Source organism: Neoarius graeffei, chromosome 28 (assembly GCF_027579695.1).
Source record: "Neoarius graeffei isolate fNeoGra1 chromosome 28, fNeoGra1.pri, whole genome shotgun sequence".
Taxonomy (NCBI): Eukaryota; Metazoa; Chordata; class Actinopteri; order Siluriformes; family Ariidae; genus Neoarius; species Neoarius graeffei.
The window spans coordinates 8,983,653-9,046,835 of record NC_083596.1 but is presented as its reverse complement, the minus strand read 5'-3'; the positions used below and the strand labels follow the sequence as shown (position 1 = coordinate 9,046,835).

The window sequence follows — 63,183 nt, the reverse complement described above, 5'->3', positions numbered from 1 at the left end:
TTGTAACCCACTCTTTGACACCAAGGGCGCAGATGGCACTGGGGACGGGGGGGACATGTCCCCCCCAGATTTATAGTGACCCCTATCTGCCCCCACCCCCACCCACCATCCCTACGTAAGGCGCCAAACATTATGGGGTGCCAAGTGTCACCGGGCCCATTTCGTCCATCACGAAATGCATTTCGTCCATCACGAAATGCATTTCGTGATGGACGGAAAAAGTGAGGATTAATGTTCCGTTAGTTAGACTAACTTACATTGCAGCACAAAGTTGAAATGGCAGCAGCCTTGTCTGTGATCAATCCACATTACACCGATTCAAGAAGGGGAAAGGCTGGAGCAGATCCTTGCAGAGTTGGGAAAGCAAGGTGTTCAATTTTCCACGTAATTCTCGGTTAATAACACTGCACAGCTCATCCATTTGATAGCAACGGTGTTTCTGCTACTACTAATGGTGCGTTCAGTTGTACTCGTAAGTTGGAAGTTTGAAGTCGGAAAAGCATTGAAATCCAGCATCTCCCAGCATAAACGTTGGGGTTTTCGTTTCATTTCATTAACTGTCCATTTTTTTCGAATTCCATGTTCCATGATGTCCCAGTTTTTAAACCGGGAAGCGCTCAGTTCTGAGGTTAATGTTGTTCGGAGCTCCAAGTTCCGACTTCCAATGTAAATGTAACACACCATCTCGACCCCGGGGTCCTAAGGGGAGCTGGGGACTTTGCCTGTCGCGGTAACCATAGTGATCATAAACAACTGTCTAATGACTGAGCTGGTGATCTTTCTGCCACATTAAGCCAGAGAAGAGGCGAAAAAAATCACAGCGTTTGTTTCAAGAACCAAAAGATGTAAATATCCTATGCCTGTTGCCTTTCCCAGATGTGACAAATACTTGTTTTGTAATGTTGAGTCGCTAGTCTGATAATAATAAGAAGGAATTTGGACTTACCTGAAGTAGGCTAAATGTAAAATAACAGCATTCTAGGCTGTAGGTGAATATCTTTTAATGTTGTTATTTTTATGTATAATGTTATTTTAGTAAGCAGCAACTGTTAACTGAAATTATGAGATTTAAGATGTTAACATTGTCCTCCTGGCCTGCAGGCAATCCCTGGTGGGGTCAACAATGAAAAAACAAAAAACAATTACAGCGTTTTTTTTTCTTCAAAAACCGAGCAATGTAAGTATCATATTGCCTGTTAACTTTCCCAGATGTGGCAGATATTCTTTTTATAATGTTGAGTAGCTAGTCTGACAATAATAAGAAGGCATTTGCACTTACTTGAAGTAGGCTAAATGTGAAATAAGCTTTTTAGGCTGTTATTATTATTAATGTTATTTTAGTAAGCAACTTTTAACTCAAATTATAAGATTTAAAATGTTCAGTTAGAAAACTCACAATTCTAATGTATATTGAAGCTTCAGTACACACACACACACACACACACACACACATATATATGCATTTACACAAAATGGAATAATTTGCTGACAGCTCAGTCACCCCCAGTTCAAAAATCCTATCTGCGCCCCTGTTTGACACTGCTAGAAACTAGAAAAATAATCAGACCCTCCAGGATTTTGCAACTTCAACGCAAATTCAACCAATCCCCGCGAATTCAGGGCGGTGTTGTAATTCTATCCAATCACCGCAACTTTCCCGCAAATTTGACCAATCGTTGGCGTCGTCTTGAGGTGACGTCTACAAACTACCTTCCGCCTTATGCCTTGGTCACAACCGGCCGTACGTGCTCCTACGGCCGGTCTACGTGCAAAAAAACGCAAGAAACGCATGGAGGGCGTGCGTGTGACGTGCTGATTTTCGAGCCGTAGACTGGCCGCAGAGGTTCTTTGTCATGTCAAACAAACTCTACGGGCGCTTACGTTTTTTTCAGGTTGCAAGACAAACTTACGGCCAACGTGCGTCTTTCTCCACGAACAAAAAAAAAAACCGCAGTGATTTGGGAAACGCCAAAAATCGCACGGCCAAAAAATCGTACGTCCGGTTGTGACCTAGGCTTTACTGTTACTTCCGTGTATACGTTCAAGAGAAGCAGCATGTGCGAGTCAGTGTTTATGTAGGCTTAAATTCTGTTACTGAAAGTGTGTTATGTTTACAGTGAAGCACTGTGTGCACTTTATTTTTTTTTACTTAATACAAGAAATTAATGGATGCCAACATTTTTACCAAAATGGTATTTTATTTTCCATTGTTTAGGCAGCTTCAGCATCATACTGTGAGATTCTGTTCCAATTGTTTTTTTTTCTTCTATGAAGCCTGAGCCATTTATTTTATTAGTTTATAATTATTGTTTAATTTAGTCTTCAGGAGAGACTGCCTGCACACAGTACTAGTATTAATAGTTTTTTTCTTACATGAAAGCTGAGGCATTTATATTATATTTTAAGGTAACTTCATGTTGTGCTGTGAGGTTCTCTGCACTTTAACTTTTGAACCAACAGGTGCATTTGGATAAGTAAAGCCTATTTTTCTGCATTTTTGTAGTCCTGGTAATCTTTTATGTTGGTAAAGTTGTTTATAGGACCATTTCTCAGTGTCTGTTTTTTTTTAATCAATAGTTTTTCAGTAATAACTTAATATTTAACATATCACTCAATTTTAATCACAAAGAGAAAATCGCAACAATTCCTCGCAACTTTCACTTCCTCCCGCAATGTAATCGCAACAAAAACCTAAACACCGCAACTTTCATCGCAATTTTTTGGAAAAACCCATGCAACATCAGACATTTTAGCCCGCAACAATCACAAAAAAGGCCCGTGAAATCCTGGGGGGACTGAATAATGCTAAAACAACTTTGTTAGCAATGCCTCGGTTATTGTACAACTGCAGATCAGAAAAAGTATGAAAAATACAAATAAAACAGTGATTCCTACATTTACTTTGACTTGTATTTCATTGCAGACGGTATGAAACCAAGATATTTCATGTTTCATCTGGTTATCTTCATTTCATTTGTTAATATTGTGCATTCCTGCATTTCAAGCCTGCAACACATTCCAAAAAAGGTTGGATCGGGGCAGTTTAGGGGGAAAATTATTGAAATTTTTAAAAGCAATGGTCCTTAAGAAAGATAGGAAGGGATTTGGATATTTCACCCTCTATGGTGCATAATATCATTCAACGATTCAAAGAATCTGGAGGAATTTTGGTGCATAAAGGGCAAGGGCGCAAGCCTAATCCGAACACCCATGATCTCCGATTCCTCAGACGGCACCAAATTAAGAACCGTCATTCATCTATAGCTGATATAACCACATGGGCTTGGGATTACTTTGGTAAACCTTTGTCAAGCACTACAATACAGAGTTACGTCCTGTTACGTGAACGGCACCTGTATGATCTCCACATTGTAGCCCGGAGACTGATCTGTCTTTACAGATGGTGTAGCACTGTGGGTAACGACCGTCACATTGTGTCCTCTTGCTATAAGCTCATCTATGATGACTTTGACATTAAGCCAGTGGCTGAATTCTGCTGGCCAGACGAGGATCTTCCCTGCTGTTACGTACAGCAGAGTCTGGTTCAGACCGAGCAGGAGGAAAAAGCAAAGAGCAGTTCTCTCACATGCACCCATGATGGAAGGACGATCAGGCTTCTCAGCTCACACCCTCTTCTTCAGATGTAGAGACAGAGACGAAATAGCTTGTGAGAGATCACAAATCATTCATTAATACACCATAAAGAGCAAACAAGGACCATGGTATGTTGAACTTTACCCCCATCTAGGGGCTGAATAAACACTGAACAATGTCACCTGGTGATGAGGGTGGTGCTTCTTTAACATCCATCCATTATTTGTAGCCGCTTATCCTGTAGAGGGTCACAGGCAAGCTGACTATAGGGTTCACCCTGGACAAGTTGCCAAGTCATCGCAGGGCTGACACAAAGACGAACAACCATTCACACTCACATTCACACCTACGGTCAATTTAGAGCCACCAATTAGCCTAACCTGCATGCCTTTGGACTGTGGGGGAAACCGGAGCACCCAGAGGAAACCCATGCAGACACGGGGAGAACATGCAAACTCCACACAGAAAGGCCCTCGTCGGCCGCTGGGCTCAAACCCAGGACCTTCTTGTTGCGAGGCAACAATGCTAACCACTACACCACCGTGCCGCCCCTGCCTCCTTAACACATTATTTCTAAATCCACATTTACATGCTTACTTCTACTTATACGCTACTAGCTCTCAAAAACAGCTCTCAGTTACCGTACACCTTGTATAACAGGAACCCAGTCATTACGAGCACAATAGCCTCTTCATCTATTGTATTGAAAGTCTTGGCTATGATCAGAACACCAAGTGCTTTTGTAACCCACTGAGAAAAAGATTATTTAACCATTTACACTGCTTCAAACTTGGACCAAAAAAAACCACCAAAACCAAGTTCGTTAATAACGTCTCATATTTCGTAGCATGATACTCTTGCAGCAGCAAGAGTCCTTACTACAACCCCTGGCAAAAGATATGGAATCACTACTCCTGGAGGATGTTAATTCAGCTGTTTTACTTTGTAGCACAAAAAAAAAAAAAAAAATCACAGATATGACACAAAATTATTTAATTTAACAGCTGAACATTCTGGCTTTGTAAAATATACCTCAAAAAAATTAAATTAATTTTTTGTAATTAATGGCACATTTTTTTCAAGATCAAGTAGAAGAAAAAAATATGGCATCACTCAATGATGAGGAAAAAATAATGGAATCAAGCTATAACTTGCATTTCTAAAACAAATATCCGCACAAGCCTAAATGTGCAAATTTAGCCCAAGAGCATTAGCTCAAAATTGAGTCCAACCCGGAACAAATTAGTAACAAGCTGAATTTTTCAGAATATGTTCAGAATGCCCTTAGGAATAACATACTAAAAGTCCCCGGGAATCCACCTTGTGCTCTCTGAGAAATTCAAGATGGCGTCCAAAATGGCCGCCGATTGGAGATTTTTCAATATCTCAGGGATAAAACATAATATAAATGCAATTAAAATGTTAAATTATATGTTCTCTCATACAAGCAATGCAAATTCACCATTGTCACACTGTTAAAATTAACCAAGATTACAAGGTCATTAATGTGGAAATTACATGGAATTTGATGGTTGACATGATTGACAGATTAGCTTAGTAGGCTACCTACATACAGTAAGACAACAATTAGACATCAATTTCCTTAATATTTAGGGCATCTTTAAGCTTTGATAAAATATTAAAGGGAAATTAAATTTGAGAACTCTATCTTCTAAAACTACAATGGCAAGCTGTTTCAGTACACTTCTTCAACATTCTGGCGACTTTCATGACAAAAAGGTCTGCCTCAATAAAAGCTCTTGCTTATAAACAATGAGTAGACTTAAAACACTTCTCAGTGCCTCAGTTGTAATGCTTGGACCTTTGTTGTACCATCAATGAAGTAGGGAATTTGTTCAAGCTTGTTTAAGGGTGGAAAAAAATTAATCTTTGAGTTTCTAGCGCCAGTCTTTACTACTAGCAATGCCAGTGTGTTCGGACAAAAAATGACTAAACTCAGCATGACCTTTTAAAAATGACTGAACTCAGCATGACCTTTTAACATGCCATTTTTCATTTTACACCACCAATTTACTTTAATTAATATTAATGAAAATAAGTGCTCCAACCCCTAGTAATTGTGTTTGTTGTTTTGTGAACAGAATAGGATGATACGGAGTGAACGAGTAACCAATGGATCCACACTATACACAAATATACTGTTATAATAATGTGTACATTGTTATTATATAATGTTAATACACAATGTAATTAATACACACATGTTGGAATTTACTCTCCTACCCTACAAAACGTATATTCTGACCTTTTAATTGCATTAATATTTTGTTTTGGGCCTGAGATATGGGCAGATCTCCATTTGGTGGCCATTTTGGACGCCATCTTGAATTTCTCAGAGAGCACAAGGGGGATTTCCGGGGACTTTTAGTATGTTATTCCTAAAGGTATTCTGAACATATTCTGAAATTTTCAGCTTGTTACTAATTTGTTCCGGGTATAACCCTATTACTCCTGGGCTAATTAGTCTGCAGTTAAAAGAGACTGCTTGTAGACCTGAATGAGAGTTGCACCTGGCTGATTGACAGAAAACATGGCCCCAACAAGAGAGCTGTCAGTTGAAACAATGGAAAGGATTATAAAACTCCTTAAAGAAGGTAATTCAACACGGAGTGTGGTAAAAGATGTTGGGTGTTTCCAGTCAGCTGTGTCTAAAATTTGGAGCAAGTACAAACAAAATGGGAAGGTTGTAAAAGGGAAACATACAGGTAGATCAAAGCGTCAGGACAGGAAACTCAAAGCAAGATGCCTTGAAAAATAGACAATGCACAAGAAAAGAAATGAAAAACAAACGGGCAGAAACAGGAGTCAATGTTTGTGACCAAAATGTAAGAAATCGGCGGAAGGAAATAGGATTTACATTTACAGAAAAGCCAAACGTTAACCATCATTAACACCTAAACAGAAGAAAACAAGGTTACAGAGGGGTTAAAGAGAAGGAGTCATGGACTGGGGGTGATTGGATGAAAGTTATATTCAGTGATGAATCATGAATCTGCATTGGCCAAGGAGATGATGCTGGAACTTTTGTTTGGTGCTGTTCCAATGAAACATATAAAGATGACTGCCTGAAGAAAACAAGCAAATTTCCAGTCATTGATGATATGGGGTTGGATGTCAGGTAAAGGACCTGGGCAGATGGCAGTCATTACCTCTACAGTAAATGCACAGGTGTATATTGAAATTTTGGACACTTTTCTCATTCCATCAATCAAAAGTACTTTTGGTGGTGAAGAAGTCATTTTTCAGGATGATAATGCATCTTGCTACAGAACAAACACCATTAAAACTTTTCTTCAGGAAAGGCAGATCAACTCAATGGCATGACCAGCAAACAGTCTGGATCTCAATCCAATTGAAAATCTCATCTCATCTCATCTCATCTCATTATCTCTAGCCGCTTTATCCTTCTACAGGGTCGCAGGCAAGCTGGAGCCTATCCCAGCTGACTACGGGCGAAAGGCGGGGTACACCCTGGACAAGTCGCCAGGTCATCACAGGGCTGACACATAGACACAGACAACCATTCACACTCACATTCACACCTACGCTCAATTTAGAGTCACCAGTTAACCTAACCTGCATGTCTTTGGACTGTGGGGGAAACCGGAGCACCCGGAGGAAACCCATGCGGACACGGGGAGAACATGCAAACTCCGCACAGAAAGGCCCTCGCGAGCCATGGGGCTCGAACCCAGGACCTTCTTGCTGTGAGGCGACAGCGCTAATCACTACACCACCGTGCCGCCCCCCAATTGAAAATATATGGTGGAAATTGGAAAAAAAAAAAAAGTCCATGACAAGGCTCCATCCTGCAAAGCTGATCTGTCAACTGCTATATGAGAAAGCTGGAACCTGACTGATAAAGAATATTGTTTTTCATTAGTGAAGTACACGCCTCAAAGAATTCAAGCTGTCATAAAAGCCAGAGGAGGTACAGCAAAGTACTAATTGTGATTTTTTTTTAAATTTATGATTCCATTATTTTTTCCTCATCATTGAGTGATTCCATAATTTTTTCTTCTACTTGATCTTGAAAAAAATGTGCCATTAATTACAAAAAATTAATTTAATTTTTTTGAGGTATATTTTACAAAGCCAGAATGTTCAGCTGTTAAATTAAATAATTTTGTGTCATATCTGTGATTTTTTTTTTTTTTGTGCTATAAAGTAAAACAGCTGAATTAACATCCTCCAGGAGTAGTGATTCCATATCTTTTGCCAGGGGTTGTAGAACTAGAAACTATGACCACATCACCCCTGTCTTATCCACACTGCATTGGCTCCCAATCAAATTTCATATTGATTATAAAATACTACTATTGACCTTTAAAGCACTAAATGGTCTCGCACCACAGTACCTGAGTGAACTTCTGGTCCTCTATGACCCACCACACCTACTTAGATCAAAAGGTGCAGGCTATCTGCTGGTACCTCGTATAGTGAAGGCTACGTCAGGGGGCAGAGCCTTTTCTTACAAAGCTCCACAGTTATGGAACAGCCTTCCAAGTAATGTTCGGGAATCAGACACAGTCTCAATGTTTAAGTCTAGGCTGAAAACATATCTGTTTAGTTAAGCCTTTTGTTAATGGTGTTTATGAGGTAAAGGTGTAGATCCAGAGGGTCCTCAGACAGAGTGTTTTGGTAAACTGGGATGTATGGATGCTGTCAGTCCCCACTCGCTTGCTCACTCGAGTTTGTTGACGGTGTAGTGGCTGCTGCTTTATGTCCCGGGGCTCCCTCATGCCTGTGTTACCTTCTGGCTCTCCCCTTTTAGTTATGCTGTCATAGTTAGTTGCTGGAGTCCCTGCTTGTACTCAGTGGAATATGTATACTGTTCCTACTTATTCAGGTGACATTGGGCATACCTAACAACCCGTGTTTCCCCCCCCCCAAATCTGTCCCTCTGAGTTATGTGGAGTCAACAGGAAATCTTTTGGTGGAGAGGGTGGAGACCTCGACTGGCTATCGTAGCCTGCAGGGAATCGGCCATCAGACATTCTGTCGCATGTCCCAGATCCGGTGAAATGTAGCTGAATTGTCTTGGCCAGCCCTAAGGGTCCCATCTGCATCCCATCATTGCTGAGGAGTGTGCTTCCATCGCCCAATCAAGCATCCAGCCAGAGCAGGTCATGATATTTTTTTAACCATATTAACATGCCATTGTAGTGTATTATGCCTGATGTCAAGACTCTCGTCTCTGCGAGCCCACCACACAGACTTAATACTTGTGTCATTTTTAGGGCATACCTAACAACCTGTGTTTTCTCCCCCCCAGTCTGTCCCTCTGAGTTACATGTTGGTCTTGAGATTGAGATGCTGACCTCTTCTGCCCCTCGGACCTGCTTGATCCATCCTGGTGCCTTGTGTCTGGTTGGAGTTTTATCGCATCGCTCCTGTGGAGGACGGCCTTATGAGGACAGTTGAAAGTTACACCTGGAGGACACTCTGGACTCTTACAGTAATGCTTTTATGGCTGAGGACTACAGTTGACTTGCTAACTTTAGGACTGCAGTTGTCATGAACAGTTTTGCACTCAAGTTTCCATCAGTGAAGAGTTACAACATCAGCGAAACTGTCTTCATGTTAAAACTGTTAATGTTATAGTCATGCTGTCTGTTGTTGCCCAAATGAGGATGGGTTCCCTTTTAAGTCTGGTTCCTCTCGAGGTTTCTTCCTCATGTCGTCTGAGGGAGTTTTTCCTTGCCACCGTCGCCACAGGCTTGCTCATTGGGGATAGATTAGGGACAAAATTAGCTCATGTTTTAAGTTGTTCAAATTCTGTAAAGCTGCTTTGCGACAATGTTTATTGTTAAAAGCGCTATACAAATAAACTTGACTTAATACATTACAAGTTTAAGAGTACGGTCACCGACATGTCCTGTTAAACAGTCAGCGCTGTCGAACCACAGTGGTGACTGTTTAGCACCCCAAACCAGCATCAATTACAAACCAGGCCAATTTGCACTATTTCTGAAAAGGTTTTGAGTTGTCTGCTGATTAATATTCTATAACAGCAGCCTTTACAATAGTTCTGGGTGTACGATTGAAATGAATACGCTTATTAGCTCATCCAGCCGACAGGTGATGATATAACTTTTATGGGATGCATATAACTTTTACCCAAATTTGCATAATTGCAATTAATAATGAAGATATGGAGTAATTAAGCCCTAATGAGCAGTTTCCACACAAATTGCTTCTTCACCGATTTTGATTCTTTCTGGCATGAAGGTAGGGGTACCAAGGCAGGGGCATAGCTGGGGGGTCCTGGGGTGCCCGTGACCTCCCCCCTTTGTCGGACCATACATTTTTTTTCAATAGCTGCTTAACTTTTTTTTTTTTTAAACTAGATTTGTCACCTCAGCCTCATTAGGGTTTCTATAACCTTGTATGGACTTCCTGTGGTTTGGGCGCGAAAACCCAGTTCTGCGCAAGTGCAACACAATCGCACTAGAAAGCATGGTCAACCTGCCAGTGTAGCTACAGTCTTTTTAGTTGCAAATTACGAGTATTTCCTCGTGTTAATAATTCGCCATGTCAAAACAAGCAAAACTTTCCTCCTTCTTTCGGTGTGAAGAGAGGTAAGCAATTTATTATATATATTTTTTCCATCAAAGTTGCATTTTGTGGCTTTGAAGCTAAGTTTTAGTGCGCTGTTTCCAGAACACGTCAAGAAAACCTGGAAGAATACACTATGGCAGAGCGATTGACATTGACAAGATTGTTGATATCGTTGCCATTCGTCATCCACGACGCCTTTTACTTTTAAACATTTTGGTCGATGAGCAGTAAGACAACAAGAATAGAGAGATCTGCATCGGTTGACTAGGGTAAGATGTTGAGCTGCTATCCATACACTGCCGGATAAAGCTGATTTGGCCTAATCGTTGTCCGACATCTCAACAGGTTGCAACATGAGATGAAAGAATGATGCAAAGACTGCGTAATTTTCTCAAATGTAGTCAATGTATTTTTTCATTTACAACCCCAATTCCAAAAATGTTGGGACAAAGTACAAATTGTAAATAAAAATGGAATGCAATAATTTACAAATCTCAAAAACTGATATTGTATTCACAGTAGAACATAGACAACATATCAAATGTCAAAAGTGAGACATTTTGAAATTTCATGCCAAATATTGGCTCATTTGAAATTTCATGACAGCAACACATCTCAAAAAAGTTGGGACAGGGGCAATAAGAGGCTGGAAAAGTTAAAGGTACAAAAAAGGAACAGCTGGAGGACCAAATTGCAACTCATTAGGTCAATTGGCAATAGGTCATTAACATGACTGGGTATAAAAAGAGCATCTTGGAGTGGCAGCGGCTCTCAGAAGTAAAGCTGGGAAGAGGATCACCAATCCCCCTAATTCTGCGCTGACAAACAGTGGAGCAATATCAGAAAGGAGTTCGACAGTGTAAAATTGCAAAGAGTTTGAACATATCATCATCTACAGTGCATAATATCATCAAAAGATTCAGAGAATCTGGAAGAATCTCTGTGCGTAAGGGTCAAGGCCGGAAAACCATACTGGGTGCCCGTGATCTTCGGGCCCTTAGACGGCACTGCATCACATACAGGCATGCTTCTGTATTGGAAATCACAAAATGGGCTCAGGAATATTTCCAGAGAACATTATCTGTGAACACAATTCACCGTGCCAGCCGCCGTTGCCAGCTAAAACTCTGTAGTTCAAAGAAGAAGCCGTATCTAAACGTGATCCAGAAGCGCAGACGTCTTCTCTGGGCTAAGGCTCATTTAAAATGGACTGTGGCAAAGTGGAAAACTGTTCTGTGGTCAGACGAATCAAAATTTGAAGTTCTTTATGGAAATCAGGGACGCCGTGTCATTCGGACTAAAGAGGAGAAGGACGACCCAAGTTGTTATCAGCGCTCAGTTCAGAAGCCTGCATCTCTGATGGTATGGGGTTGCATTAGTGCGTGTGGCATGGGCAGCTTACACATCTGGAAAGACACCATCAATGCTGAAAGGTATATCCAGGTTCTAGAGCAACATATGCTCCCATCCAGACGACGCCTCTTTCAGGGAAGACCTTGTATTTTCCAACATGACAATGCCAAACCACATACTGCATCAATTACAGCATCATGGCTGCGTAGAAGAAGGGTCCGGGTACTGAACTGGCCAGCCTGCAGTCCAGATCTTTCACCCATAGAAAACATTTGGCGCATCATAAAACGGAAGATACGACAAAAAAGACCTAAGACAGTTGAGCAACTAGAATCCTAGATTAGACAAGAATGGGTTAACATTCCTATCCCTAAACTTGAGCAACTTGTCTCCTCAGTCCCCAGACGTTTACAGACTGTTGTAAAGAGAAAAGGGGATGTCTCACAGTGGTAAACATGGCCTTGTCCCAACTTTTTTGAGATGTGTTGTTGTCATGAAATTTAAAATCACCTAATTTTTCTCTTTAAATGATACATTTTCTCAGTTTAAACATTTGATATGTCATCTATGTTCTATTCTGAATAAAATATGGAAATTTGAAACTTCCACATCATTGCATTCCGTTTTTATTTACAATTTGTACTTTGTCCCAACTTTTTTGGAATCAGGGCTGTACAAACCTGCAGGCTGCCAGTCAGTGTGTGACCCCTCTTTGAAAAATCCTAGCTACACCCTTGCTAGGGTGCACTTCTACCCAGATTTACTTAATTACAATTATTGACTAAGCCTTAATGAGCAGTTCAACAAAAATTACTTCTTCTCGGTCAATTCCTCACCGTTTTGGATTCTTTCTGGCAAATAGGCCTGTATTCCTAGCGTGGATGTAGCTTGTAACATTTATTATGCAAGGTGGCCCACTTTAGATCGTTCCTTCTGGACTAGATAGGGCTGGAGTGAGCTACACCCTCACTGACGAGGTCATTCGAATATGTTAACAGTTATATATAGTATGGCAGACATGCCATGTTCATCTCATTATCTCTAGCCGCTTTATCCTTCTACAGGGTCGCAGGCAAGCTGGAGCCTATCCCAGCTGACTACGGGCGAAAGGCGGGGTACACCCTGGACAAGTCGCCAGGTCATCACAGGGCTGACACATAGACACAGACAACCATTCACACTCACCTTCACACCTACGGTCAATTTAGAGTCACCAGTTAACCTAACTTGCATGTCTTTGGACTGTGGGGGAAACCGGAGCACCCGGAGGAAACCCACGCGGACACGGGGAGAACATGCAAACTCCACACAGAAAGGCCCTCGCCGGCCACGGGGCTCGAACCCGGACCTTCTTGCTGTGAGGCGACAGCGCTAACCACTACACCACCGTGCCGCCCCACATGCCATGTTAAAGATTTAAAAAAATATATAAATTATTGATCTTGTAGAGTTTCTTGTAAATGTGTAGATTATTTAACATGTACATGCAAAAGTCAGAACTGCAGTAAAGAACTTTGTGATTTCTCAGTAATAATGTTGTAATCCGAGGCGGCACGGTGGTGTAGTGGTTAGCGCTGTTGCCTCACAGCAAGAAGGTCCTGGGTTCGAGCCCCGTGGCCGGCGAGGGCCTTTCTGTGTGGAGTTTGCATGTTCTCCCAGTGTCCGCGTGGGTTTCCTCCGGGTGCTCCGGTTTCCCCCACAGTCCAAAGACATGCAGGTTAGGTTAACTGGTGACTCTAAATTGAGCGTAGGTGTGAATGTGAGTGTGAATGGTTGTCTATGTGTCAGCCCTGTGATGACCTGGCGACTTGTCCAGGGTGTACCCCGCCTTTCGCCCGTAGTCAGCTGGGATAGGCTCCAGCTTGCCTGCGACCCTGTAGAACAGGATAAAGCGGCTAGAGATAATGAGAGGAGATGAGATGAGATGAGCATGGCCCATGGGGGTTTTGTTGCATACTTAACAGGCAGATCATCAAGAATACCTTTGAAAATGGGAGACGTTTTAAGACATGGGTTGCAGTTTATTTTCAGATGTAGCTATTTTATTTAGAGAAAAATCACAATTTTACTCTTTCAGACTGAAGGTAGAAGATTAACGGAAAACTTCAGCTTTCAGTAGATCATGATATCTGCTTACAATTTCACATTTTCAAAGATTTCACAGAAAAACCACAGCACCTGCATTACTGTTAAATTACTCACTTATTATTATTAGTTTTTCAAAAACAGTGTTGAAACACAGTCTCTCTGGTTACGTCACTTTTAGTGTGTTTGAAATGAATACTTTCCATTTGGAGACCATGTTTTATAGGATCCATACATTTATACTGGTGTGGCATTTCTGTACTACACACCACTCTTGGAATTTCTCTCACACCCGCCTCAGTTGACCTGGATGACTTCGTCCCACTCCTTCATGGGCCACACGCCGTTCTCCTGCACGTTGGGTGGCGAGTTCTTCCAGTCCCAGGCCTTGACTGGAACGTTCCAGTCGGGCCCGTAGTTCGCAGTCACGTAGTCCAGAGTCTCGCAGGGCACTCGGACCTTCAGCTCCAGCAGCTCTGTCCAGCACAGGCTGAACCGGGGAAAGACGTACCTGAAACGGAGACAGAGACACACTAGATTACACGCTGCACTGTGGATTTGCAGAGAACGTCTAGGAGAGCTCCGATTGCACATGGCTAACAGGATCGCATGATTCTTTGTGCACTGATAGTACACTGTAATTAAACTAATATAAACGATATATGTTGAATAACAAGTTGTTTCATGTGTTTTTAATCCTCAGGAAACTAATAAAATGGCAGAGGAACGTTTCTACACCATAACCCTTGATAAAAATTCAGAAGCTATGAATGTGCATGATATGCAAATTATAACTAATATAACAACCTGAGCATGAGCTATTCCATCCATCTCCTTAATATTTCCAAAATGGCAGCTTAATGTCACTACTAGTTCAATCAAATCAATAATAACAACAACAACACTTTACTTGAATTTCTTGCCGCTCTTTGCCTGCGTGCCTCCGTTCCAAACGATGTCGCCATCCTCGTAGAAAAAAAAGATGTCCAGTTTTACATCCAGGCCTTGGAAGGACAGCTCAAGACTGTCCTCTATCTGTATGATGTGAGATATCACATATTACTATCAGATATTATTCTGTCTACTTTCACTGGATACGAGCAATCGCGTGCTCCGATTGGCTACTCTACTACTAGGCTATCAGCTCATATACCGTGAGTGGAGAAAAACAAAATGGCGGAGCATGTTCCTGAACCAACCGAGGACAAAATAAAAACTACTCGAAAAACAAAACCCTAAAAAAAAAGGAACAAAATATGGCATAAAAGTATTTGATGGTAAGAACGCATCTTCTTTTATTTTTCAAGAATTATTGCATTTTTCACAAATTGCTCCTGTCATTTCGCCGGTTTCTTTACATTCTAAGCGGAAATGATTTTGTTGGACGCCTTGTGTAAAGTTTTTATTTATCGAATTTGTACAAAATAAAAATACTCCATTTCTCCAAATCTGGTGAATGTGGATAGAATAAAACAGTTATTCCGTTCAAGCTCGTCGTACATGGCTTATAGCCGACTCAGTGCTATGCACCTCGTTGACCATCAGCTCGTGTACGACTTGATTTCATGGAATAACTGTTAACTATACAGCTGATTATATCACAGCGCTGATGAATTCTTGATTCTGATTGGTGGAAAAAACATTTTTATTGCCCATGTATGTAGTGCACTTGTATAGAGAGTAGGACGGTAAAGATGAAACAAAGACTGCAACAATAATCCCAGTGCTGAAGAAGTCTCCCATCACCAGCCTGAATGATTACCGTCCTGTGGCCCTCACCCCGGTAATCATGAAGTGCTTCGAGAGACTAGTTCTTCAGCACATCAAGGACCACCTCCCCCCAGACTTCGACCCCTACCAGTTCGCATATCACAAACAGATCCACAGAGGACGCCATTGCTGTAGCTCTCCACTCTGCGCTAAATCACCTGGAGCAGCAGCAGAGCTACGTCCGCATACTCTTTGTGGATTACAGTTCAGCTTTTAATACAATAATCCCGGACATCCTTATTAGAAAACTGGACACTCTCGGCCTCCCCCCTCTCACATGTGCCTGGTTAAAGGACTTCCTTACTAACCGGCCCCAGACTGTGAGACTTGGCCCCCACTTCTCCTCCACCCGCACGTTGAGCACCGGCTCTCCACAGGGCTGTGTGCTGAGCCCCCTCCTGTACTGCCTCTACACCCATGACTGTAGTCCGACCCACAACAACAACAACCTTATCGTCAAGTTTGCTGACGACACCACAGTGGTCGGACTCATCTCAAAGGGAGACGAGGCAGCCTACAGAGAGGAGGTCCTGAAGTTGGCAGCCTGGTGTTCAGAAAATAACCTCGCTCTGAACACCAAGAAAACCAAAGAGCTCATTGTTGACTTCAGGAAGCACAGCACTGACCTAGCCCCCCTCTACATCAACAACGAGTATGTGGAGAGGGTCCACACCTTCCGGTTTCTCGGTGTCCTCATCTCCGCCGACATCTCCTGGTCAGAGAACATAACAGCAGTCATTAAGAAGGCGCAGCAGCGGCTACACTTCCTGAGAGTCCTCAGGAAGTACAACTTAAGCTCCAACCTGCTGCTGACCTTCTACAGGTCATCCATCGAGAGCATACTGACGTACTGTATTACAGTATGGTACGGCAGCTGCACTGCTGTAGACAGGGAGAGGCTCCAGAGGGTAGTAAAGGCAGCACAGAAGATCATTGGCTGCCCTCTCCCCTCCCTGATGGACATTTACACCTCCCGCTGCCTTAGCAGAGCTAAGAATATTATCAAGGACAGCTCCCACCCTGGCTTTGATCTGTTCGACCTGTTGCCCTCAGGGAGGCGCTACAGGTGCATCAGGGCAAAGACAAATCGATTAAAAAACAGCTTCTTTCCAAAAGCCATAACCGCCCTGAACTCAGATATGCTCTGACTTTATAGTCTATTTTATTTTACTATTTACTCTTTTACTAATTTATAAATGTGCAGTACTTTATAAGGTGACTCTCTATACAATACTTTTATAATGTGCAATACCACACTCCAAAATGTGAAATGCAACACATGCACCTCAGGACTGTGCACCTTACACACAGCACATGCACCTCAGGACTGTGCACCTTACCTTACCTTGCAATAATTCAAATGTGTAATATTTTATCTTATAATGTGACTCTCTCGTGCAATAATTTACAATGTGACTGTCTCTATGCAATACTTTATATGTGCAATACCTCACTCCATAATGTGTAACACAACACATACACCTCAGACTGTGCACCTTACACCCCCCCCTTTTTTTCCTTCCCCTTCCCCCATTCCTCTCTCTCTCCCTCTCTACACGCTGTTTGCACTGTTATTGGAGATGCTTTAATCTCATTGTACATGTGTATAGTGACAAGAAAGGCATTCTATCCTATTCTATTCTATGAAGGTTCCGAGCACTACAGAAGAACTAAGGGTGTATTCAGACCAGGATAGTTCGATAGTTCACTTGCTTTGGTCCGAACCAAATGTTTTTTTTATTTTTTCATTTTGGTGCGGTTCGCTTTCACACTGTACATTTTAGTAAGCGGACCAAAATCTGTCAATAAAGCCACACGCCCTGAGGTCATTCAGCTATTGGTCAGAGACGACACGCGCACAAAGCGTCAAGTTCAAAAGTAGTCACGGAGGCTTTCTGTGCTGTTATTCTTTTTAATGTCATCAAAGCTATATGTTTTTTCCAGTTTTTACTGTTTTCACAATTGTGCGATTACTATGCTGTTGTACAAGTAATTTATCAACGACGACGACAAAGGGCAAGGCGGCTACGGAGGATAGCGCTGATGAGCGCGCATCATGTTGTGACAGTTCTGGCTCTTCACGCAATAGATGAATTTCTTTTTCGCGTCGCTAGTACCGCCACTTTTTGAAAGAATGTCCCTGATTTTAATGTAGGTCTGACGGAGTTTCTTCACTTTTAGCCGACATTGTTCTGGGGAGCGCGTGAACCCCTTCTCCTTCATTTTCTCACTGAATACAGCAAACACGTCGGCATTTTTGTGTGTTCTCTCCAAAAGCTCAGATATGTGGACATCTGCCCATATATCCACAAGGGTACGCGTTTCTTCCTCGGCCCACGTTTGCCCCCTACTCATTTTTTGTACTCGCCTACCACTGGTGACTGAACGACCCTTGACAACCAAAACAGTGTTTGCGCTTTGCGGTGGAGTGTCAAGACTCTGTTTCCCATAATGCTCGACAAACGACGGAAGCTCCCGAGGTACAAAAAAGCAAAACTGTCGGATTAGGTCCGGTCTGTTTTCACACCTCCAAAAGGTCCGCACCAGGGTTCCTTTGGTCCGGACCGAGACCGACCTTGCAGCTCGGTCTTGGTCCGCTTGTTTGGTCCGGACCAGAGTTCGGTGGTTTGTATTCAGACCAACCCAAAAGGTCCGGACCAAGGGAAATTTGGTTCGTTTGGTCCGGACCAAACAACGTAGGTGTGAATACGCCCTAATACAATGTTAAAGTTCCTCAACTGCAAATCATTTTTTTTTTAAATTATATTTTTATGGACACAGTTCATTTGTAAGGAGCAGTTATGCTCCCCTGGACGAATCTACCATTATTGGGATGAGCGTTGATGACTTCCATATTGGTTTAGCCTAATTCAGATCTTTCCAGACCTCAACACTTTAATTCAGAACGAGCTCAGATAAGTTTCCATTCAGAGAACTGTTCAAGAAAGTTAGATGACAGAAGAAATGTAAAATGCTGTACCTTTCCAAACTTATGTTTGAGGGAGAGCCCCGCCTTCTGAAACGCTTGTGTGATATCATGCCTGTAATCTTTGATCCAGATGCCCAGGTCCACATCTTTACTGTAGGGAATGATGTTGCACTGCCGGAACCAACCTACAACATGAAACGGATGAATATATTATTATATTATACCTGCTGAATTGTCGTGTCTGATTGGTCAGAAGGTGTTTTTTTTTTATTTTATTTTTTTTAAAGCAGCCCTCCTAGGGATTAAAGATTTATATAGAATAGAATGCCTTTGTCACTATACCCATGTACAATGAAATTAAAAGCAACTCCAATAACAGTGCAAACAGCATGTAGAGAAAGGGGGGGGATAAATAAATAAATGAATAATAATAATAATAATAATAATAATAATAATAAATTTAAAAAAAAGCACTGATTCATGTGTTATTGTTTTAGTCGTAACACCTAATTCACATGGACTTGAACTGACATGAGGACGCATAATCAAAGTCTAAGAATAAACAGATTTTAAAAATATCTTTGATATCCTGAAGTATTCTAGTAAGAAGATTTTAAATGACATTTATGGAAGGAGTCTCCAGTAACAGTCAGCATGACGTCCTTCATTAATAAATAAAAAATAAAATAATAATAATAATAATAATAATAATAATAATAAATTAACGATTAAATGACAACTTTATTGAAATTCATTGATAAAAATCTAATTTACAATATATATAAACTCTTAAGAATTAAAAACACCATATTTACAAATACCAAAGAAAAAAAAATTATAAAATAAAGAACAAAAACTGGAAATAATAATAATAATAATAATAATAATAATGACATCAATCAAATTTGTGTGGTATAAGAAGAATAAAACACTTTGAGAAGTGCCATTATTGAAAAATAATCAGGTTTGGGGAAGTAACAGTAACTCACACCATCCTGTTGCTGATTATTTCCTTCTTTACATCTGTCCTCTCAACACTCAAGGTGAGGTAAACCAGATCTCGCACCTACTCACCGAGACATGTACCACTGCTCAGCCAGAACGAAATCTCAAGCCCACCGAGAACGCGAGCAGCGAGGTGGAGCAGACTCTTGGCCTTCATCCTGAAGTCCATGGCCTCCGGTGACGTATCATCTGGATAGAGCTGGGAAGGGAGATGCTTACAATTTTAACGATTTGAAAATAACTAGCAAACTGTGTACGCACAGTATATTTAGATTTTCCCAAACAACTAACTAAAGATCAGTGAATTCATAAACAGGAGAATAATGTGTCATTCGTTTTTGCTAAAGTAAAATTAATATAAGCAGGGCTTTCCCCAAAGCGCGGATACGCAGTGCTCTGCCGCGCTGTGCGATGGCGGCGCCACACTGTCACCTGCACACTAAAAAAATCAATCCTATAAATTGAACAATGCAGAGTACTTTCTGCACCTTGCTCAAGGGCACTTAAGCCAGTTCTGCTGGTCCAGGGAATCAAACCAGTAACCTTTTGGTCCCAAAGCTGTTTTCCTAACCATTAGGTTAGGCACTGCTCTGATTTTTTTTTTCTGGGGAAAAAAATCTGTTCTGTTCCCCTCTGAAAATGAGTAATAACTATAGAAATAGGAAGATATTGTAATATATAGATCTAGACTATCCTGGTACTCGACCCAGAAGTGAAAAATGAAGGGTTTCGTTGCATGCACTGACTGCCATTCTCAACCATACATCAGTTCAGTTGGTCAGGTTCAATGCCTGAACTGATAATCGCATCATCAGTTTTTCATTGGCTAAATCAGACGCAAGGTACGCCACCACTCTTGCCGGAGCGGTTGGGGGTTAGACGCCTTGCTCAAGGGCACTTAAGCCAGTTCTGCTGCTCCAGGGAATCGAACCAGTAACCTTTTGGTCCCAAAGCTGTTTTTCTAACCATTAGGTTAGGCACTGCTCTGATTTTTTTTTCTGGAGAAAGCCCTGATTATTATACATAGACACTTTTTTCGATGGAATAAAAACACGTGTTCTATTCCCTTCTAGCAGGTTTCATTCATTTGGTTTGATAGCATGCAGTATTGTTAGCATATCGCTTATCCTACGTGTATTACGTCACTCTACCCAATGGAGAATGAGCGTTGAATATGATTTACGATATTGCATGGCTGTCAAGACAACATGACATCACACGTCGGAGACATAAAACTTCCGCACTAGTGAGCGACTGGGACAATTTGTAAACAAACATGGCTGCCAGGTTTGCTTTGTTAAATACGGAAGATTTTAAGAGAGTTTTGAAAGAGAAAGCTGCACTGAACACCTGAAAGGACTGTATAATAATAATAATAATAATAATAATAATAATGGTTGGCTTTTTTTGTGGTATTTCAGATATATTCCATTCAGCTACTCGTCTTCAACTCGTTCAATATCATGCTAGCTGAATGGAATATATCTGATATACCACTCAACGCCAGCCAAGATTATTTAAATAATAGTAGAATCAATTTTTTTTTCTAAATAAAATCAAAAAGATTAGTGAAATTAACCTGGTAAAAGGCCACTGCCTCTCGATATCCGCACTCCAGGAAGCGACTGTTCGAATATTCGTTCTGGAAGCGAGAGAAGTTTTTGGGGATCCGCACGTCAAGCCCATCGAGAGTGGTCAGAATAAGATCTGGCCTGGAACAAGATACACGGAAACATTTCAGTTTGTGACTCAAATTGCAAAATTAACCTTTAAAAAGAACCCACCCCAACCCTAAAAAACAGTCAAATTTGGTGTCTAAAGCTCCTTAATTTTCTTATGCCCTACAGCTGAAGCTTTCTCACGCAAACCCTTATCCAAGATACAAGCCTGAATTTTCACAGGATTGTTTTAAACGACATTATGACATGATACAGTTGGTGAAATTGTTCTGAAATCTTCGCTCGACTTCTCCTTCGATTTTAACGCTCCATATTCCACCACTTCTTTAAGTCAGTGAAGAAAATCTGCATATTACTTAAAGGATTCTTGTTTACAATATAACCATAACGACTACCTGCTGTAGGCCCCTGCGTAGCGGCCGAAGCCCAGGTCCTTAAAGGGAGCGAAGGTGCGGTCCATGCTGCCTCGAAGCCTGAGTGGTCCGTGCCACAGGTAGTTGCCGCTTCGTTCGTACAGCACGACCACGTGTACCAGACGGCCGTTGAAGCGGAACAGCAGGTGCAGAGGGATGTCACGGCCTGACAGGTCGTCCATGCTGACCAGCCTGGGGTCTTTCCCTCTGATCTCCAGCAGCTCTAGTCCACGTTCCTGTGCAGCCTCCAGGAGGCTAGCCTGAGTGAGTGACAAATGAGGACAGAGTTTGCACAGGGAAATACTATGGTGGACAAGTACGGCAGGAAAAAGAAATTTATCCTAACACCACTGCCTTGTTTACAACAAATCGGATGCGATTCAGTGAAGTGATCTGTTCACCCAGCGGAAATCCTTACGTCATATTTCCAGAGGTTTCCGAGCAGGCCGAAGGTGACGAAGTCCCTGTGCGTACACAGGAAGGTGCAGTGAGGCTCCTTCATCTGGCTGTCCTTGAGCAGAACGGCATCCTGGGAGAGCAGGCTCAGAGACACCGTGTCCACCAGAAACACGGGCAGGCTGAACTTATGGGCCAGCATCAGAAACTTTTTCACTAAATGCTGTGATCAAGATATGAACAGAGGATAAATGCACAGGGTGGAACCATTTTGTTTGCAAAATTAGAAGAATTTGTACACTGGCGTTAATCATTTTACATGGCATTTTGAAAAAAAAAAAAGAATTTATATTTGCTTATAATGAAAGCCTCTTGGAAATATAAAACTTGAAGTGTTCTTTGGTTGTCCCTGTTCGAAAAGGTTTGATGTAAAACAGGGTGTTTTACTGTCAGAAGTTAGTTATTCAATGCTGAACTCTTTTACAACAATTCTGTACAAACCTGTAATTAATTTACAAATCCTTAAAAAATAGTGTTACAGGTCAGAATCGTGGGTCAGGTGAAAATTTTCAACCTAGGTTAGAATTTTTAACCCCGTTTATAATTTGCTACTTGTATTAGGGAGACTTACTATATCTAGGGTTAGGATTTGGAAAGACTTCGTATTTTAAACTACTTGATGATGTAATTAATTGGAATTGAATTGGATCAATCCCTGGATGGGGAATGCATTGTGGATAAAATAGTTAAGAAATCCAATGCTAAACTAAAGTTTCTGTATAGACAGACTAAAAATGTCAACCTTGAAACTAAAAAGCTGCTTGTGTCAGCCTTAATCCAAAGTCACTATGACTATGCCAGTGCATCATGGTATTCTGGATTAACCAAGAAACATAGGTCTTGGTTACAGATTTCTCAGAACAAAATCATTAGATACCTTTTGAATGCACCATCAAAGAGGTCGTTCACATTAACAAATATATGCGACTTGTATGTGATCCTCAGTATGAACGAAAAGCGACCTAAAAGTGTTCCGCATGCGCATTGCAGGATACGACGACGTCACACGCAGTGAGCATGGCCAGCGTTTACGGAAGTAAAACCGCCCGGTTGCAGTATGACCCATCCAATCTAGCTTGAATAGCTGTATCCCCCCAAATGGAAATCAGCTCCCTAACCTCTGCGTCCTTCCATTGAGAAGATTCAGAACCTTCACAGCCCGAAGCGTCCCTCGCATTGATGTCATGCGCAGGGGCGCAGATACGTTTTTTGAACTGGGGGGGGGGACAAAAAACTGGGAGGGACAAAGCTGCCAGCAAACCAACCCCAACCCCGATATGCCTGTCAAACTTGTTGTTAGTAACCATAGCAACCAAGCTCGAGCTCGCAACCTGTGCAGTCTGCGCAGCTCAACCAACCGAATATCAGTCTTTGTTTTGTTTTATGTGAGTTGTTGCAACTATGTATACACTGCTGTGCACCTCAATACACCGAATGGTAATTAGTCTTTTGATTTTTCCGTGAGGTTTGCCTTATGCAAAGAAAGACAGCATAGACGTTTTTTCCTCCCTATAAGTGGGGGGGACCGAACGAGGTGAATTTAAATCTGGGTGGGACGAGTCCCACCCTCTATCTGCGCCCGTGATTATGCGCCATGTTGTTGTAACTTTTTTTGAGAGACCCGCCGCCTACTTCAGCGCAGAATAGTGACGTTTGTGGCTTGTTGATGACGTGTAAGTCGGATGAATGCGACCTGGCGGTTCAGACTGAAGTCGCATATGAAAAGAGCGGATAGGAATCGGAATTAGGACCACATATCCAAACGGCCTGGGTCGGATTTGAAAAAATCGGATCTGTGTCGTTCATATTGTCAATAAAAGATTGGATACAGGTCACATATGGGCGAAAAGATCGGATTTGAGTCACTTCAGCCTGCAGTGTGAACGTAGCCAAAAAGCCATGTTGGAGCTGATGAATTTTGCCTGGTTAGGATGTTGCCGGTGGAACTTCGTATTAAACAACTTAAATTAAATTTAGTACATAAAATTGTCAATGGAAACGCCCCTTCTTACCTTTCTCAGTCCCTTACCCTTACCCGTAATATTCACGGCATTGGTACAAGATCCAACACCTCTTCTCTCCATGTTCCTCATGTCAAATCTTTTGGTAACACCTCTTTTTTTTTTTTTTTTATACCGGTACTTTAGCCTGGAATGAGCTTCCATCTCATATTCAATGTACACAAAGCAGGTCTCTCTTCAAGTTGCTAGTCAAACAGTTTTTATTCAGTGAACTTATTAACCAGGAACACAGTCCTTATGTATATTACTAGTCATTTTGATTTTATACTCTTTATCTTGTTTAATTTATTTTAACAATTTGTATAATATTCTTTTTCATTTTTAGTCACTTGTCACATGCTAGTCACTTGACCCAAGGACCACAATGGAAAACAAGCGCTGTGCGCTTTATTGTGTTATCCTGGTATGATTATGTTATTTTACATGTTTATACCGAATAAAATCAATCAATCAATCAATTAAATCAATAAATTCAAAATATACATCACTCCTTCCATCACAATCGTTGCTGGTCTAGTGGTTAAGGTGCTGGGTTAAGAATCTGAAGGTTCTGAGTTTGAATCCTTGTTAAGTATGAAAAAAGATATGCTAAAAAAAGAAAAAAGCTAATTCGGTAAATAGGAATAGGTAGACGGACAGACAAAAGGAACTACTAGGTAGGTGTAGACAGAGAGAAATTGGATGGAAGAAGTGATGGAAAATCCCTTTTAATTATTTTAGATAATTCAAAATTTTACCGAGATTGGGAATTATGAACGAGGTTAAAAATTTTAACTGGGGTCAAAAAAAAAACCCCACCAAGGTTGAAATTTTTGGACTTCTAACAAATACCTTGAAGAATCCCGTTTCTCTAAGACTAAAGATTAGTCAAGTGCTTCAGTTACAAATCACTCATCTTAAAGCTTAGCTGCAGTTTCAAAATTGGCTGGTGCTCAGGATTTCAGTGTTGTATTGGAAAAAAGTGAAATCGTGCCACCTCTAATATCTTCTTCTTTTGGCTGCTCCTGATTAGGGGTCGCCACAGTGGATCTTTCATCTCCATTGCTCCCTGTCTTCCACATCCTTCTCTACCACACCTGCCACTTTCATGTCCTCTCTCACCACATCCATGTATCTCCTCTTTGGCCTTCCTCGTTTTCGTGTGCCTGGCAGCTCCATCCTCAACATTCTCCTTCCCACATGCTCTGCATCTCTTCTCAGGATGTGCCCATACCATCTCAGTCTCATCTCTCTTAGCTTAATTCCCAAGCTCTCCACATGTGCTGTCCCTCTGATGTGCTCGTTCCTTATCCTGTCCAACCTCCCATCGCAAACCTTAACATCCTCAACTCCGCCACCTCCAACTTTGCCTCCTGTCTCTTCGTTAAGGGTACGGCCTCCAATCCATACATCACAGCTGGTCTCACTACTGTCTTATACATCTTACCTTTCACTTTTGCTGGGACTTTCCGATCACAAATGACTCCCGACATCCTTCTCCACCCTGCCTGCGCTCTCTTTCTCACCTCACTATCGCAGCCCCCATTTTCCTGCACAGTTGACCCCAGGTACTTGAATTCACCAACTTTCTTTATGTCTACTCCTTGCATCTTCACTACACTCTCATCCCCATTCTCATTGATGCACATGTATTCTGTTTTGCTACTGCTCACCTTCATTCCTCTTCGTTCCAATGCATACCTCCATCTCTCCAAACCCAACTCAACCTCCTTTCTACTTTCACCACATATCACAATATCATCCGCAAACATCATGTTCCGTCTCTAATATAATGACGATATTATTATTGCAATATTTTGACTCACCCATTGCGCCTCCTTCCCTGTTGGGTAACCTTTACCACTTGGTGCTTGAAGTCCACGCTATGGAAAGAGCACGCATTGAAGAAACAGTTCATTTAAGAATCAGATGAAATTTGATAGTTTTGGACTGGAACTACAAGGCTAATGCTGCTAGGAAATAAGGGAAGCTCATAGCTCTGGGCTTAGCACTGTTTAAACTGCATTTCGAAATCATAAATACGAAACATACAAATACACTTTTAAAAAAAAAAATAAGTTCAAAGGCTATTATCGTTTCTTGACTATTCAACGTTTTCTACATTGTAGAACAATACTCAAGACATCAAAACTATAAAATAACACATGGAACGGATATGGAATTATGTGGTAAAAAAAAAAGTGTTAAAAAAACAAACTATGTTTGATATTTTAGATTCTTCAGCAAAGCTACCGTTTCCGTTGATGACGCTTTGCATGCTATTGGCGTTATCTTAACCAGCTTCATGAGGTGGACATGGAATGGTTTTCAATTAACAGATGTGTCTCGTCAAATTTTAATTAGTGGACGAGTTTCTTGCCTTCTTAATGCATGAGATCTCATCTCATCTCATTATCTCTAGCCGCTTTATCCTGTTCTACAGGGTCGCAGGCAAGCTGGAGCCTATCCCAGCTGACTACGGGCGAAAGGCGGGGTACACCCTGGACAAGTCGCCAGGTCATCACAGGGCTGACACATAGACACAGACAACCATTCACACTCACATTCACACCTACGCTCAATTTAGAGTCACCAGTTAACCTAACCTGCATGTCTTTGGACTGTGGGGGAAACCGGAGCACCCGGAGGAAACCCACGCGGACACGGGGAGAACATGCAAACTCTGCACAGAAAGGCCCTCGCCGGCCACGGGGCTCGAACCCGGACCTTCTTGCTGTGAGGCGACAGCGCTAACCACTACACCACCGTGCCGCCCTATGCATGAGATCAAACAGTAAATAGTAAATAATAATACAGTAAATAGCCCTACTCCACAACTGTAGTAATCCATATTTGTCAAGAATCGCTCGACTAAGTAAAGAGAAACGACAGCCATCATTACTTTAAGACATAAAGTGACTTAATTCATAAAAATAAAAGAACGAACATTGAATTAGAAGGTATGTCTAAACTTTTGTTTGGCACTTGTGTGTGTGTGTGTGTGTGTGTGTGTGTGTGTGTGTGTGTGTGTGTGTATACAGTAGGGTGCATCAGTTGCCCTCACTTTCATAAAATCTGATGCGTTTTTGTTTGGGTGTTCCTTTTCACCAATAAAGACATCCTGTAAAATTTTTTGACCATATTCAAAAGTCTAATGGTGGCACCATGAGGTTCATTTTTTGCCAAAAAACGCTTATTTTATGTTTTCGCGTAAGGTTTGAATCACAATGTTGGACTCCATTTATTGATTTCTTGTGACGCAGAGATCATGTTAAGAACCTTTACAAGGGATTGAGAAGCATTAATGTGATTCATAATACATTTGTATTGTTTAAAAGTAGTTGAACAATGATTCAATGAACAGCTAAAACTCAAACTGTGCTTGATGATATATTTAGAATATGTACTAAAAATGTGTATCTAAGATACACTGTTTTGCCAAAAGTATTTGCTCACCCATCCAAATTATCGGAATCAGGTGTTCCAATCACTTCCATGGCCACAGGTGTATAAAATCAAGCACCTAGGCATGCAGACTGTTTTTACAGTTTGGAGCTGGCCCCTTCCTCTTCCAACATGACTGTGCACCAGTGCACAAAGCAAGGTCCATAAAGACATGGATGACAGAGTCTGGTGTGGATGAACTTGACTGGCCTGCACAGAGTCCTGACCTCAACCCGATAGAACACCTTTGGGATGAATTAGGGCGTATTCACACCTACGTTGTTCGGTCCGGACCAAACGAACCAAATTTCCCTTGGTCCGGACCTTTTGGGTTGGTCTGAATACAAACCACCGAACTCTGGTCCGGACCAAACAAGCGGACCGAGACCGAGCTGCAAGGTCGGACTCGGTCCGGACCAAAGGAACCCTGGTGCGGATCTTTTGGAGGTGTGAAAGCAGACCGGACCTAATCCAACAGTTTTGCTTTTTTGTACCTCGGGAGCTTCCGTCGTTTGTCGAGCATTATGGGAAACACAGAGTCTTGACACTCCACCGCAAAGTGCAAACACTGTTTCGGTTGTCAAGGGAACCTTACAACAGTCGTTCAGTCATTCAGACCAGTGGTAGGCTAGACTACAGAGTACAAAAAATGAGTAGGGGGCAAACGTGGGCCGAGGAAGAAACGCGCACCCTTGTGGATATATGGGCAGATGTCCACATATCTGAGCTTTTGGAGAGAACACACAAAAATGCCGACGTGTTTGCTGTATTCAGTGAGAAAATGAAGGAGAAGGGGTTCACGCGCTCCCCAGAACAGCGCTTTGTGCGCGTGTCGTCTCTGACCAATAGCTGAACGACCTCAGGGCGCGTGGCTTTGTTGACAGATTTTGGTCCGCTTACTAAAATGTACAGTGTGAAAGCGAACCGCACCAAAATGAAAAAATAAAAAAAACATTTGGTTCGGACCAAAGCAAGTGAACTATCGAACTATCCTGGTCTGAATACACCCTTAGAGTGGAGACTGAGAGCCAGGCCTTCTCGTCCAACATCGGTGTGTGACCTCACAAATGCGCTTCTGGAAGAATGGTCAAAAATTCCCATAAACACACTCCTAAACCTTGTGGACAGCCTTCCCAGAAGAGTTGAAGCTGTTCTAGCTGCAAAGGGTGGACCGACGTCATATTGAACCCTATGGATTAGGAATGGGATGTCACTTAAGCTCATATGCGAGTCAAGGCAGGTGAGCAAATACTTTTGGCAATATAGTCCAAAACTCAGCTGCTAGGGTACTCACTCACACCAGGCCCTGGGATCATATCACTCCTATTCTATACAACCTGCACTGGCTCCCAGTTAAATACCGCATTCAGTACAAAATTATCTTACTTGTTTACCAATCCCTACATAACCTGGCCCCTCCCTATTTATCAAATCTCCTAACTCCATATCAGTTACCTTTAAATCTTCGCTCCACAGATGTCCACCTATTAGCAGTCCCTTACGCTCGGCTCTGCTCTATGGGTGACAAGGCTTTCAGTGTAAACGGCCCTAAGCTGTGGAATGCCCGGCCACTAGCGTTGCGCCAATGCTCAACACTGTCCTCTTTCAAAAAACAGCTAAAAACACATCTCTTTAGCTTGGCCTTTTCTCTTTGATTTTTAATAACGTTATTATTATTATTGATTTCTTATTATTTTATTATTGTTGTTATTCTATTGTTTTGCTTTTTATTGTTTGTTTTACTGTTCAGTGTTCTTGGGTACCTTGAAAGGCGCTTATAAATAAAATATCTCATCTCATCTCCTCTAGCCGCTTTATCCTTCTACAGGGTCGCAGGCAAGCTGGAGCCTATCCCAGCTGACTACGGGCGAAAGGCGGGGTACACCCTGGACAAGTCGCCAGGTCATCACAGGGCTGACAGAGAGACACAGACAACCATTCACACTCACATTCACACCTACGCTCAATTTAGAGTCACCAGTTAACCTAACCTGCATGTCTTTGGACTGTGGGAGAAACCGGAGCACCCGGAGGAAACCCACGCGGACACGGGGAGAACATGCAAACTCCGCACAGAAAGGCCCTTGTCGGCCATGGGGCTCGAACCCGGACCTTCTTGCTGTGAGGCGACAGCGCTAACCACTACACCACCATGCCGCCCCTAAATAAAATATATTATTATTATTATTATTATTATAGTATTTGGTATACTCTATAAGGTGCCATAATGTTTCATGAAAAGTGATCAAAATTTTGTCATAAAATAGCAGCTTTTTCCATAACTTTGAGCTCCTGGTGCCACCATTAAACTTTTGAATTTTGTCAAAATATTTCACCCAGTGTGTTTTCTTACCAAAAGGAACATAAAAACAAAAATGCATCATGATCGGAGGAACTTTTCATTTTTAGGGGGCAACTGATGCACCCTAACACACAGTACTGTGCAAAAGTCTTAGGCACATGCAAAGAAATGCTGTAGACCCAAAATGGCTTAAAAATAATGCAAATGTTTCAACATAAAAAAAAAGATACTATAAACAGTAAGCCGTAATAAAATAAAAAGTCAGTATTTGGTGTGAGATGATCCTTTGCTTTTTTAAAAAAAAAAAAAGTAGTCGTCTCAGATCCAATGAGTGCAGTTTGATAAGGAAATGAGCTGTAGGTTTTTACTGAGCATCTTACAGAACCAGCCACAGTTCTTCTTGCATGTTCATTTTGCAGCAAAGTGCTCTCTTATGTAATATGCTACTCAGATACAAACATTTTTTTTCCTGTAACATTTAATTTTGTGCTGGAAAATGAACGCTTGGAGCTCTAAAACGTTTTTGTACTGACTTGATAATGTAGAAGTCATAAAATAGAAACCTATAACAAAGTTTGTATGAAAAAATAAATAAAGGGCCTTAGACTTTTGCACAGTACTGTGTATAAACAAATTAAATACAGTAAGACAAAAGGTTGCATTTAGCTTGTAGGCCTTGACGCACAATTCTGACATTTTGATACAGGTCTGATTTTTGTTCATCTATTTGCATAACCATAAGACCCATATCGCATCCACATGTTTACATCATTCCTCCACAACAGCAACTTTTAACCAGTAGCATCACCATGGTTGTAGAAACTGTTTTGTCTCTTTGAATTTTGCCTTAAAACCTTAAATTTTACATTGGCATGGTCGCCAGGTCCTTGTATCTTCTCATCATCACTGGTCCTGAGAACCATCCTCAGAAACTGCCTGATTTTTTTTTTAAACAAATGATAAGACAACTATCAGAGTAACAAGATAATATATTATAAAGACAAGTGTTTTATTGGTTAATACACCAGTCATATTTTTCATATGAGCTATATCCGGGACACGGAGAACCAAAACCTTGACATAAATATCTTTTTTTTTTGCGGTCCGGTTTCCATCAAATCCTGCGCTCTGATTGGCTGGCGATACAGATCCCAGTTACTACGATACCCAGATCCTACGATACGGACCTCGGTTATGGACCTCTGGCGACTTGCTCGTTCACAACAACAAACATAGTAGCATTTTTTGTCAACATTTATCTTTTTTTTAATAAGATTTATTTATAAGGTTATCAAAAATCTTATAAATTTTTGCCAGCATTTCTCAGGAGAATAGCATTAATTTTACAGCATGGATAGCGATAACGACAGTCTTCACAGCGAAAGCGAGTTTTACTACCCTGAGGAAGAAGAAATAAAACAAAACATTTCAGGAGAAAGCTAAAAACCTCTAACTGTTGCTAACGCCGAGCAAAACCATGGCTGAATCCTGAATGACTCAATTTTGTATAAATAGGGGACTACATAGGCGGCAAAATGTAGTTTTTTTTCCTGCCATGGAAGTGCACTTGTATACCGAGGAGGAAGCCATTTGCATTACAGCCGTGAATGAGGATTCAAAATGGCGGCTTGGCTCGGTTTTCCCTTTCGGGCGCTCTCGTTTTCTGTTAAAATTTGGTAAAGAAAAAAATAAAATATATTATTTACCAGCTTAAGGTCGGTCCGTATGGTGAAATACCGTGACCTCGGCCTTGAATACTGACCTCGGCCCAGAGGGCCTCGCTCAGTACTTTCAAGACCTCGGTCATGGTATTTCACCATACGGACCTCCCAGCTGGGAAATAACACATATGTGTCACTCAAGAGGAAATCAATGAATTGTGGGGACTTTTTGTTTGTGATTGTGTCGATATAATAAAAAGAAAACTGCACGTTGGCTTAAAGAAATATGACGTTTATCTTCTCGTGCTGAAAAACTCGCTTTTTTTTTTAAATTATGAAATGCATCACAGACCTGAGTGACATAATGAGATGAGATTGGCTTTTTTTCATGGTATATCAGATATATTCCATTCAGCTAGCATGATATTGAACGGAGTCGAAGCTGAGTAGCTGAATGGAATACATCTGATATACCATGAAAAAAAGCCAGCCAATATTATTATTATTAAATACACGTTCCTTTTGGGTGTTCAACATGTCTTTCTTTTTCAAAATTCTCTCAAAATCTTCCGTTTTTAAATGAAGTAAACCTGGTGGCCATGTTTGTTTAAAACTGTCACAGTTGCTCGCTAGTGCAGGAGTTTTACATTTCTGACGTGTGATGTCATGTTGTCTTGACAATCATGCAATATCGTAAACCATATTCAACACTCATTCTCCACTGGATAGAGTGACGTAATACACCTAGGATAAGCAATATCCTAACAATATTGCATGCTGTCAAACCAAATGAATGAAACCTCTAGAAGGGAATAGAACATGTTTTTATTCCATCAAAAAAGTGTCCTGTATGTTTAATATTTCCCGATATTCCACTCCGATGACGCCACTCGCAGTGTTTTCCCACTAACCAGATGCGTGTTATCAAAATGGTGAACCGGTTCAAAATAAAAATTCTTTTCATAAACTTGCGTATTTTTTTTTTTTTTGTGTGTGTGTGTGTGTGTGTGTGTGTGTGTGTGTGTGTATGTGTCTGTATAATATAAAGAGCATCACATGGTGGCACAAAGATATGAAGTTTATCTTCTCGTGCTGAAAAAAAAAATTATTATATATAATCACTCGCTTGTGATATATAGACATTCACCACTCAAAGATAAACGTCATATCTTCGTGCCACATATACATACAGTGGTGCTTGAAAGTTTGTGAACCCTTTAGAATTTTCTATATTTCTGCATAAATATGACCTAAAACAACATCAGATTTTCACACAAGTCCTAAAAGTAGATAAAGAGAACCCAGTTAAACAAATGAGACAAAAATATTATACTTGGTCATTTATTTATTGAGGAAAATGATCCAATATTACATATCTGTGAGGGGCAAAAGTATGTGAACCTTTGCTTTCAGTATCTGGTGTGACCCCCTTGTGCAGCAATAACTGCAACTAAACGTTTGCAGTAACTGTTGATCAGTCCTGCACACCGGCTTGGAGGAATTTTAGCCCATTCCTCCATACAGAACAGCTTCAACTCTGGGATGTTGGTGGGTTTCCTCACATGAACTGCTCGCTTCAGGTCCTTCCACAACATTTCCATTGGATTAAGGTCAGGACTTTGACTTGGCCATTCCAAAACATGAACTTTATTCTTCTTTAACCATTCTTTGGTAGAACAACTTGTGTGCTTAAGGTCGTTGTCTTGCTGCATGACCCACCTTCTCTTGAGATTCAGTTCATGGACAGATGTCCTGACATTTTCCTTTAGAATTCGCTGGTATAATTCAGAATTCATTGTTCCATCAATGATGGCAAGCTGTCCTGGCCCAGATGTAGCAAAACAGGCCCAAACCATGATACTACCACCACCATGTTTCACAGATGGGATAAGGTTCTTATGCTGGAATGCAGTGTTTTCCTTTCTCCAAACATAACGCTTCTCATTTAAACCAAAAAGTTCTATTTTGGTCTCATCCGTCCACAAAACATTTTTCCAATAGCCTTCTGGCTTGTCCACATGATCTTTAGCAAACTGCAGATGAGCAGCAGTGTTCTTTTTGGAGAGCAGTGGCTTTCTCCTTGCAACCCTGCCATGCACACCATTGTTGTTCAGTGTTCTCCTGATGGTGGACTCATGAACATTAACATTACCCAATGTGAGAGAGGCCTTCAGTTGCTTAGAAGTTACCCTGGGATCCTTTATGACCTTGCTGACTATTACACACCTTGCTCTTGGAGTGATCTTTGTTGGTTGACCACTCCTGGGGAGGGTAACAATGATCTTGAATTTCTTCCATTTGTACACAATCTGTCTGACTGTGGATTGGTGGAGTCCAAACTCTTTAGAGATGGTTTTGTAACCTTTTCCAGCCTGATGAGCATCAACAACGCTTTTTCTGAGGTCCTCAGAAATCTCCTTTGTTCGTGCCATGATACACTTCCACAAACATGTATTGTGAAGATCAGACTTTGATAGATCCCTGTTCTTTAAATAAAACAGGGTGCCCACTCACACCTGATTGTCATCCCATTGATTGAAAACACCTGACTCTAATTTCACCTTCAAATTAACTGCTAATCCTAGAGGTTCACATACTTTTGCCACTCACAGATATGTAATATTGGATCATTTTCTTCAATAAATAAATGACCAAGTATAATATTTTTGTCTCATTTGTTTAACTGGGTTCTCTTTATCTACTTTTAGGACTTGTGTGAAAATCTGATGTTGTTTTAGGTCATATTTATGCAGAAATATAGAAAATTCTAAAGGGTTCACAAACTTTCAAGCACCACTGTACATACATATATATATACACACACACACTACCCTGCAAGCGTGGATTGGGGGGGGAGCGGGGGATCAGAGTTGTTCACACGTAGGCAGTGATGTGTCAGAAAATGAAGATGTTGTTGATCTTTTTTCTGATATTTGTGGATGGGTCGGCATGGTGGTGTAGTGATTAGCACTGTTGCCTCACAGCAAGAAGGTTCTGAGTTTGAGCCCTTTCTGTGTGGGGTTTGCATGTTCTCCCCGTGTCTGCGTGGGTTTCCTCCGGGTGCTGCGGTTTCCCCCACAGTCCAAAGACATGCAGTTAGGTTAACGTGGGGTGGCCTTGGGCTGAGGTGCCCTTGAGCGAGGTACTGAACCCCTGACTGCTCCCCGGGTGCTCTGGTGTGTCTGCCCACTGCTCTGGGTGTGTGTGCGCGTGTGTTCACTGCTTCAGATGGGTTAAATGCAGAGGACGAATTTCACTGTGCTTGAAGTGTGCATGTGACGAATAAAGGTTTCTTCTTCATGGTGTTTGAGTGTGTTGTGTCGTGTCGTGTTTGTTCACCTTGTTAGCGTGCTGTCTGTAGTAGTAGAGCTGAAACAGGAATATGGAGCTCACTGTGATGAGCAGCACCAACACTGTGGTCTTGTTCACTCTGGCCATGAGTGAGTCTGGCTGTATGTGATCCTGACAAGCTGTGCCATAAGGCTGACTCCTTCACCATGCTTGGACACCTGGGCTGATGGCTGCATGGAGCTCTGAAAACAAACAAACAATTATAATCTCTTCAGGTTAAGGGTGTTTGTCTTTCAGCAGATCTTTGAATGGTCTCCTGCCTCATCTGCATTAATTGAATCTGCCATGGTAATATAATGTTTATAACACAGTCAGGAAATACTGATTATTGTTTAACTCTGAGATTTTACATCCAAGCGCGTGCACGTCAACAGTATTCAGTGACAGGACCAGCACTGACCGCGCGAGCTCGCGAACACAACACTGACTGCTGAATTAACCGCGCCTTCACAACTAATTACTGAAATATTCAACACTTCACCAGCTTACTCATCAGGACAGCGTGCAGCATCAGTCAATATTATCCCGGGGTAGGTAAATATCAGCCTCGAGTTCCAGCTTGCTAACTCATAACTGCATTCTGCTGCTTTCTGCTGTTCCCGGGACACAGCCGGACGGCAAGCCGCGTAGGACAAACACCAAAGAAACGCGTTTCGAAAACCAATTTCTATGGATAAATCAAGCACGTGCACATTAAAGTTGGTTAAAAGAAAATAAAATAGTCATGTTTTTAGTCTTTAAATTAATTTATCCAGCTTATTACATCGTCTGAACTAAAATAAACAAAAAATTAAACTTTATTCTGCATGACACCAGCCACAGTTTTTCATGTCCTTGACATGAAACTCCAGTTAAATTAACTCTAGTGTTATCGAGACTCGTTAAATTAACTCTAGTGTTATCGAGACTCGAGTTAAATTAACTCTAGTATTATCTAGACTCGAGTTAAATTAACTTTAGTGTTATCGAGACTCGTTAAATTAACTCTAGTGTTATCGAGACTCGAGTTAAATTAACTCTAGTATTATCTAGACTCGAGTTAAATTAACTTTAGTGTTATCGAGACTCATTAAATTAACTCTAGTGTTATCGAGACTCGAGTTAAATTAACTCTAGTATTATCTAGACTCGAGTTAAATTAACTCTAGTGTTATCGAGACTCGTTAAATTAACTCGTGTTATCAAGACTCTAGTTAAATTAACTCTATCTAGACTCGAGTTAAATTAACTTTAGTGTTATCGAGACTCATTAAATTAACTCTAGTGTTATCGAGACTCGAGTTAAATTAACTCTAGTATTATCTAGACTCGAGTTAAATTAACTTTAGTGTTATCGAGACTCATTAAATTAACTCTAGTGTTATCGAGACTCGAGTTAAATTAACTCTAGTATTATCTAGACTCGAGTTAAATTAACTCTAGTGTTATCGAGACTCGTTAAATTAACTCGTGTTATCAAGACTCTAGTTAAATTAACTCTATCTAGACTCGAGTTAAATTAACTTTAGTGTTATCGAGACTCATTAAATTAACTCTAGTGTTATCGAGACTCGAGTTAAATTAACTCTAGTATTATCTAGACTCGAGTTAAATTAACTTTAGTGTTATCGAGACTCGTTAAATTAACTCTAGTGTTATCGAGACTCGAGTTAAATTAACTCTAGTATTATCTAGACTCGAGTTAAATTAACTTTAGTGTTATCGAGACTCATTAAATTAACTCTAGTGTTATCGAGACTCGAGTTAAATTAACTCTAGTATTATCTAGACTCGAGTTAAATTAACTCTAGTGTTATCGAGACTCGTTAAATTAACTCGTGTTATCAAGACTCTAGTTAAATTAACTCTAGTGTTATCTAGACTCGAGTTAAATTAACTTTAGTGTTATCGAGACTCATTAAATTAACTCTAGTGTTATCGAGACTCGAGTTAAATTAACTCTAGTATTATCTAGACTCGAGTTAAATTAACTCTAGTGTTATCGAGACTCGTTAAATTAACTCATGTCATCGAGACTCATTAAATTAACTCTAGTGTTATCTAGACTCGAGTTAAATTAACTCTAGTGTTATCGAGACTCGTTAAATTAACTCGTGTTATCAAGACTCTAGTTAAATTAACTCTAGTGTTATCTAGACTCGAGTTAAATTAACTTTAGTGTTATCGAGACTCATTAAATTAACTCTAGTGTTATCGAGACTCGAGTTAAATTAACTCTAGTATTATCTAGACTCGAGTTAAATTAACTCTAGTGTTATCGAGACTCGTTAAATTAACTCATGTCATCGAGACTCATTAAATTAACTCTAGTGTTATCGAGACTCATTAAATTAACTCTAGTGTTATCGAGACTCGAGTTAAATTAACTCTAGTATTATCTAGACTCGAGTTAAATTAACTCTAGTGTTATCGAGACTCGTTAAATTAACTCTAGTGTTATCGAGACTCATTAAATTAACTCTAGTGTTATTGAGACTCTAGTTAAATTAACTCTAGTGTTATCTAGACTTGAGTTAAATTAACTCTAGTGTTATCTAAACTCGTTAAATTAACTCTAGTGTTAGAGATTCTAGTTAAATTAACTTGTGTTATCGAGACTCGAGTTAAATTAACTCGTGTTATCGAGACTTGTTAAATTAACTCTAGTGTTATCTAGACTCGTTAAATTAACTCTAGTGTTATCTAGACTCATTAAATTAACTCTAGTGTTATTGAGACTTGTTAAATTAACTCGTGTTATCGAGACTCTAGTTAAATTAACTCTAGTGTTATCTAAACCTGAGTTAAATTAATTCTAGTGTTATCTAGACTCGTTAAATTAACTCTAGTGTTATCGAGACTCTAGTTAAATTAACTCGTGTTCTCAAAAAAAATGCAGCTGTGTTTTGAGCAGATAAATTGTGTAAATAAATCTAATTTATATCAGGATATAAGCAATAATATATCCTTACTTCCTTCGTCTATCTATCTATCTATCTATCTATCTATCTATCTATCTATCTATCTATCTATCTATCTATCTATAGCAAGCTGGAGCCTATCCCAGCTGACGATGGGCAAGAGGCAGGGTACACCCTGGACAAATCGCCATGTTATTACAGGGCTGACACATAGACAACCAACCATTCACACTCACTTTCACACCTACGTACAGTCAATTTAGAGCTTTGGACTGCAGGGGGGAAACCGGAGCACCCGGAGGAAACCCACGCAGACACAGGGAGAACATGCAAACTCCACACAGAAAGGCTCTTGTTGGCCACTGGGCTCAAACCCAGGGCCTTCTTGCTGTGAGGTGACAATACTAACCACTACACCACCGTGCCACCCCATCAGTCAATTAATTTATTTACAGTGGTGCTTGAAAGTTTGTGAACCCTTTAGAATTTTCTATATTTCTGCATAAATATGACCTAAAACATCATCAGATTTTCACACAAGTCCTAAAAGTAGATAAAGAGAACCCAGTTAAACAAATGAGACAAAAATATTATACTTGCTCATTTATTTATTGAAGAAAATGATCCAATATTACATATCTGTGAGTGGCAAAAGTATGTGAACATCTAGGATTAGCAGTTAATTTGAAGGTGAAATTAGAGTCAGCTGTTTTCAATCAATGGGATGACAATCAGGTGTGAGTGGGCACCCTGCTTTATTTAAAGAACAGGGATCTATCAAAGTCTGATCTTCACAACCCATGTTTGTGGAAGTGTATCATGGCACGAACAAAGGAGATTTCTGAGGACCTCAGAAAAAGTGTTGTTGATGCTCATCAGGCTGGAAAAGGTTACAAAACCATCTCTAAAGAGTTTGGACTCCACCAATCCACAGTCAGACAGATTGTGTACAAATGGAGGAAATTCAAGACCATTCCTCCCCAGGAGTGGTTGACCAACAAAGATCACTCCAAGAGCAAGGCGTGTAATAGTTGGCGAGGTCACAAAGGACCCCAGGGTAACTTCTAAGCAACTGCAGGCCTCTCTCACATTGGCTAATGTTAATGTTCATGAGTCCACCATCAGGAGAACACTGAACAACAATGGTGTGCATGGCAGGGTTGCAAGGAGAAAGCCACTGCTCTCCAAAAAGAACATTGCTGCTCGTCTCCAGTTTGCTAAAGATCACGTGGACAAGCCAGAAGGCTATTGGAAAAATGTTTTGTGGATGGATGAGACCAAAATAGAACTTTTTGGTTTAAATGAGAAGCATTATGTTTGGAAAAAGGAAAAACACTGCATTCCAGAATAAGAACCTTATCCCATCTGTGAAACATGGTGGTGGTAGTATCATGGTTTGGGCCTGTTTTGCTGCATCTGGGCCAGGACGGCTTGCCATCATTGATGGAACAATGAATTCTGAATTATACCAGTGAATTCTAAAGGAAAATGTCAGGACATCTGTCCATGAACTGAATCTCAAGAGAAGGCGGGTCATGCAGCAAGACAACGACCCTGAGCACACAAGTCGTTCTACCAAAGAATGGTTAAAGAAGAATAAAGTTAATATTTTGGAATGGCCAAGTCAAAGTTCTGACCTCAGTCCAATCGAAATGTTGTGGAAGGACCTGAAGCGAGCAGATCATGTGAAGAAACCCACCAACATCCCAGAGTTGAAGCTGTTCTGTACGGAGGAATGGGCTAAAATTCCTCCAAGCCAGTGTGCAGGACTGATCAACAGTTACCGGAAACGTTTCGTTGCAGTTATTGCTGACAAGGGGGGGGTGTCACACCAGATACTGAAAGCAAAGGTTCACATACTTACATACTTTTGCCACTCACAGATATGTAATATTGGATCATTTTCCTCAATAAATAAATGACCAAGTATAATATTTTTGTCTCATTTGTTTAATTGGGTTCTCTTTATCTACTTTTAGGACTTGTATGAAAATCTAATGTTGTTTTAGGTCATATTTATGCAGAAAAATAGAAAATTCTAAAGGGTTCACAAACTTTCAAGCACCACTGTATATATTTATCAGTCAGTCAATCTGTATGAGAAAGTGTGGAGTGAATGAGAAGTACATTAGAGTGGTGCAAGACATATGAGAACAGTGAAAAAGCAGTGAGGTGTGCAGTTGGAATGACTGAATGGTTCAAGGTGAAGGTGGGACTTCATCAAGGATCTGCTTCAAGTCTTTTCTTGTTTGCCATAGTGACGGATAGCTTGACTTGGATAGCTTAAGTGAGGCAAGAGTCACCATGGAGCATGATGTTTGCAGATGATATTGTGATATGTGGTGAAATTAGAAAGGAGGTTGAGTTGGGTTTGGAGAGATGGAGGTATGCATTGGAACGAAGAGGAATGAAGGTGAGCAGGAGCAAAACAGAATACATGTGCATCAATGAGAATGGGGATGAGAGTGTAGTGAAGATGCAGGGAGTCGACGTAAAGAAAGTTGGTGAATTCAAGTACCTGGGGTCAACTGTGCAGGAAAATGGGGGCTGCGATAGTGAGGTGAGAAAGCGAGTGCAGGCAGGGTGGAGAAGGATTTCAGGAGTCATTTGTGATAGGAAAGTCCCAGCAAAAGTGAAAGGTAAGATGTATAAGACAGTAGTGAGACCAGCTGTGATGTATGGATTGGAGACCGTACCCTTAACGAAGAGACAGGAGGCAAAGTTGGAGGTGGCGGAGTTGAGAATGTTAAGGTTTGCGATGGCAGGTTGGACAGGATAAGGAACGAGCACATCAGAGGGACAGCACATGTGGAGAGCTTGGGAATTAAGCTAAGAGAGATGAGACTGAGATGGTATGGGCACATCCTGAGAAGAGATGCAGAGCATGTAGGAAGGAGAATGTTGAGGATGGAGCTGCCAGGCACACGAAAATGAGGAAGGCCAAAGAGGAGATACATGGATGTGGTGAGAGAGGACATGAAAGTGGCAGGTGTGGTAGAGAAGGATGTGGAAGACAGGGAGCAATGGAGATGAAAGATCCACTGTGGCGACCCCTAATCAGGAGCAGCCAAAAGAAGAAGAAGATTTATCAATCTATCTGCGTATAACGTCTTGCAACAGCCATAGAGTGCCTTATAAGTTTTGCCACAAGATGGCGCCAAAAACAAGTTTTGCCACAAGATGGCGCCAGAACATTAAAAAGTGAACAAGAAACATTTTCATGATTTACTGGCTTACGAAAAATGCTCGGGAAATGTTTCAAAATATGTTTATCCAGCATGTCTCTGTGTTATTGTTTTGTAAGCAGTATTAGGTTGCCTACATTATTAGTCATGGATGCTTGACAGAACCATTAGTCCATATAGAAGATTAGTCCATATAAGAATGCTTTGTAAGGAATAAATCACGTGGGATATGTAGTTAGGAAAACAATCAACAAAGAGGTGGTGTGATGAGAGTCGATCAGAAGCAGAGTTACTCTCACCGACCCAAATGATGATCCCCCCCCAGTATCATCACATCCTAATGTATTTTATTGATCTTATCCCACAGCAATTTGGCAACTGATCATTTTTAATTTACTAATGAATGATATGTCATGTTTTAACTGTTTATCATGACATTTAATGTTTGGTGTTTTTTTTTTAAAAACAATATTATAATGAACAATATTATGCCTGGTCCTGACATGCTACTACTGGCACCACTTACCTCTCTATTTCTTGGAGCCTCTGCCCTTGATACTGTTCCTTAAAGACTGGACTTCCCCAAAACAGTTTATTCCCAATTTAAGTCTGTACCTTGCTTAAGTGAATAATCACACCTGTGTACTGTAGATGTTGTACAGACTGGATAATACAGTGCTCAGCGTAAATGAGTGCACCCCCTTTGAAAAGTAACATTTTAAACAATATCTCAATGAACACAAACAATTTCCAAAATGTTGACAAGACAAAGTTTAATATAACATCTGTTTAACTTATAACGTGAAAGTAAGGTTAATAATATAACATAGATTACATTTTTTCAGTTTTACTCAAATTAGGGTGGTGCAAAATGAGTACACCCCACAACAAAAACTACTACATCTAGTACTTTGTAAGGCCTCCATGATTTTTAATGACAGCACCAAGTCTTCTAGGCATGGAATGAACAAGTTGGCGACATTTTGCAACATCAATCTTTTTCCATTCTTCAACAATGATCTCTTTTAGTGACTGGATGCTGGATGGAGAGCGATGCTCAACTTGTCTCTTCAGAATTCCCCATAGGTGTTCGATTGGGTTCAGATCAGGAGACATACTTGACCACTGAATCACTTTCACCCTGTTCTTCTTCAGAAATCCAACAGTGGACTTAGATGTGTGTTTAGGATCATTGTCATGTTGGAAAAGTGCACAACGACCAAGGGCACGGAGTGATGGTAGCATCTTCTCTTTCAGTATAGAGCAATACATCTGTGAATTCATGATGCCATCAATGAAATGCAGCTCCCCGACACCAGCAGCACTCATGCAGCCCCACATAAGGACACTGCCACCACCACGTTTCACTGTCGGCACCATGCATTTTTCTTTGTATTCCTCACCTTTTGAAGTTTTGAAGCCATCAGTTCCGAAAACATTTATCTTGGTCTCATCACTCCAGAGTATAGAGTCCCAGTAGTCTTCATCTTTGTCAGCATGGGCCCTGGCAAACTCTGGGCGGGCTTTTTTGTGCCTGGGCTTTAGGAGAGGCTTCTTTTGTGGACGGCATCCATGCATGCCATTTCTCTGCAGCGTACGCTGTATTGTGTCACGGGAAATAGTCACCCCAGTTGGGCTTTCTACTTCTTTAGATAACTGCAGTGAACTTGCATGCCGATTTTCTTCAACCCTTCTCATCAGAAGACGCTCCTGTCGAGGTGTTAACTTCCGTGGACGACCTGGACGTCTCTGTGAGATGGTTGCAGTTCCATCTTTCTTAAATTTTTGTACCACTTTTGCTACAGTATTCTGACTGATAAGTAAAGCTTTGCTGATCTTCTTGTAGCCTTCACCTTTGTGGTGTAAAGAAATTATTTTCTTTGGGGAATTCTGAAGAGACAAGTTGAGCATCACTCTCCATCCAGCATCCAGTCACTGAAAGAGATCATTGTTGAAGAATGGAAAAAGATTCATGTTGCAAAATGTCGCCAACTTGTTCATTCCATGCCTAGAAGACTTGGTGCTATCATTAAAAATCATGGAGGCCATACAAAGTACTAGATGTAGTAGTTTTTGTTGTAGGGCATACTCATTTTTGCACCACCCTAATTTGAGTAAAACTGAAAAAATGTGTAGTCTAAGTTATATTATTAACCTTACTTTCACGTTATTAGTTAAACAGATGTTATATTAAACTTTGTCTTGTCAACATTTTGGAAATTGTATTCATTGAGATATTGTTTAAAATGTTACTTTTCAAAGGGGGTGTACTCATTTACACTGTATATCTAATAACTCTTCATGTAATAAAAACTTCTGTGCCCATGCCAGGTCTCGTTTTCACAACCTGCTTCATGATGGTGTTGGCTGAGGAGGCCTTGGGTGCAATCAGCACTCCAGTTCATTCCAAAGGTGTTCAGTGGGGTTGAGGTGCAGGCCACTTGAGCGCTTCCACTCCAACCTTGGCAAGCCATGTCTTCATGGAGTCAGCTTTGTGCATAGATGAATCATCATGCTGGAAGATCTCTGGGCCTCTTAGTTTCAGTGAAGGGAAACTGTAATGCTATATCTTGTACAATTATGCATTTCTACATTTGTGGCAACAGTTTGGGGAAGATCCACATATGGATATCAAGGTCAGGTGTCCACAAACTTCTGAACATATAATGTACGTCAGGATTTCTGTTAAACTGCTCTGCCGTATGTCAGTGTCCATTTTTAAAAGTTCGATACAGATAAAATTAAAGCAGGTAATTCGCAGAAAACCCAATCATATAGTAATATTATTTAAGTGATTTAAAAAAAAAAATCAGATCATTAAACTATAAAATAATTAAACTGTATAGTGCTGTGGCTTTCTGTGAACTGTCCCTGATGTGTACGGATACAAAAACTTCTTATGAAAGTGTCCTATAGATTAAAGCAACTAATTTTGCATGACTACAAGCCAATTTTAGAAAATCAATAATTTACTGAATGGACAGAAATGACAGTTGTTGATGTGCACAAACAGTAAATAAGATCAAATTAGTATCAGAAAGAAAAAAACCCCCATGAAATCAAAGAAAGAAAACAGAAATTTAACACAGCAGCACTAATGAAATCTATCTGACGCCTACGTCTAAAAGATGTGCTTTTGGTGAACAGGATTTAATCAGACGTTTGTACAAACAGAAGAATAACAGGAACCTAAATACAGTGAGGCAAAAAAGTATTCAGTCGGTCACCAATTGTGCAAGTTCTCCCACTTAAAAAGATGAGAGAGGCCTGTAATTTTCATCATAGGTACACTTCAACTATGAGAGACAAAATGAGAAAAAAAATCCAGAAAATCACATTGTCTGATTTTTAAAGAATTTATTTGCAAATTATGGTGGAAAATAAGTATTTGGTCAATAACAAAAGTTCATCTCAATACTTTGTTATATACCCTTTGTTGGCAATGACAGAGGTCAAACGTTTTCTGTAAGTCTTCACAAGGTTTTCACACACTGTTGCTGGTATTTTGGCCCATTCCTCCATGCAGATCTCCTCTAGAGCGGTGATGTTTTGGGGCTGTCGCTGGGCAACACGGACTTTCAACTCCCTCCAAAGATTTTCTATGGGGTTGAGATCTGGAGACTGGCTAGGCTACTCCAGGACCTTGAAATGCTTCTTACGAAGCCACTCCTTCGTTGCCCGGGCGGTGTGTTTGGGATCATTGTCATGCTGAAAGACCCAGCCACGTTTCATCTTCAATGCCCTTGCTGATGGAAGGAGGTTTTCACTCAAAATCTCACGATACATGGCCCCATTCATTCTTTCCTTTACACGGATCAGTCGTCCTGGTCCCTTTGTAGAAAAACAGCCCCAAAGCATGATGTTACCACCCCCATGCTTCACAGTAGGTATGGTGTTCTTTGGATGCAACTCAGCATTCTTTCTCCTCCAAACACGACAAGTTGAGTTTTTACCAAAAAGTTCTATTTTGGTTTCATCTGACCATATGACATTCTCCCAATCCTCTTCTGGATCATCCAAATGCTCTCTAGCAAACTTCAGACGGGCCTGGACATGTACTGGCTTAAGCAGGGGGACACGTCTGGCACTGTAGGATTTGAGTCCCTGGTGGCGTAGTGTGTTACTGATGGTAGCCTTTGTTACTTTGGTCCCAGCTCTCTGCAGGTCATTCACTAGGTCCCCCCGTGTGGTTCTGGGATTTTTGCTCACCGTTCTTGTGATCATTTTGACCCCATGGGGTGAGATCTTGCGTGGAGCCCCAGATCGAGGGAGATTATCAGTGGTCTTGTATGTCTTCCATTTTCTAATAATTGCTCCCACAGTTGATTTCTTCACACCAAGCTGCTTACCTATTGCAGATTCAGTCTTCCCAGCCTGGTGCAGGTCTACAATTTTGTTTCTGGTGTCCTTTGACAGCTCTTTGGTCTTGGCCATAGTGGAGTTTGGAGTGTGACTGTTTGAGGTTGTGGACAGGTGTCTTTTATACTGATAACGAGTTCAAACAGGTGCCATTAATACAGGTAACGAGTGGAGGACAGAGGAGCCTCTCAAAGAAGTTGTTACAGGTCTGTGAGAGCCAGAAATCTTGCTTGTTTGTAGGTGACCAAATACTTATTTTACCAAGGAATTTACCAATTAATTCATTAAAAATCCTACAATGTGATTTCCTGGATTCTTTCCCCCCATTCTGTCTCTCATAGTTGAAGTGTACCTATGATGAAAATTACAGGCCTCTCTCATCTTTTTAAGTGGGAGAACTTGCACAATTGGTGGCTGACTAAATACTTTTTTGCCCCACTGTATATATATATATATATATATATATATATATATAGAAAGCAGCATTAAATGGTTTACATTGTGCAAACGTTGTTCCACAGTCATGATCAACCCCTAAGCAAACTGTAGTAAAAAACTACAGGCTTCATATTTCAAACGATAAAAGGATTTTGACAGTTCAAGGAAAAATACCTTTGCTCAGACACGAGGTAATCGTCACCCACACTCACAGGCCGTACTCACGCATGATATACAGTACATACAGACACTAAACTAAAAAATGTTCAAATTCAAACTAAAATTAGTAAGGGGAAAAAAGTGCACTCGGCTAATCCCTGATAAAGCTGCTAGAACTTCTGATCGAACAAGATACGGAAAGACAAAGAAAGACAAAGAGCACTCTCATTATCATGGAGAAATCTACCCTTGTCAATGACAAATTTAATTTCCCATGATGCTTCACAGTATTCCAGTGCTGGATGATGTATTCCCCAGGAAGCAGGAAATGGGTTTAATCCAAGGTCATGGGTTGTTCATCCAGGTTGCTCTTTGCTGCTGATTAGGGAGGGGTTACAGAGGAAGCTAGTCCTAAATCAGCTTGATTCAGTGAATTCATAGTTTTTGAGCTTAGACTAATGTGCCATGCTGTTGAGACTGCTGTTTGATCCCGCCAGCCCGTTTTCAGCCTTCTGGAAGCTTCTAACCGCACTAGGAACCTGTAACCCAGTCGACAGGCTCAGGCCACCACACCACACCTGCAAAACACAGAAAGATGCAAGTCTGATTCAAAGCCGATAACAGAGTCGTAAGCTCTGTGCCTGTCAGCCACAGGAAGGAAGGTGTAGTGTCGGTCAGTCTCATTGAAGGGAGTGTGGCCTCTCTGCCACCAGTGTTGTAGTCGAGTCACTAAACCTCGAGTCCGAGTCCAGTCTCCAGTCCAGTGTTCAAGTCCGAGTCAAGTCCAAGTCTCATCTCATCTCATTATCTCTAGCCGCTTTATCCTTCTACAGGGTCGCAGGCAAGCTGGAGCCTATCCCAGCTGACTACGGGCGAAAGGCGGGGTACACCCTGGACAAGTCGCCAGGTCATCACAGGGCTGACACATAGACACAGACAACCATTCACACTCACATTCACACCTACGGTCAATTTAGAGTCACCAGTTAACCTAACCTGCATGTCTTTGGACTGTGGGGGAAACCGGAGCACCCAGAGGAAACCCACGCGGACACAGGGAGAACATGCAAACTCCACACAGAAAGGCCCTCGCCGGCCCCAGGGCTCGAACCCAGGACCTTCTTGCTGTGAGGCGACAGCGCTAACCACTACACCACCGTGCCGCCCCCAAGTCCAAGTCATTTAAAAAAAAATTCGAGCCGCGTTCACTATTGATCCGAGTCGAGTCCGAGAACAAGACTCCAACTGCACCACGTGACGGTGTCTGTTTCAGCGCCATTAACATTAGTTTGTTCCTGAACATGGCGTATGAACAGGTGAATGTGCTTCTCTTTGTCAGGGAGTGTGAAGTATTCTGTCAGAGATGGTTGGGAGACGGATGCACGTGCAGAAGGTGTGTTTATTAATACAAGTGAAGACGGTAAACAATCCAGAACGGCAGGCAAAATCACAAAACAGTGAAACAGGCAATAGGTCGAGCGAGGCACAAACAGGCTATCGTAGACTCGGCAGAATCAAAGACGAGAAACAGGAAATCAGCGATCAGGAAACCAAACAAGGAAATAAGGCTCGGTAATGTGTCAGCAATGCAACTCAATACTTCGCAAAGTAAGAGTGTTTTCACAGTCTTTATATCGGCACGCTGATTGCACCTTAATCCTGTGTAGGTGCGAGTCATTTACAGTAGGAACAGGGGCATGTTTACCACTGTGTTGCATCACCTCTACTTTAAACAACACTCTGTAAATGTTTGGGAACTGAGGAGACCAACTACTCTAGTTTTGAAAGAGAAATGTTGTCCCATTCTTGCCTGATATACAATTTCAGTTGCTCAACAGTTCGGGGTCTCCTTTGTCATATTTTGCGCTTCATAATGCACCAAAATGTTTTAAATGGGAGACAGGTCTGAACTGCAGGCAGGCCAGTTTAGCACCCGGACTCTTTTGCTACAGAGCCATGCAGTTTTAATATGTGCAGAAAGCGGTTTGGCATTGTCTTGCTGAAAGAAGGAAGGCCTTCCCTGAAAAAGATTTTGTCTGAATGGCAGCATATTGCTCTGAAACGTGTATATATAATTCAGCATTAATGATGCCTTCCCAGATGCACAAGCTACCCATGTCATGTGCACTAATGCCCCCTCATACCATCACAGATGCTGCTTTTGAACTGTGCGCTGATAACAAGCTGGATAGTCCCTCGCCTCTTTAGCCTGGAGGACGTGGTGTCCATGATTTCTAAAAAGAATTTGTACTTTTGATTCGTCAGACCTCGGGACAGTTTTCCACTTCGCCTCAGTGCATCATAAAAGAGCTCGGGCCCAGAGAAGGTGGCGGTGTTTCTGGATATTGTTTATATCTGGTTTTAACTTGCATTTGTGGATGCAGTAATGAACTGTTTTCACAGACGATGGTTTTTTGAAGTGTTCCTGAGCCCATACAGTGGTTTCCACTACAGACACGTGTCTGCTTTTAATGCAGTGTTGCCTGAGAACCTGAAGATCACAGGCATCCAGTGTCAGTTTTCAGCCTTGTCTCTTGCATACGGAGATTTCTCCAGATTCTCTGAATCTTTTAATGATATTATGGACCATAGATGATGTGATCCACAAATTCTTTGCAATTTTACAGTGAGGAATGTTATTCTTAAACTGTTGCACTGTTTGCCCACGCAGTCTTTCACAGAGCAGTGAACCCCTCCCCATCTTTACTTCTGAGAGACTCCGCCTCTCTGGGATACTCTTTTTATACCCAGTCATGTTACTGACCTGTTACCAATTAACCAAATTATTATTTTTTTTTAAGCATTACACAACTTTTGCAGTCTTTTGTTGCCCTGTCCCAACTTTTTTGAAATGTGTTGCTGACATCAAATTCAAAATGAGCTTATATTTAAAAAAAACCAAATTTTTCAGTTTCAACATTTGATATGTTGTCTTTGTACTAGTTTCAGCGAAATACAGGGTTTCCATGATTTCACATTCTGTTTTTATTTACAATTTACACAGTGTCCCAACTTTTTTGGAATTGGGGTTGTAGCACATGAAGTACATAACCTTCCTTTTGGAACAGGACATAGAATGGCGTGTGAACAAGTGCGGCAGATTTAATTTTACACAGCTACATATAGCCCAAGCTCATGCTTTCTGTAGTGGAGTGTACTGACACACATCTCCAGTTTCAGCAGCTAAACACAATTAGTCGTGGTTACATTACAGCAACGTGAGTTACACTGTAATTACAAAGTGACATTATAAACAGTTATCACTGGGTGAAACGGCATTACGATGACAAGGATAGGTGTTTGCAGATCATGTGACGTAACCATTCAGCAAATACTTCGACTCACCATAAAGGCCGGTACAACAGGTTGAGTGAATTTTGTCTTGAATGAATGAAGCAGCTGTTTGCTATCCGCATTGTAAAATGACAACTGACCTGAAATTCAAAGGACACAAAGGAGGTTTCAGATAAAGTGAAAAATATAATCTGTGGTCATTCCACAAAGCAAGCACGCTTGAAAAGGGCTTGTTAGTGTTCTTTTATTTGCACATTATTTCTAGAGAGTCAATGGAACTGCCTGATATCCGATCTACAGGTCTCCAGTAGCCCTAGAAACAATACGTGAGGCAAGACATACAGTACTGTGCAAAAGGCACCCTATATTTTTTTTCCATACAGGCTTTGTTATAGATTTTATGACATCTACATTATCAAGTCAGTACAAAAACATTTTAGAGTTCCAAACGTTTGTTTTCTGGCACAAAATTAAACGTTACAAGGGAAAAAAAAAAAAGTTTGTACACTACCGTTCAAAAGTTTGGGGTCACCCAGACAATTTTGTGTTTTCCATGAAAAGTCACACGTTTATTTACCACCATAAGTTGTAAAATGAATAGAAAATATAGTCAAGACATTTTTCTGGCCATTTTGAGCATTTAATCGACCCCACAAATGTGATGCTCCAGAAACTCAATCTGCTCAAAGGAAGGTCAGTTTTATAGCTTCTCTAAAGAGCTAAAATGTTTTCAGCTGTGCTAACATGATTGTACAAGGGTTTTCTAATCATCCATTAGCCTTCTGAGGCAATGAGCAAACACATTGTACCGTTAGAACACTGGAGTGAGAGTTGCTGGAAATGGGCCTATATACAACTATGGAGATATTGCACCAAAAACCAGACATTTGCAGCTAGAATAGTCATTTACCACATTAGCAATGTATAGAGTGGATTTCTGATTAGTTTAAAGTGATCTTCATTGAAAAGAACAGTGCTTTTCTTTCAAAAATAAGGACATTTCAAAGTGACCCCAAACTTTTGAACGGTGGTGTATCTGAGCAGCATATTACACAACAGACCACTTTTCAGATTAAAAAAAGAAAACACAATGAAGGCTACTGAGTTCTGGTGACATGAACTTGATTTTATATGAAATATGACGCACTACTGGTGTCTGAACATACAGTATTTATTTGTTTATACCTCCGTCTAGGTCGCAGTAAACACCTATCCTCTCTGGTACTGCCACATCCAGAGTCTTCGCCTTGTTGTTGTGTTTGGCAGCGAAGGAGTTCTGGAGCCAGTTATTGACATGGATACACCAGGTAGTGTTGGTTTTCCCCAACTGATCAAATTTGCCCAGGTTCTTATAGGCTACACCGATGCTATAGGACTTGCAGTCTTTGAGGGCCTTCACCTCCCAGTAGTGCTGACCGGAGTCAATACTGGTGTCACCTGAGCACAGAAAAAGACGCACAATACACAATCATTTTTATCATTCACTGTAATACATTATTATACACACAGGACACGTTTTCAATGGAATAAAAACGCGTTCTATTCCCTTCTAGCAGGTTTCATTCATTTGGGTTGATAGCATGTAATATTGTAAGCGTATCGCTTATCCTACGTGCATTACGTCACTCTACTCAATGCGTTGAATATGGTTTACGATATTGCATGGTTATCAAGACAATATGACGTCACATGTCAGAAACGTAAAACTTCTGTGCTAGCGAGCGACTGGGACAATTTGTAAACAAACATGGCCGCCAGGTTTGCTTCGTTAAATATGGAAGATTTTGAAAGAATTTTGAAAGAGAAAGACGCGTTGAACACCCGAAAGGAATGTGTATGTAGTATAATAATAATAATAATAATAATAATGGCTTTTTTTCGTGGTATATCAAATATATTCCATTCAGCTAGCATAGTCATTGCCTCGTTCAATATCATGCTAACTGAATGCAATATATTTGATATACCATGAAAAATAGCCAGACAATATTATTTAAATATAAATGGTGTGTTTATTTTCTTTCCACAACAACAATATGATATGCAGTTTGAGATGTGAGATGATGGAAGGATGAGACAATTTAAGTATCCAGCTTTTCAATATGATACAATTTAATGACCGTTAAAATATAGTACTAAAAATAAGGAGGCGTGCATTTGGAATCAGTTGAGTTATAGTGTACATACATCACGTGGATGTTATTTACGAGCAGAAAGTTAATAAGATGATTTAATTTTAATAATTTTGAAGTATAATAACCTATCTATTTTTCTTTCTTCTTCTTTTGGCTGCTCCCAATTATGGGTCACCACAGCGAATCTTTCGTCTCCATTGCTCCCTGTCTTCCACATCCTTCTCTACCACACCTGCCACTTTCATGTCCTCTCTCACCACATCCATGTATCTCCTCTTTGGCCTTCCTCGTTTTTGTGCGCCTGGCAGCTCCATCCTCAACATTCTCCTTCCCACATGCTCTGCATCTCTTCTCAGGATGTGCCCATACCATCTCAGTCTCATCTCTCTTAGCTTAATTCCCAAGCTCTCCACATGTGCTGTCCCTCTGATGTGCTCGTTCCTTATCCTGTCCAACCTCCCATCGCAAACCTTAACATCCTCAACTCCGCCACCTCCAACTTTGCCTCCTGTCTCTTCGTTAAGCGTACGGTCTCCAATCCATACATCACAGCTGGTCTCACTACTGGCTTATACATCTTACCTTTCACTTTTGCTGGGACTTTCCGATCACAAATGACTCCCGAAATCCTTCTCCACCCTGCCTGCGCTCTCTTTCTCACCTCACTATCGCAGCCCCCATTTTCCTGCACAGTTGACCCCAGGTACTTGAATTCACCAACTTTCTTTACGTCTGCTCCTTGCATCTTCACTACACTCTCATCCCCATTCTCACTGATGCACATGTATTCTGTTTTGCTCCTGCTCACCTTCATTCCTTTTCGTTCCAATGCATACCTCCATCTCTCCAAACCCAACTCAACCTCCTTTCTACTTTCACCACATATCACAATATCATCCGCAAACATCATGTTCCATGGTGACTGACTATCTATCTATCTATCTATCTATCTATCTATCTATCTATCTATCTATCTATCTATCTATCTATCTATCTATCTATCTATAAGAATGCCACAGACATCAATTTATAGTTACAATTAAAATTTTGAAACGTCTACAAAACAAGTTCATTCCCACTTTCACTTCATTACAACAGCGATAAACAGTCATTCCCTCACCATCCTGTTTTTTTCTCTCTTTTGAAGTTACGAAGATAAAAAAACAAATAAACACAATTTGTTACTCAGAATCCGCAAAGGACAAAGCCTTCTACCCTGAAGATTTTCCACTTCCAGCTTTAACTCTGATTGTTGCATCGTGCTGACACTGGAGACTCCTTCCAAAAATAAAAAGTTCTTACAGAAAACTACATACACTTTTAAAACATTTATGTGACGTGTCCATCATACCATACCGTTCTTCCTTCAATCTCAAGACCTATGGAAGTCGTGCTTTTTGTATTGCTGCACCTGAACTGTGGAACGACTTACCAGAAGACATCAAGGACTGGACTAACATCGACTGCTTTAAACAAAAACTTAAGACGCATTTGTTTAATCAGGCCTTTGGATTGTAACTGTCTCCAGCGCTATTGAACTCAGGGAAGTGGAGCTTTATAAGTCTATCATCGTCATTATTATTATCATCATTATACCAGTCCCCATGTCAGCTGTTACTATAGCAACGATAATGTATTACAAACAGTGCTTGAACAAACAGTCAAGCCGGAAAGTCTGCACACCCCTTTCACCTTCTCCACGTTTTATTACGTTACAGACTTATTCTACAATAGATTGAGTTTATTTTTTGCCTCAAACATCTACACACAATCGGCAATAATTACGAAGTGAAAACAGGTTTTTAGAAAATATGCAATTTTATTTTACTGACAAAAATAGGTTATTTAGGGGTTAGATATCTGTACACACCCTTAGCCTAATACTTAGTTGATGCACCTTTGGCAGCAATTACAGCTTCAAGGTGTCTTGGGAAAGAAGCTATGAGCTTGGCACACTTGTTTCTGGACATTTTTGCCCATTCCTCTTGGCATATCCTTGCAAGCTCCGTCAGATTGGATGGATTGGACACAGCCATTTTCAGCTCCTTCCACGGATGTTCAATTGGATTCAGGTCTGGGCTCTGGCTGGGCCACTCAAGGACATTCACAGACTTTCTCCGAAGCCACTCCTTTGTTTTCTTGGCTGTATGCTTCGGGCCGTTGTCATGTTGGAAGGTAAACCTTTGCCCCAGTCTGAAGTCCAGAGCGCTCTGGAGCAGGTTTTCTTCAAGGATCTTGGTGTACTTAGCTGCATTCATCTTTCCCTCTATCAGAACTAGCCGCCCCATTCTCACTGCTGAAAAACATCTCCACATCACAGTGCTGCCACCACCATGCTTCACTGTAGGGATGGCATTAGCCAGGTGATGAGCGGTGCCTAGTGTCCTCCAGACGTGACGCTTGGGATTCAGGCCAAAAAGTTCAATTTTGGTTTCATCAGACCAGAGAATCTTGCTTCTCATGGTTTGAGAGTCCTGCAGGTGCCTTTTGGCAAACTCCAAGCGGGCTGTCATGTGCCTTTTACGAAGGAGTGGCTTCTGTCTGGCCACTCTACCATAAAGGCCTGATTTGTGGAGTGCTGCCTGGATGGTTGATCTTCTGAAAGTTTCTCCCATCCCCACAAGGATACGCTAGAGCTCAGTCAGAGTGATCCTCAGGTTCCTGCTCACCTCCCTGGCCAAGACCCATCTTCCCCGATCACTCAGTTTGGCTCGGCGACCAGGTCTAGGAAGATTCTTGGTGGTTCCAAACTTCTTCCATTTACAAATGATGGCGGCCACTGTGCTCTTTGGGACCTGGAAAGCTGCAGCAATTTTTTGGTACCCTTCTCCAGATCTGTGCCTTGACACAATCCTGTTTCTAAGGCCTGCAGATAATTCCTTTGACCCCATGGCTTGGAGTTTGCTCTGACATGCACTGTCAACTGTGGGACCTTCTATAGGCAGGTGTTGGCAATCCCCAATCAATTGAATTTACCACAGGTGGACTCCAATTAAGTTGTAGAAACATCTCAAGCAGTATCAGTGGAAACAAAATGCACCTCAGCTCACTTTTGGGTGTCATATCAAAGGGTGTGCACTAGAGGTCTGCGCGGGTCGGATTTTTCAGTCCCGCTTCCGCCCGCGCCCGCATTGTGCAGTCCCACTCCTGCCCGCGCCCGCAAAGAATTATGATTTTCAGTCCCGCTCCCGCCCGCCATATTTTGTCCCGCTCCCGCCCGCAAATCCCGCATGATGCAGACATTCGCATTATTTCTCAGGAAAGTTCTTGTCTTGACACAGTGTGATGGTGGCCCGCCCCCTACTTTGACTGGATTTGAGCATAAATATCTACAGCTCACGTTTGTTATTATTTACCTTGTTTCTGAATTCAGCATGTAGTGTCTCTAATAGTAATAATAATAATAATAATAATAATTAGTGCTGTCAAGCGATTAAAATATTTAATCGCGAATCGCACATTTTTATCACATGAGAAACCATTGTAATTCTCTGATCAGCATAAAAAAGTGAATGGGCTTGCTTTGTACCAATGGTGTTTTTTTTTTTATTGCAAAGCAGAGCTAGTAAGAGAAGTGAATTGATTTACTGCTTTAGTTAGTCTACAACTTTAATCAGAGAGACAGGTTACACAGTGACGGTAGGCTTGACTCAATGCTATCCCAGAAATCCTTCCTGTAATATGCAAATTTGGCCGCCTTTGATTGGACAGCCAAATTTGCATATTACAGGAAGGATTTCTGGGATAGGCGGCACGGTGGTGTAGTGGTTAGCGCTGTCGCCTCACAGCAAGAAGGTCCTGGATTCGAGCCCCGGGGCTGGCGAGGGCCTTTCTGTGTGGAGTTTGCATGTTCTCCCCGTGTCCGCGTGGGTTTCCTCCGGGTGCTCCGGTTTCCCCCACAGTCCAAAGACATGCAGGTTAGGTTAACTGGTGACTCTAAATTGACCGTAGGTGTGAATGTGAGTGTGAATGGTTGTCTGTGTCTATGTGTCAGCCCTGTGATGACCTGGCGACTTGTCCAGGGTGTACCCCGCCTTTCGCCCGTAGTCAGCTGGGATAGGCTCCAGCTTGCCTGCGACCCTGTAGAAGGATAAAGCGGCTAGAGATAATGAGATGAGATGAGATTTCTGGGATAGCATTGAGTCAAGCCTACTGTCACTGTGTAACCTGTCTCTCTGATTAAAGTTGTAGACTAACGCAAACAGTAAATCACTTCACTCATGGTTCTCTTGCTAGCTGGGTGTGAACTGCGAGTCATTAGAGTGATCAAAGGATTTCCCGTTAGGGTCATCAATGGCAAATTTAAGATGCCATTCCTCACTCAATCTGGCAATCTGACTCTCTCTGCAAATTTAGGCATCTTAAAATGTTTTTATTATTGCCAAATAAAATATCCAGCACAAATTATATATGATAGACATAAATTAATAATTTATAAATTTTATTTCAAAACACATTTTTAGTTAGTGGGACTGCAGCTTATCACTGGTCCTGCCCGCGCCGCATATGTGCACTCCCGCTCCCGCCCGCGCGCGCATATGTGCACTTCTGGTCCCGCCCGCGCCCGCAATGAGCTTTCAAAATTTGTCCCGTGCCGCACTGCTTTGCGGCGGGTCCCGTGAGTCCTGCAGGACTCCCGCGGGAGTGCAGGGCTCTAGTGTGCACACTTGTGTACACATATCTTACATTTTGATTTTTAATAAATTATCACAAATGTCTAAAAACCTGCTTTCACTTTGTCATTATGGGCTATTTTGTGTAGAATTTTGTGACAAAAAATGAACTCAATCTATTGTAGAATAAGCACGTAACGTAACGTAATAAAACGTGGAGACGGTCAAGGGGTGTGCAGACTTTCCGGCTTGAACATAAATCTGTGATTTGCCTTGTAGCCGGCACTACTGTTGTAGGAAATTAAATATCTTCTGACCAATCAGATGCTTATCACCACTGATAACTGATATTAAAATGTATTAGTAATAGGTTCCATACCCAGTACTGTGTAGGACTCTCCAGTAAACCGATCTCTGCCTCCCCTCGGAGCCGGTGAGCGAGCAGTTGACCCTCTTTTCGGAGATGGAGTTCCACTTCTGTAACCATCAACATAGCAAAAATACAGTCAATCCATACAGGCAGTTTACACACATCTGGCTAGGATTTATGGGAACACCAGGACTAACGCACATGCTGATTCAATCGCAAAGGCACACTCAAATAGCCATGGCGGAGAAGAAGGACACAGAAGCAGCAATGAAAAGAAATGGAAATAGCATATTCAGAAAAGACCACTCGTGTTGTTAGTAAGAGCACTTCGATGGAAGAAGAGACATATGTGCAGGCACATGGAGCTTCAGAGAAGGACAGTGAGGGCTGCTTAGAAAAAAAAAAAACAGGCTAAAATGAAGCAACCAACATGGATGTTACAAACAACAAAAGCAAAACCCTATTCAAAGGATGACCCGAGTTTAAAGGAATAGTCCAACATTTGTAACCGAATCTCTATCCAGCATGAGTGTGTAATTACCACAGAGAATATATTAGACACTGTGGATTACCCTGTCCTGACAAATGACCGGAAACTCTGTTATGGAACTCACTTACAATAAAAGCTTGAGGGCAGATGTTAAATTTAGTTGACAAATATTTAAAATACGCAACTATGGAATGAAAATTATGCAACAACTACAGTGGTGCTTGAAAGTTTGTGAACCCTTTAGAATTTTCTATATTTCTGCATAAATATGACCTAAAACATCATCAGATTTTCACACAAGTCCTAAAAGTAGATAAAGAGAACCCAGTTAAACAAATGAGACAAAAATATTATACTTGGTCATTTATTTATTGAGGAAAATTATCCAATATTACAGATCTGTGAGTGGCAAAAGTATGTGAACCTCTAGGATTAGCAGTTCATTTGAAGGTGAAATTAGAGTCAGGTGTTTTCAATCAATGGGATGACAATCAGGTGTGAGTGGGCACCCTGTTTTATTTAAAGAACAGGGATCTATCAAAGTCTGATCTTCACAACTGAAGTGTATCATGACACGAAAAAAGGAGATTTCTGAGGACCTCAGAAAAAAAAAAAGTGTTGTTGATGCTCATCAGGCTGGAAAAGGTTACAAAACCATCTCTAGAGTTTGGACTCCACCAATCCACAGTCAGACAGACTGTGTACAAATGGAGGAAATTCAAGACCATGGTTACCCTCCCCAGGAGTGGTCGACCAACAAAGATCACTCCAAGAGCAAGGCGTATAATAGTTGGCGAGGTCACAAAGGACCCCAGGGTAACTTCTAAGCAGCTGAAGGCCTCTCTCACATTGGCTAATGTTAATGTTCATGAGTCCACCATCAGGAGAACACTGAACAACAGTGGTGTGCATGGCAGGGTTGCAAGGAGAAAGCCACTGCTCTCCAAAAAGAACATTGCTGCTCATCTGCAGTTTGCTAAAGATCACGTGGACAAGCCAGAAGGCTATTGGAAAAATGTTTTGTGGACGGATGAGACCAAAATAGAACTTTTTGGTTTAAATGAGAAGCGTTACGTTTGGAGAAAGGAAAATACTGCATTCCAGCATAAGAACCTTATCCCATCTGTGAAACATGGTGGTGGTAGTATCATGGTTTGGGCCTGTTTTGCTGCAACTGGGCCAGGACAGCTTGCCATCATAGATGGAACAATGAATTTTGAATTATACCAGCGAATTCTAAAGGAAAATATCAGGACATCTGTCCATGAACTGAATCTCAAGAGAAGGCGGGTCATGCAGCAAGACAACGACCCTAAGCACACAAGTTGGTCTATCAAGGAATGGTTAAAGAAGAATAAAGTTAATGTTTTGGAATGGCCAAGTCAAAGTTCTGACCTTAATCCAATGGAAATGTTGTGGAAGGACCTGACGTGAGCAGTTCATGTGAGGAAACCCACCAACATCCCAGAGTTGAAGCTGTTCTGTATGGAGGAACGGGCTAAAATTCCTCCAAGCCGGTGTGCAGGACTGATCAACAGTTACTGGAAACATTTAGTTGCAGTTATTGCTGCACAAGGGGGTCACACCAGATACTGAAAGCAAAGGTTCACATACTTTTGCCACTCACAGATATGTAATATTGGATCATTTTCCTCAATAAATAAATGACCAAATATAAAATTTTTGTCTCATTTGTTTACTGGGTTCTCTTTATCTACTTTTAGGACTTGTGTGAATATCTGATGATGTTTTAGGCCATATTTATGCAGAAAAATAGAAAATTCTAAAGGGTTCACAGACTTTCAAGCACCACTGTATTGAGGTTTTTCACCCACGTGACCAAGTTATGTGATGCATCGTTAGGCTGCCATTTTGGACGTCACGGCTCGAATCAGTTTGAATGCGAGGAAGGCGACAAACGAAAAACATAAAAGAAAAAGGAGCGAGATGCAGAAAACACCTTCACTATCCAGCGACGTAGGGCATTTACAGGGCGAGCAGAGGGAGAGGTATTTGCAAAAATTGAGGTTAGCAGGCTTAGAGAACGACATTTACCTGCTTCCACCAGGATTGTTCACTGACGTACGGAAGTACACGAAGCCCTCGTCTTTACCTGACTTCGGCCCACATGATCTGTATACCTATGTCGTTAAAAACCCATTGCCATACACAGGTATTGATCTGAAAGCGTATAAGAGTTTGGATGCCTACAAATATTTTGTGTCAGGCTGGGTAACATGCCTACATCAGCGGGTCGTCCCTGGAGCCGGTGGTCGCCATCTTATTACAGCTAAGGTTTGTTCACATTTTCATTTACTTTCGGTCCTCAGGATAAACAAAATGTTATTAAATGTCATTGAAATAACTTCTTAGTCTGTTGAGACATGGCCCGTTATAAATTTGCTGTTACCGGGCAATGACCAAGAACTGTATTATTAAGGTCGGTGTCTGTGTTGTAGCAGTGTACTAGCAGCTAGCTGTTAGCACTAGCTAATGTCAACAACATAGTAGCTAGTATGTTACTGTAGCAATGTTTACGTTCAGTCATTTGGATGACTGTTAAAACCTTTCAGTCTCATGTTTTTCCTTTACTGTATTTACTAGTTTACTGTAATTACGGTATGATCTGGCAGCTATTTACACTGGATCCAGTGTAAATAGCTGCCGGAGCGCGCTCCGGCTTGCTCCCCCTCAAATTAAGCAGCGCGCTCCGAGAGCAAGCCAGAGCGCGCTCCGGAACCTCGGCCGGAGCACTCCGGGAGCAAGCCGGAGCGCGCTGCTTAATTTGAGGGGGAGCAAGCCGGAGCGCGCTCCGGCAGCTATTTACACTGGATCCGGTGTAAATAGCTGCCAGATCATAATTACAGTAAACTAGTAAATACAGTAAAGGAAAAACTTGAGACTGAAAGGTTTTAACAGTCATCCAAATGACTGAACGTAAACATTGCTACAGTAACGTACTAGCTACTATGTTGTTGACATTAGCTAGCTTGACCTTCAAAATGGCGGACACCGGGGCGTCACGTGACCCTGTGACGTCAAGTGAAATACCTCAATAGCACGAGAATACACTGAGTGCAGAATTATTAGGCAAGTGAGTATTTTGACCACAACATCCTTTTAATGCATGTTGTCCCACTCCAAGCTGTTTAGGCTTGAAAGCCTACTACCAATTAAGTATATCAGGTGCTGTGCATCTGTGTAATGAGAGGGGGTGTGGTCTAATGACATCAACACCCTATATCAGGTGTGCATAATTATTAGGCAACCTCTTTTCCTCTGGCAAAATGGGTCAGAAGAGAGATCTGATAGACTTTGAAAAGTATAAAATTGTGAGATGTCTTGCAGACGGATGCAGCACTCTTGAAATTGCGAAGATGTTGAAACGTGATCACCGAACAATCAAGCGTTTCATTGCAAATAGTCAACAGGGTCGAAAGAAGCGTGTGGGGGAAAAAAAAGGCGCAAAATAACTGCACATGATCTGCGGAAAATCAAGCGTGAAGCTAACAAGCAGCCATTAGCATCCAGTTCTGCCATATTCCAGAGTTGCAACATTCCTGGAGTGTCAAAGAGTACAAGGTGTGCAATACTGAGGGACATGGCCAAGGTAAGGAAGGCTGAAAAACGACCACCACTGAGTAAGGCACACAAGATAAAACGTCAAGACTGGGCCAAGAAATATCTTAAGACTGATTTTTCTAAGGTGCTGTGGTCTGATGAGATGAGAGTGACTCTTGATGGACCAGATGGATGGGCCTGTGGCTGAATCAGTAATGGGCACAGAGCTCCACTCCGACTCGGACGCCAGCAAGGTGGAGGTGGAGTACTGCTATGGGCTGGTATCATCAAAGACGAGCTTGTTGGACCTTTTCGAGTTGAGGATGGACTCAAACTCAACTCCCAGACCTACTGCCAGTTCCTGGAAGAAACCTTCAAGCAGTGGTATAGGAAAAAGTCAGCATCTTTCAAGAAGAACATGATTTTCATGCAGGATAACGCTCCATCTCATGCGTCCAAATACTCCACTGCGTGGCTAGCCAGTAAAGGTCTGAAAGGTGAAAAAAATAATGACATGGCCCCCTTGTTCACCTGACCTAAACCCCATAGAGAACCTGTGGTCCATTATAAAACGTGAGGTCTACAAAGAGGGAAAACAGTACACCTCTCTGAACAGCGTCTGGGAGGCCGTGGTTGCTGCTGCACACAATGTTGGTCGTGAACAGATAAAGAAATTGACAGAATCTATGGATGGAAGGCTTTTGAGTGTCCTCATGAAGAAGGGTGGCTATATTGGTCACTGATTTGTTTTTGTTTTGTGTTTGAATGTCAGATATGTTTATTTGCAAATCTGGAGTTGTCATATCAGTGTACCTGGTGAAAATAAATAAGTGAAATGGCTACATATTTGGTTTTTATTAAGTTGCCTAATAATTCTGCACAGTGAAAGTTACCTGAACACATACATATTCTCCTAAAATGGCCAAAACTAAAAACACCCCACTCTAACTTCCATACATATTCAGCTTTGATATTTATGAGTCTTTTTGTTTGATTGAGAACATAGTTGTTGTTCAATAATAAAACTAATCCTCAAAAATACAACTTGCCTAATAATTCTGCACTCTGTGTACGTGAAAGAAACGTTCCGAAAGCTGTTCTTACTGCGATGTAACGGTACACTCAAACGGTAAAAAGTAGATTCGACATTTTATCGACATGTTCCCAAAACATTGTAGCCATCAGATCCACACAACTATCCTGGTAACGTATATACACACATAAATGCATTCCTCTCACAGAGTAGTAGATGAATTATAAAGATTCAGAGATGCTTTTATAAATACCAACAAGTTTTGAATCAATGTTTCTCAACACAGTTTAACAACTGCCCTTGGACTTCTATTATAAGAGAATTTTGCGTGAAAATTTTTTTTTTGTCCTTTCTTTTCTCAGCACAAGGAAATGTATTGAAATCCTTATCTGTAGTAATAACACATATGATACAGTTGTAATGGATAGAGAAAAGGTTAAAAAGACCCGAGTACTCCTTTAATAACGTATGATCAACACCATATCAATTTTTTTTTTGCAATATTCATTAGTGACTCATGGTGACGTCGTGAAATCTACTGGATGTACCGTAGGTGTTGTGACGGTTTGACATGCGTACGAATCTCTTTTTGAGCAAACAGGATCGTATTACTCTGTGTGCAACATAATATTTTATATCAGGACGTGGTTAAGCGATTTGGGAATCCTGCAGGGAATTCTGGGTCTGTGTTGATGTGGAGTGACAGATGCTAGAGCATAATGGGTGTGTCCATTGTCTCGGTCACACCACTCAAAAGACAAAAGAGAGCTCTATGATCGACATGCAGGAAACACTGTGAGAGACATAAGGAGGTATCACGTCAGTTACTATCTTATAATGTATTGGACTTATTTATACACAACACTGGTGAATTCTCAATTCTGATTGGTCAGAAGGAGTTCTTTAATGTTTTACCCAAGCAGCTTTGATACGAGTGCCAGCTGCGAGGCAAATCACAGGTTTAGATCAATGCACTTATCTTTTCTTTGATAACAGCTAATCACAGGGCTGTTATTTTTAACAAAGAATGTCGAATTATCGATATGGTGACGTTTTTTGTAAGGAGATGTTTATTGAACATTTAAGGAAGGCGTCTACTATTACACTTCGTACAAGTATTTCACATTTTAAAACGGAACTAAGGTGTTTTGTGTGTGGACATTTCACAACATGAAGTGTAACTAAAAATGGACAAAACATACAATGTGTCATTACTTAGGCCCCCGTCACACTTATTCGGAATTAGCTGGAATCAAGCAGAACCAGCCGGAATGAAAAATTTTTCAAAATTCGTGCCACATTCGGGCGGGAATTTCAAACCGACCAACATTCTTATAGCTTTGTAAGAATGCTGTCCGAATACTTAGAATGCGCTTCGAACCCGCCTCGAATGATTCTTGCACATTCTGGATGTACTAGCTTTCGAATGCAGTTCAAATGTAGTTGGAACACAGTAGGAATACCTAGAATGCTGTAAGAATATTAAGAATGCACTTCGAATGCCGTACGAGTGCGGTTCGATTGCTGCCCGAATACCACCCGAAAGTCTGGTCGGAAGGTGCCTCGAATGCTGTACAAATTCACCTCAAATGCAGCCAGAATGCTCCCGGAATAGCCGTGGGAAATACGCCACTTGTACTTTTCATACGAACTACATCTGGGACATTGAGTGACTTTTTCGATATGTCACTCCCTCGTGAGGAAATTAATGAACTGTTTTGATAAATTTGGGTACTTTTTGTTTGTGAATGTGTCGATATAATAAAAAGAAAATAAAACGTTGGCTTGAAGATGTGAAGTTTATCTTCTCGTGTTGAAAAACTCGCATTTTTCATACGAAATACATGACGGGCCTAAGTGACATATTTAAATAATCTTGGCTGGCGTTGAGTGGTATATGAGATATATTCCATTCAGCTAGCATGATGCTGAATGGATCGAAGACGAGTAGCTGAATGGAATATATCTGATATACCATGAAAAAAAGCCAGCCATTATTATTATTATTATTATTATACATAC

The 63,183-nt window shown here is 41.2% G+C and overlaps 2 protein-coding genes across 3 annotated transcripts in view; both read right to left on the bottom strand.

The window, feature by feature from the left end:
- Positions 1-13,442: 13,442 nt before the first annotated feature.
- Positions 13,443-35,231, bottom strand: fktn (fukutin). Its single transcript, XM_060913162.1, has 10 exons — positions 35,114-35,231; positions 34,613-34,806; positions 25,693-25,749; positions 21,829-22,029; positions 21,393-21,670; positions 20,898-21,030; positions 19,388-19,517; positions 18,365-18,498; positions 14,525-14,649; positions 13,443-14,125 (listed from the first exon to the last, which is right to left on the bottom strand). Exons 2-10 carry the CDS (start codon positions 34,709-34,711, stop codon positions 13,912-13,914), a joined length of 1,371 nt encoding a protein of 456 aa, XP_060769145.1. The 5' UTR covers positions 34,712-34,806; positions 35,114-35,231; the 3' UTR covers positions 13,443-13,911.
- A 10,662-nt stretch (positions 35,232-45,893) lies between these two features.
- The window catches only part of fsd1l (fibronectin type III and SPRY domain containing 1-like), an 83,427-nt gene continuing 66,137 nt past the window's right edge, over positions 45,894-63,183 (bottom strand). For both annotated transcript variants that reach the window (XM_060912260.1, XM_060912261.1), the window contains 4 exons: positions 56,087-56,184; positions 50,145-50,396; positions 49,011-49,099; positions 45,894-46,243 (listed from right to left, as the gene is read on the bottom strand). In XM_060912260.1, coding sequence (XP_060768243.1) covers positions 46,121-46,243; positions 49,011-49,099; positions 50,145-50,396; positions 56,087-56,184 — 562 coding nt within the window. In that variant the 3' untranslated portion in view covers positions 45,894-46,120. The remainder of the gene's footprint in view (positions 46,244-49,010; positions 49,100-50,144; positions 50,397-56,086; positions 56,185-63,183) is intronic.

Coding starts and splice junctions, on each gene's coding strand:
- fktn (XM_060913162.1), bottom strand. CDS start 34,711: ATGGCCAGAGTGAACAAGACCACAGTGTTGGTGCTGCTCATCACAGTG. Junction 25,750..34,612: donor ACAGACAGCACGCTAACAAG/GTGAACAAACAC, acceptor CTCTTTCCATAG/CGTGGACTTCAAGCACCAAG. Junction 18,499..19,387: donor GAGCAGTGGTACATGTCTCG/GTGAGTAGGTGC, acceptor TTCATGTTGTAG/GTTGGTTCCGGCAGTGCAAC.